Source organism: Triticum urartu, chromosome 6A (genome assembly GCF_056163025.1).
Source record: "Triticum urartu cultivar PI428250 chromosome 6A, HENAU_Tu73, whole genome shotgun sequence".
Lineage (NCBI taxonomy): Eukaryota > Viridiplantae > Streptophyta > Magnoliopsida > Poales > Poaceae > Triticum > Triticum urartu.
Genome location: NC_141878.1, coordinates 364,469,948 through 364,542,036, shown reverse-complemented (window position 1 = coordinate 364,542,036; position 72,089 = coordinate 364,469,948).

The window sequence follows — 72,089 nt, the reverse complement described above, 5'->3', positions numbered from 1 at the left end:
ATCTAGATCCGACGGCTATTGGTGAAAGATGGCAGGCACAACATCATCACCAACTCAAGACCTATTTGATTCGCAGGATTTTGAAAACGCAGGAATAGGACACGGTAATATTACAAGTTTCAAACTGATATTAAAAATGTTAGGAGTAATGCTGCACCTACGAAGAGGGAATTACTAGGAAGTTCATCTAAGAACTTTCGTTACTTTAGGTGGATGTAGCATTATCGTACAAACTAAAATCTACCGCCCTGACAAGTCACTAATGGGCAAATAAGTTTTTGAGTCTCTAGCCACTTGATGTTTGAACAACAAATTCAGCTTCTACGGAGAATTTGTCATTTAGGCTTAGATGCTTGCGGTGATCATCACGCCATTCATTGATGTGCCAAAGAACACCAAACATCATTACCTTGAGCACACTTGCCTCCAGAACAAAGTACCTGGCCAATTTAATCTCTGATGTGCTGCCTCGGTAGTCGATAAAATCAATTTCTGTAAGATGGAGATCAAGGCATTCGATGAGATTGTTATAGTGCAGCACATTTTTCACTTTCGGGTCTTTTTTTATCTGCAAAAGAAGAGAACATATTAGAGCAGCTGGCTGTATAAGATTGCTGTGCCATCAAGAGGTTCCAATATCATTCGCTCATACGATAGGGTTGGCTAGCTAGTGATATTTTTTCACTCTCTCTCTATCTTTCTCTTCCCTCTCATTTACCTAGGAGTACGTGAAGAGCTTGGGCATTTGTTGCCTTCCACTATGTGGCCGATGCCATATTCACAAAAGTATGCCACATAATACGCACCAATGTCAAATCAAAAGATTTTGGCACCGCTCTCGCAATGTGAGAGAGTTGGCACCGCTGTGCACACAGACCCACATGTATAAACAAATCAATGAAACCAACTACACCAGCCTCTCACTCTCCCAAACAAGTGTTTTTATTACCTCAGTCCTCTCTCTCTCCCACGCAAGTGTTTTTTCATTGCGTGAGTTAATTTGGCACCGGAGCAAAGTAGGTGATCCAGATTGGGGCACCAGGTGAGCAATGCAGGGGCATCGATGCCAAATGCATCACAAGTGAATTTGGCACATGTTTTGGCCTACATAGTGGAGGGTCGGTATAGTCTACTGAGGGAGTCCTGGACTAAGGGGTCCTCAGGCGTCCAGCCTGTTAGTCATGGGTCAGACTGATGGGCTATGAAGATACGAAGACCTAAGACTGCACCTGTGTCCGGATGGGACTCTCCTTGGCATTGAAGGCAAGCTTGGCGACTGAACATGTAGATTCGTTTCTTTGTAACCGACCTTGTGTAACCCTAGATCCTTCCGATGTCTATATAAACCACAGGACTTAGTTCGGATAGGGTAGATTCATTGTCATAGCCATACAAGCTAGACCTCTAGGGTTTAACCATTACGATCTCGAGGTAGATCAACTCTTGTAATACTCATATTCATCAATATCAATCAAGCAGGACGTATGGTATTACCTCCATACAGAGGGCCCGAACCTGGGTAAACATCGTGTCCCTTGTCTCCTGTTACCATCGACCTTAGATGCATAGTTCAGGACCCCCTACCCGAGATCCGTCGGTTTTGACACCGACATTGGTGCCTTCATTGAGAGTTCCACTGTGCTGTCCCCAAAAAGGTTTGATGGCCCCTTCAATCGTCAATAATGATACTGTCCAAGGAGAAACATTCCTCCCCGGACAAATCTTTGTGTTTGGTGGCTTCGCATTGCGGGCCAATTCACTTGGCCATCTAGAGCAGATTGAAAGCTACGCCCCTGGCCATCAGTTCAGATTTGGGAGCTTAAACTACGTTGCGGACATCCGTGGAGACTTGATCTTCGCCGGATTCGAGACTGTGGCTGCCACACCCAGTCACCCAGATGATCATGACCTAAATCTGTCATCAGACCGCATCTAGGAGATCCCTCCTATAACCGCTCTAGCCTCCGGAGCAGACTCCACCATCCGAGGACGGGAGGATCAACCCCACCACGGAGGCCACAGATTCTATGGTGTTGGAGCCGCACATAGACTTAACCTCTCCCGACATCTTTATCACTGGAACTCCGGACTCGTCTCCAGCCGTAAATTCCGAACCACGTGAATCCTTGGACACCGAACTTGATCATTTATCGATCTTCGAGTTCAACACCACATACATCTTCCAGCACTCGCCTTTGGGTGTCATGCTAAACTCATTACAAAACATGTCCTTAGCAAAGGACCCACAACTGAATTATATCCGGTTTGAACGAGGGGATGACGATGGGGAATTTCGCTCCCCACCCGCCACCCACTTCATAGCCACTGTCGACGACTTAACCGACATGCTCGATTACGGCTCCAAAGACATCGACGGTATGGACGACGATGCGGAGGAGGAACATGGCCCAAACCCGCCGCTTATCGGATGCTGGATGGCCACTTCTTCGTACTACATATACATGGTGGACACACCTAAAGAACCTCATGACGATGACAAAGAAGATCTAGTTGAGGGTAAACCTCCTGGGACACAGCCTAGACACCAGCGTCAGCGGCGCCGCTCTAAGTCACACCATGCAAAAGACAGCAACACCGGCACCGGAGAAAATAATACTCTGGATGATACCGAAGACAATGAAGACCCCGTTGGGGCAACGCCCGAACAGAATGAATGAGAAGACGGGAACGATAGCCATAATGAACATGCCATACACGAAGACTCAGAGGACAGTAATTATCTACCGCTCTCCGAGGATGAGGAGAGCCTCGGCGACGAGGATTTGATCGTGCCTGAGGAACCTCTCGAGCAGGAGCGCTTCAAGCGCCGGCTAATATCCACTTCAAGAAGCCTGAAAAAGAAGCAGTTGCAACTTCAAGCTGATAAAGATCTGCTAAATGATAGATAGACTGATGTCCCAGCAGCCAAAGAATACAGCCTTAAGCGCCCAGCCAGAAGTTACCCGAAGCGCAAATTACTACCTCAGTTTGATGATGAGGCGTTAGAGCTCATACCATCATCACGCAATGGGGCTGACATAATAACACGTGGCCGGGATAAAGCGGCAACTCAAGCCGAGCACCAGCCTGCCCCACCTTATTATAAAGACAAAGATAAAACAGTGCTCAGTAACAAATATGACTTCCGGCATGACCGGGATAACAGAGCGGGGCATACTAGATAGATCTATGGATCACGAGGACGTGCTTCAACACACAGCGACAGCTACCTATTCAGACGTGACAAACCTAGCCACACCCAGGCCGAAGACCGCAAACGGACTCCATCAGAGGTACGTCGCAGTGTGGCCCAACATAGAGGTGCCGCACACCCACTTTGCTTCACACACGAAGTAATGGAGCATGAATTCCAAGACGGGTCCCAAGAATATCGAATCATACGGCGGAACAACGGATCCCGATATGGATCGAGGACTTCCTCCTCCATATCCACATGGCCCACGGAGATGACCTTCATGCCATCAAATACCTACCACTAAAACTCAAAGGACCATCTCGGCACTGGTTAAACAGTCTGCCAGAAAATTCTATTGGCAGCTGGGAAGATTTGGAGGACGCCTTTCGTGACAACTTCCAAGGAACATATGTCCGGCCATCGGATGCCAATTACTTAAGTCACATTTTCCAGCAGCCCGGTGAGTCAGCCAGGAAGCTCTGGACTAGGTTCTTAGTTAAAAAGAACCAAATCATCGACTGTCCAGATGCGGAAGCCCTTGCGGCCTTCAAACACAGCGTCTGGGATGAATGGCTTGCACGCCACCTCGGTCAAGAAGGACCTAGATCCATGACAGCCCTTACCGCTCTAATGACTCGCTTTTGCGTGGGAGAAGACGGCTGGCTCGCTCGTAGAAGCAATAGCGCTAGCGACTCGGGCACCTTCGAAATCTGAGACGGCAATGGCAAACCACAACGAATCAAACGCAACAGTCGCAATGATAATGATAGATCACGCGACACAGTGGTCAATGCCGGATTCAGCAATCCCAAACCCGATCAACGGAAAAAGCCATTCAAGGAGAACCAAGACGGACCATCCAACCTAGACAGGATATTGGACCGACCCTGCCAGATTCACGGACACCCCAATAAACTAGCTAATCATACCAAAAGAAGTTGGTGGGTCTTCAAGCAGGCCGGCAAGCTCAACGCCGAACATAAGGGGAGGGGGCCGCTAGGAGATAGGGACGATGGAAGGGTTCAATACAGTGGGTCAGAAGCAATTCCCCCCCCCCGAGGATCAATCAATCACAGAGCGGAAATAGCAGTTCGGCTTCCGCCGCCCACTTCATATACCCGGAAAAATTTGTACTGAGCATACATCACTATGCACTCAACATACCATGGGCATTGGCGGAAGCACAATACGGACAAGCGTGCGAGCATTCCAGTAACATTTTTTATCTACTTTCCTTTTTCTTTCTTTTCACTTAAAAACAGGTGACGCAAAGGACAAACATATAAACTGACTCCATTGGAGTTCGGATCCGTACACTCACCTAAGGGGCTATTCCCATCAAGGAGTCCCTTCACCAAGGACAGGCGGCGCAGACGTGCGACAAGAGGTCCAAAGTTACTTTTTGTAGACTGCACTCTCTATTTAGAGCCTGTAAAGTGCATTTTTCCTCCGCCTTCGACCCCTGGCATATTAAATAGCCAGGGTTGCTGCTTTTTTATCTATACACATGAATGGCACATCACTTGGATCCCAATAAAAATAATCCATTCTTTTTCTAAAGGACCGAGTTTTTCCCCTACGGTTGTTTCAAACATACACCTCGGCATAACTTGTCAGGGGCTCGGTATGGGAACAAGCGAGTTGCCAACATGTCCGAACAACTTTGTAGCGTACTTTGGCGTCGCGAGTTTTGCCTTATATGCATCAGCTCTGAATCATGTCTTGGGTGAATAGTTGGGTTGCTCGGCTCCTGTGCTTGCTATCCTACGTTCTGCTTTATCAACTAGGGTAGTAAAGGGAGAACTACTGCGATTGTGCTTCCGGTTCACCTAGTCAAGCACCTTAGTAGAGAAAGCCGAAAACTGACTGTCATGATGCAGCGAGAGCTCGTCAACCACTCGATGACTTATCGAAATCTTTAGCGATTCCTCTGTGTTACACGAAGGACCTCTTTCCGGTCAAACATGTAAACACATCATACGAGTAAGCCGCATACATACCAGGGGCTATGTCTTAGTCCCACCATAAAACTCCTATGGCTAAGTGAAAGCGTTAACGCCCTATAGTCTGGTTGCCTGGTTCACCACATTGACACCTCCTTCACGGACCAAGACGTTGGGTCAAGAGTGATCATATGCCTTTTTTGAACACCCTCGTACTTCCTACAAGGGGGCTGAAGCCGATGACTGGAAAACTTTCAGATTATATACAAACGGCCGCACAGGAGGAACAAAAGCCTTTAGGAAAATTCAAAAATATAAACTGATTACAACAATTGTCTTTTACAATTCATAAACAATTCACTCAAACATTATGCTTTTCGATCATTGACCCTCTATCAAGCGGGCGGCCTCTAAGATGTCCTCAAAATAATGCTCCGGTGCGTGATAGTCCTTGCCCTTGTGTGGACCCTGTGCTGCAACATCGACGGCCTTCATCTCCCCCCAGTATGTCTTGACTCAGGCAAAGGCCATACGTGCACCTTCAATGCACGCCGACCGCTTTACGGAGTCGATATGTGGCACCGCATCAGCAAGCCGCCGCACCAAGCCAAAATAGCTATTCGGAATCGGCTCAGTCAGCCACAACTGAAGTATGATGTTCTTCATGGCAGCCTCGGACATCCTGTGAAGCTCGACTCATTAGGACATCTGTTCGTTCAGTAGCAGAGGGTGTTTTGATATGCCGAACTGTGACCAAAAAAGCTTCTCCATCGCATACCCCTCTTGCGCTTGGTAAAACTGCGCCGCATCGAATGAACTCTTCAGCAAGTCCAAAAACACATCTGGAGAACTCCACACTTGGTTAAGCTGAGAATAATTCAGATCTCCGAACTTAGTCTATAATAAAAAGGGCTTATCAGCCGCAATGTCCCCAGCTTGCCGGATCTCCTCACGAGCTTCTCTTGCCTCTCATAAGGCCTTGTCAAGTTCAGCCGTTTTGGCTTCATTTTCCTTCTCAAGAAGTTCACAGCGGCTAGCAACATTTTTCAGTTCGAGCGCCATCATGGATATCTTCTCCTCGTCTTGGCGCTGAGCAGCTTGTGTGGCTTTTAACTCAGCCGATACCTTCTTGGCAGCTACATCACTAAACCGGGCCCGCTCCTTGGCCCGGGCCAGCTCTGCTAGAAGAATTTCAATGACGGCAGCACCATCTGCATTCATGCATATTCCAGTATATAACTTTCAGCGTCATGCTTATATAACAAAAATGTACGTGAAGGGACTGCCCCGAATACATACCTTGCGCCTCGTCAAGAGGCATATTGATTAACGCAATGTCATCCCCGGCCACGTCAAGCTTCTGCTGCAGCTCGGTAATATCCATAGTCTGGGAGGTAGCCAGGGGGAGGCAGCCTGTGTTCAAGTTAATCAGATTAGTCCTTGAATATTTCTTCTTGATCCTCCGTTCGCCTCCCATCCGAAGCCAAGCGAGTCTCAGGTGCATCTTTGCAAATAAAATATAGTTCAAAACATTACATCACAAACCTCGAAGCCTCTCAGCAGGCCCATGGAGGCCTCATTCAATCCGCTTTTCACGGACATGATCTTGTCGACCACTTTGCCCATAAAAGTATGATGTTCCTCTGAGACGGACGCCTGTCGCAGCATGTTCGTCAATATATCCGGCACCTCTGGGTCTCCGGAGGCTGCTATAGGAGTACGCCTCCCGTTGAAGGGATCCGTTCATTCGTATCCGGTTGTAGACCGGACTGTTTGGGGCCTTCATGGTTGGTCCCCGGACCCTGGGACACCAAAGTGTCACCTTCAAGCAATGTCTTCATCATTCCTCGCACCACCTGTTGGTCGCGGGAGAACCTCCGCGACGACACCTCGAAGTCGTCTGCCCTATTGGGTAGAGAGGCCGGTGGAGGCATCTCGCTTTCCATCATCTCTGGGAGAAGGTCCCCCGAGGAAGAGGATTGTTGAAGAAGACTGCGCACCGAACTGCAAAAAATATATATTCTAAGCATCACGAGAACATAACAGGGTATGTTTAAAACATCCTTGTTCACTTACGATTTGGCCTGAGGCTTGTCCTCATTATGAGACTGTGCTTCAACGTCCTTCAAGCCCGAGCCATCCAATAGAGGCATCTTGCCTCTCTTAGGAGCTTGTTTCTCCAAATCTTCGGAGGCGGCCCTTTTCTTCCCATGAGGGGAAGGGACAATGCCCCCCTTCACTTTTTCTTCGGATGATGGTATTTTGATTCCTCCGGACACAATGTCTGGTGTACCCTTGGAATAGGGGTCATCTTTGGTCTTTCTACTCTCCGCCTCGCCCTCCTTCACAGGCATCTGGTATGGTGCCGGGGCTAGCATCCTTGTTAAAATAGGATTCGCTGGGCCTTCGGGCAGAGGGGCCGAACACATAATTAGTTCCGCCTTCTTTATCTAGCCCTGGAGAAAGATAGCCTGCTTAGTACCGTATTACGGTATGCGTAATTACAAAGTGTTCGGAAGACAAGTGCTTACCGGGGCATCCGGACGGTTGCAGTTAAGGCCAGCGTCCTCGGTAGTGTCCGGCCAACATTTTCGCTTCCCAAAAAACAACTTCCACATCCCTTCGTGCGTAGTGCCAAAGAAGTGTTGGAGGGTTCATGGTCCTTCCGTATTGAGCTCCCACATGTGGCGAGACCGGCGCTGGCAGGGCAGGATTCGGCGAACTAGCAACACTTGAATCATGTTGACAAGATCGATGTCTCTCTCAAGGAGGGTTCGGATGCGACTTTGTAGAGTCTTCACTTCATCAACTGATCCCAGTCCAGCCCTTTGTTAATCCATGATGCAAGCTGTGGTGGAGGGCCAGAACGGAATGCAGGAATAGTTACCCACTTGGTGCTATGGGGTTCTATGACATAAAACCATTCTCGCTGCCACTAGTGGGAGGTATCGGTGAAAGAGCCTGTTGGCCAGAGAGTGTTGGTAAGCTTGCTCACTACAACATCACCGCACTCCACCAGTTCCCCGTAAACTACCTTCGTCTTCACACTGAAGGTATTGAGCCATAAACCAAAGTGTGGGGGGATTCGCAGGAAGGCCTCGCATGTAATAATGAACGCCGAGACGTGGAGGATAGAGTCCGGGGCTAGATCATGAAAATCTAGTCCGTAATAAAACATTAGCCCCCGGACGAAGGGGTGAAGAGCGAACCTTAGCCCCGGAGGAAGTGGGAGATGAATTTGACCCTCTCGCTAGATCTGGGGGTCGGAATAACCTGTCCTTGAGCAGGAAGCCTATGGTGGACCTCCGCGGTCAAATATCTGGCCGCCCAAAGATTTGTGATATCCTCCTCTATAACGGAGGAAGCCACCCATCAGCGTTGAGAGTTGTGTCCGGACATGATGGGGAGGCTTGAAACAATGAAGTCGAACCTTGGGTGCTAGAACTCGAGGTTGGGAAGGCTATGGAGAAGTTTGGCATAAAAGAACGGCCCTTGGTTCCTTTATAAAGGCAGCGGGTATTGAACACCTCCTCCTAAGCCTAAGAACCTGCCTATTCCTAAGGAATCTTTCCCGCGGGACGGTTGGGTTACCCACGCTCGTATTGATGAAAATCCCACAATTAGGGGACACGATCTCTGCTTCGACAAGACGTGTCAATAAAAACCACGCCCCGAAACATGGAATGGAGGGACGGGAAATAATGTCCGGGAAGCGCGAAGTCACATTACTAAAGCTATCAGTAGATTGGATTCATGGAATACTATACTCTCTATGACTGTGTGTTGTAGATCCGGACACGTTTGTTTCATTCGAAGACTGTTTTGGAGTTCAGAAGGAAGAACCCGCATTGCAATGCTGAAGACTGATCTATGCGCCGAATGCCTTGTCATTGAAGCCAGGTTCAGGGGCTACTGAGGGAGTCCTGGACTAAGGGGTCCTCGGGCGTCCGACCTGTTAGCCATGGGCCGGACTGGTGGACTATGAAGATACGAAGACCGAAGACTACACCCGTGTCCGGATGGGACTCTCCTTGGCGTGGAAGGCAAGCTTAGCGACTAAATATGTAGATTCTTTTCTTTGTAACCGACCTTGTGTAACCCTAGATCCTTCCTGTATCTATATAAACCGGAGGACTTCGTTCGGATAGGGCAGATTCATTGTCATAGCCATACAAGCTAGACCTCTAGGGTTTAGCCATTACGATCTCGAGGTAGATCAACTCTTGTAATACTTATATTCATCATTATCAATCAAGGATGATGTAGGGTATTACCTCCATAGAGAGGGCCCGAACCTGGGTAAACATCGTGTCCCTTTTCTCCTGTTACCATCGACCTTAGACGCACAGTTCGGGAGCCCCTACCTGAGATCCGCCGGTTTTGACACCGACACCCACTTTTGTACTACCTCTTATTTAGTATAATAGCTTGACCATAGATTTACATAAGAAAATGCCAATGCATGTCACTAAAAATTACAAATTATGTTCAAATACAAATCCAAGGATATAGTTCTTAGTGACATGCATTAACATTTTGTAAGTTAAATCTATGGTCAAATTTTGATACTACAAAATAGGAAGAGTAAACCAGGATGGAGGTAGTACTTGCTCTTAGGGTAACCATAGAGTTACTGGAGTAGTCTAAGTTACTTTCCACTATGACTAGCCTAGGCTACTATAGTAGTCCAACAAAAAACGATGCATGTGATCACGTGAGAAAAAATACTAAAAACATTTCTTTCGGTGCAGTGCGTAGATGCAGTTCTGAACACTACACTTGTCATCGTAATTTGGGAAAATTACGAAAATTGAGCTATGTTGTGATTACCATTTACTAATAGGAAATAAGTTTCTCCTCGATGAGTAGCTTCTCCGTGCACGGAAAGCATGTAAGGAATCCAACAACTTGATCTAGATTGGTGCCGATAGATTTTATTGCCAAGATCTTCACTGGGCATAGACTGGGTCAAGCTTGTGGGAATCATTTTCTAAAAGATGGTCGTAAATACATCAAGAAGAAATTTAAAAATGTGAATTTCATGAAGACGGAGTGGAAGATGAGTGTTGTACCTGAACGATTACTGATCCAATAAAGAGTTCGGAGAATTTGGCAGACGAGTGCACCAACACTGTCAATTTCGGCGCGTGAATGATCCTGATTTTTGTTGGACCTTCTAGATCCGATACAAGCAATCTCTCAAGGAAAGGCACATTCTCAATGACCATAACATGGAACAGCTGGAGTGATCTCTTCCCCATTGATGTCTTGTTGCGGGGCCAGCAAGACACATAAATCCATTGGAGATTCGTCGAGGGGATGTGGAGGCTAATGAACCCATGGATCTGTTCCAGACAAAGGTACTCGAGCGCAGTACAACTGTGGAGCAGGTGCTCCATAGCCTTCTTTGAGATGACAACATCGAAGAGGTCGAGCTGCTTGAGTTGAGGGAGAAGAAGGGCGAGCGCGGCATTAATCTGGGGAAGATAGCAGGAGATAAAGCTAGCGCCGCGCAGCGTTGGCGCAAGGCAGAGCGCGGACGGTGTCAGAGAGTGACATCGTCCAGCTTCAAAGCTGAGCTCCACGAGCTGATCTAGGGCGGGTGATAAGAACCACTCGTCGAACTTGGGTTGGACCTTGAAGTTGGTACTGAACATGCGGATGTCAAGGTGTCTAGCTGGCCCAGGGTGTGATGAAAGGATCTTGGAGACTGCAGCCATGCATTTGCAATCCCCGTCGTAGAGCCAGCTGTCAACGGTGAGGTTGAGGGGGACGCGGCGCCAGAGGGGGCGCCACTGCCGGGAGAGCAGGGCGGTTTGCATGGCAGATTTGGTAGGGAGGAGGCCGATGATGATGAGCAGCATGTCGTTGGGGAGGCTGCTGATGAAGTCCAGGCTTGCCGGATGCAGTTTTGGCTCGAGCGGCCTCTGCTTGTTGGTTGCCTCGGTGTCCATCTCAATCGGCGGCGACGCCGGTGTACACGTGTGCTGGTGTGTGTTGTGTGCTGGGTGTGCGCGAGAGCATCCTTCTGTGCATGCCGCCACGCAGTGGTGAATTTTGCGCGAGTGCGTCCTTCACGCGGAAGAAGTGTGTTGTGACGCCCCCGATTTGACCGTACACTAATCATGCACGCAAATGTGTACGATCAAGATCAAGGACTCACGGGTAGATATCACAACACAACTCTACAAATAAAATAAGTCATACAAGCATCATATTACAAGCCAGGGGCCTCGAGGGCTCGAATACAAGAGCTCGAACATAGACGAGTCACCGAAAGCAACAATATCTGAGTACAGACATAAGTTAAACAAGTTTGCCTTAAGAAGGCTAGCACAAACTGGGATAGAGATCGAAAGAGGCGCAGGCCTCCTGCCTGGGATCCTCCTAAACTACTCCTGGTCATCGTCAGCGGGCAGCACGTAGTAGTAGGCACCTTCGGTGTAGTAGGAGTCGTCGTCGACGGTGGCGTCTGGCTCCTGGACTCCAGCATCTGGTTGCGACAACCAGAATGAAAGGAAAGGGGGAAAAGGGGGAGAAAGCAACTGTGAGTACTCATCCAAAGTACTCGCAAGCAAGGAGCTACACTACATATGCATGGGTATCAAATGGAGTAAGGGTATCATATGTGGACTGAACTGCAGAATGCCAGAATAAGAGGGGGATAACTAATCCTTTCGAAGACTACGCTTCTGGCAGCCTCTGTCTTGCAACATGTAGAAGAGAGTAGACTGAAGTCCTCCAAGTAGCATCGTATAGCATAATCCGAACCGATGATCCTCCCCTCGTCGCCCTGTGAGAGAGCGACCACCGGTTGTATTTGGCACTTGGAAGGGTGTGTTTTATTAAGTATCCGGTTCTAGTTGTCATAAGGTCAAGGTACAACTCCAAGTCGTCCTGTTACCGAAGATCACGGCTATTCGAATAGATTAACTTCCCTGCAGGGGTGCACCACATAACCCAACACGCTCGATCCCATTTGGCCGGACACACTTTCCTGGGTCATGCCCGGCCTCGGAAGATCAACACGTCGCAGCCCCACCTAGACCAACAGAGAGGTCAGCACGCCGGTCTAAACCTAAGCGCCCAGGGGTCTGGGCCCATCGCCCTTAGCACACCTGCACGTTGCGTGGGCGGCCGGAAGCAGACCTAGCCTAGTGGCGTTCTAGTCCAATCCGGCGCGCGCCGCTCCGTTGCTGACGTCACGAAGGCTTCGGCTGATACCACGACGTCGAGTGCCCATAACTGTTCCCGCATAGATGGTTAGTGCGTATAGGCGAGTAGCCAGACTCAGATCAAATACCAAGATCTCGTTAAACGTGTTAAGTATCTGCGAACGCCGACCAGGGCCAGGCCCACCTCTCTCCTAGGTGGTCGGAACCTGCCCTGTCGCTCCGCCTCAAAGATCCACTCGCGGGTGCTCCTACGAGCCGACCCGTCTTTAATCACCACATGTATCATGTATAAAGTAAATAGTATATACCCGTGATCACCTCCCGAGTGATCATGTCCCGATAGTATAGCACAGCAGACGGACAAGAATGTAGGGCCACAGATGGAAATACTAGCATCCTATACTAAGCAAGTAGGATTGCAGGTAAAGGTATCAACAGTAGTAGCAAGGACAGGCTATGCATCAGGATAGGAATAACGAAAACAGTAAAATGCTACACTACTCTAATGCAAGCAGTATAGAGGAGAGTAGGCGATATCTTGTGATCAAAGGGGGCGGGCTTGCCTGGTTGCTCTGGCAAGAGAGAGGGGTCGTCAACTCCGTAGTCGTACTGGGTAGCAGCGGCGTCGGTCTCGGTGTCTAGCGAGAGAAGAGGGGGAAGAAACAATAAATATAATGCAAGCATATGCATAGTGATGCATGACATGTCAAGTACCGGCGTTAGAGGTGCCCTAACGCGGTAGTAGGTGATACCGGTGAAGGGGGATGACATCCGGGAAAGTATCCCCGGTGTTTCGCGTTTTCGGGCAGAGGAGCCGGAGGGGGGAAAGTTACGTGTTCTCTATGCTAGGGATGTGTGGCGGATAAACGGGCTGCGTATTCAAATTCGTCTCGTCGTTCTGAGCAACTTTCATGTATAAAGTATTTTCATCCGAATTACGGATTAAAAGATATGATTTTCTAAAGATTTTACTAATTTCTAGAATTCAATTAATTATTTAATTTAATTGAAACAGGATTAATGACATCAGCATGATGTCATGTTGACATCAGCAGTCAACAGGGGTTGACTAAGTCAAACTGACATGTGGGTCCAGTGGGACCCACCTGTCATACTCTGTTTTAGGTTAACTAGGATTTAGCTAAACTAATTACCGTTTAATTAATCTAACTAGTTAATTAGATTAATTAAACAGGATTAATTAACTTAATTAATTAATAATTAATTTTATTTATTTATTTTCTTCTTCTTCTTATTTTTTTATATAAAAAAACGTTCTGGGCAGGGCCCATGTGTCATAGGCACACGGGGTCTATGCGGTTTAGCGGGCGCGCAAGCGTGCGGGTGCAGACGAGGGGGCGCTGGAGGTGCCCGACCCGGACGAGGGCCAGCGGGCACGGAGGGGCGCCGGGCGCCGGAGATGGCACCGGTGAGGCCATGGCGGGGCAGCACCGGGGCTGGGCGGCGTAGACTGGGGGGGTGGTGCGACCGGGCCAGCGCGGGGCAGCACGGCGATGCGGGACCCGAACAGTGCGGATGCGCGGTGAGTGGCGCCCGCTGTGGAGCAGCAGCAGCAGCAGGGTTGCACAGCGGAGGGAGAGCGGCGGCAGGTGAGCGGGACGAGCCAGGCGGGGCTTGGCACACGCCCGGACGGCGACGGACGTGGCGGGGCACGAGCGGGGCGGCAGTGTCCGCAAGCACGGGCGAGCACGGCGGCGCCACGACGAGCTAGCAGGCGGGTGAGGAAGGCAGAGAGGAGAAGGGGGAGGGATGAACGGCGAAGCTCACAGGGGGGTTCGTGGGGAACTGGGCAGCGGGGGTGCGAGGTGGAGGTCGGGGACGTCGTAGTGGAGAGGAGGCAGGCCGGCGATGGCGTCCGGCGTCTTGGTGCGGGGCGGGGTCGGCGAGCTCCGAGGCACCCGCGTGCGGTCGTCGCGGCGAGCGAGGGTGACGGGGTCGGAGACGGGTGGCGCCGGCTTCAGGTGGGGGGGGTCGCGCGAGGAGAGGAGAAGGGGGGGCGGGAAGGCAACGGCGATGGTGATCCGGGGCGGTGGCGTCGCGAGGTGGGGGGGGAGCGGGCTCGTCCCTGGTCCAGATCGGATCGGGAAGGGAAGAGGAGAGGCGTGGGGAGGGAGGGAGTGATGCGTGGGCTAGGGTTTCCAGGGCGAAGTGGATAAGAGGGAGTGGGGGCGTGGCCGGCTGGGCCTGGTGGTGGCCCAGTTGGGCCTGGGGTCAGCTGGGCCAAAGCCCGGAGGGTTCTCTTCTATTTTTAATTTTTTGTCTTTTGTTTTTTTCTGTTTTATTTCTTTTCTTTTATTTATTTTCCTTTTCTATTTTAATTCAACTTAGGGCATTTAAGTATTTTATAAATTTGTGTTTTCTTTACTATAATTACCGATGCAATATTAGACATAGCCCGAACATTTTATTTAATATTTGAAAACTTTTGTTGTTGACTTTAAATTTAAGTTTGAATTTGACACGGTTTCGAATTATCCCAAGATTAGTAATAGTAATCGCAGATGTCATGGCATCATTAGGAGAGTTTTACTGTAGCCAAATTATCCGGGCGTTACAAATCTCCTCCACTACAAGAAATCTCGTCCCGAGATTTAAGAGGGGGACTAAGGGGAAATTTCTGGTTACGAAATTCTAACGAGTGTTCTCGGTCTTGGTTGCTCTTCTCGAAGAGGTAGATCCACTACATTGACATCTTCATTTCTCTGCTTCAGGTCATCATAGTGAAGTCGTCATCCTTTCTTCGGGATCTCCATCGTACTTACGATAATGATAAGGGGTAGCTTCAGAAGAATTGGACCTTCAAGGTCAACTATCTGGCAGAATACTCAGGGAATGTGGTAGAAGGTAACCCTCGAATAGATACTTAAGAAAATATCGAGAGTGAAGTAAGAACGTACCAAGAGAAGTTTCAAACGGGTAGGCAATCGTTCGAAGCCTGAAACAAAGTGAAAAAGGCGTCCAGAGCAACGAGATTAAGTATTGCGTCTATTACCAGAATAGATCACTAGGAAGGTGGCCCGTGAACTACATACGAGGCCACGCGCGAGGAATAACTTTGACAACAGGGTGTACAGGAGAGTCAGGTTTCGATCCTGTGTAACTGTGGGTTATGGACCCACCATATGGTTAAAATTATGAAGGCCGCTGACATCTTGTACGATCATATAAGCCAGGCATGTCAGAGGGTAGTCTATCGGTTATGTCGACGACAACATCGGTACTAAGGGCGCGGGACGAAAAGAACCATTTTCCTGCTCGTTGAACGAGGTGGACCAATAGGCAAAGTTCTCGTCCATCGGTGGTTACCGAAATGTCATCAACAACAGTAACAGGGTCTTGCTGACAGAATTGTACACCGAGGTATTTACATAAGCAGGAGAATATTACTGCTTAGATCATATAGATCACAAGAAAGGTTAAACCGAATAATGGAAAGGAAAATGTGTTTAAACACATATATCAGGGGTATATCCTCCCCAAGGACAAGCAGAGCATGATATCCTTGGCAGGATATAATAAAAACTCTTTAGGAAAGGGGAAAGAAATTTCATGACATTACCCATGCAACGGTGTTTGGATAATAGAGCAGGTAACATTTAGCATTATGCTTCAAATGTTTTTATTGAAAATCGAAGTACCACAGACATGCTTCGAGATAGCATCGACATGGTCTTCAAGCAAAGATCGGACTTTGGATACACAAAGGATCCATCAGGATAAACTTATTAAACAAGGCATTCAATTTCCTCATGGAAAAATGGTTAATCTTGTTAAAAAGGAAACTATAACACTAGGCCCTTCGGTCAAGTGTGCTAGGAATGTCATCACCTTACCGGGTCATGAAAGACCAATGTTATAACTCTTGGAAATATATTCCAACCATCATATCTGACCGAGATTCAAATGTGATGGGTGTCAAGATAACTCAGACTCAGGATACCTGAGAAGAAAGGTGCAACACAAATTGTCAAGATGACATTGTAAGATTCTCGGGAATTGAACTATGGGAGCGAGTCCCGACACAAGAGTTCAACACTAAACCAAGGAGAAGATGAGGAGGTGGCTGATAGAATCAGCGACAATTCATCGAGATTAACAAAAGATGGATTTCCACAATTAAGTGAACAAGGAGATAACATTTGTCAGATCAAATGATATAAGGAAGTATGCTCACGGAAAACATACACAATTAAACATTGGTTGATAGGTGCGCCCAAAATATGGGTTGGGTTGCACGACCAATGTCAGAACGGTGATTCAATAATCAATAGTCTAAGAACGAACGGCCAACCATTAACTTCAAAGCAATAGGGTTGCTAGAAGTGCAGAATCCAAACAACACCGTTCACTTGTTGGTACCCCGGTTGGAATCAACACGAGGACCAAGAAAGAATGGTGATGGTGAGAAGTATCACGATACCAAGAATTCTTAAGAGGTGATGAAATTATCACAACATTCTTGACATAAAAGATGGTAATACTCCAAGGTAAAGGAGAACAAATGCTGGATAGCAAGGATCTCAAGGTATAACACAAAACACGAACAAGTTTGTGTTGAACGGAAGGCAATCGAGTGGTCGATGATAACACAAATCATCGAGGGCAAGGATGGTATTTCTCATCAGGAATTCAATTGATATCCTTGAGGAGCTCGAAATGTTGATGATGATCATGACAATTTCTGTCGAGAGGTTTCATGGAGATGTAATCGGTCGGCGATGACATCAAGTCAAACGAATGATGAAGCGAAAGGTTATTGGAACCATGGGTACGTCACAAACTTGAAATCAAGTTTGTTGTTTGAGGTGAAACGATAAGACAAGGAAGATCGACGTAAGCTTAGCCCATCGTCGAAATTGTGCTCCGGAAAGAAGGACCAGGTAGCATAGTTAAAATTTGGCACGATAATGATATAGTCGAGTAGGCTCGGAATGACGTGATCGAGTTCAGACTCGTAAGTAATGAAGGTTACCAAGAGTTGTTGAATCGTAGTGCGGACTCAATTCAGTTGTCGGTGTCCTTGAGGGGTTCTAACAACTGAGAACCCGCTGGAAAAATGGAATCGGCAAGAATATTAGTTGATGAAGAACTCATAAGAAGTTATGTATCCCGTGGTATCCTCGAGATACCAGGGGGTAATACTCGACGACAGATCAAAGTAGAGGTTGGACTGGGGTATTGCTCTGCAGAAGACAAGTGCTTAAACTTGCACGAGAAACGGTACTTAAAGGAGAACATGGTCGAAACCACGATTGCAAAAGGCCAGATTCCAGATATAATATGAACTTATACCAAGGGAGTAATTAATTTAAGAGAAGCTTTAATAATAAGATCTACATCGTGTCCATGGGCATGAACACAAAGTTCAAGGTCGACTCCCACTTCTTCAATGCATAACCTTACATTTACCTCCCCTTTTCGAAGTTGTAGTGTTGAAAAGTTATCTGACGAAGCGTCAGCAGGGTATAACCCGCATAACTTTCGAGGTCACACAAATTAAGGAAGGCATAGGTTCAACCCATCAGGGTATCGTGGAAACATATACCACAAGCTTTGAGAGTAAATATTACCAGCTCGAAAGCAGAGCATGGTTGGCAAAAGGAGAGGATACAAATTACCAAAGGCATTATGTATCGGAGAAAGAACTCACAAGGTGATTAATTATGAAGGAAATGGTCGGATAATAATCCAACAGTGGATATGGTGATCCACAATGGAGCTGATGTGAGTATCGATACCCAATCAGAGGAAGAAAGAATGCAAATGCATCGTTTTACAGAACATCTGAATAATTCAACGTTTAAATAACAAAGGAATTATGATTTTCAAATCAAGGGATCAGGAGCAATGTTCTGATTAGGGATGGATAAGTTGAATAGCCTTAGGGGTACAATCGACGGCAATTGGATTTGTTGAGAACTAGCTCATGTTTAAAATGATGTCTGAGCCGGAAAGATAATTTAGAAGGATCAACTGATGATTGCGTGCATTCGCACTCATGTTGAATCAAAGGTATCAAAATGACGGTGTCTAAGGATACTAACGAATATTGCCAGACATATGGAAAGCATCTATCATGCAAGCAGACAAGTATTGCAGAGCAATAAGCTACTAAGGATTTTGGAGGATCGAATAGTATTTCGATGACCATTGTGAAACACATGAACAACTGGGGGATGAGCGGATACTCGATAAGTGCGAGAATTATCCGTAGGGGTATTCAGGTGGCAAGGAACTGCAAGGCAGTGGGCATAAAGTATACTCGAGACATTATAGAGAATTTTGGGTTATCTTGTAATAACAAGATCAACTGGGAATAAAAGTAAGAACGACAGGTGTAAGTATTTATCCATAGGGATATTTCGGTGGAAGGGAATTGCAAAAGCAACGGACACAAGGTCTCGAGAGAATATCGGAGAGTATCTTCGAAATCTTCTAGTGCAGCCAGCGATCATCTGGACCGAAGGGGCTCTCCGGGAGAAAGTATTTTCGAGAACCTAAAGTTAGATTTTAGTAAAAATCGTTTAACCCGAATAGAAGAGAGTTCAGAATCCCAGAGTAAAGATCGAGAAGTAAAAGATCCTAATACCACCCAATGGCGACGTGGGCCCATGGGCCGCACAGCCATGTTAGTAAAAGGTTTGCAAGGTCTAGACTCGACTTCGGCCAAGGAGTATGGAAGGGGAATTCCTACAGGCAGTCGGCTCTGATACCAACTTGTGACGCCCCCGATTTGACCGTACACTAATCATGCACGCAAATGTGTATGATCAAGATCAAGGACTCATGGGTAGATATGACAACACAACTCTACAAATAAAATAAGTCATACAAGCATCATATTACAAGCCAGGGGCCTCGAGGGCTCGAATACAAGAGCTCGATCATAGACGAGTCAGCGAAAGCAACAATATCTGAGTACAGACATAAGTTAAACAAGTTTGCCTTAAGAAGGCTAGCACAAACTGGGATACAGATCGAAAGAGACGCAGGCCTCCTGCCTGGGATCCTCCTAAACTACTCCTGGTCGTCGTCAGCGGGCAGCACGTAGTAGTAGGCACCTTCGGTGTAGTAGGAGTCGTCGTCGACGGTGGCGTTTGGCTCCTGGACTCCAGCATCTGGTTGCGACAACCAGAATGAAAGGAAAGGGGGAAAAGGGGGAGAAAGCAACCGTGAGTACTCATCCAAAGTACTCGCAAGCAAGGAGCTACACTACATATGCATGGGTATCAAATGGAGTAAGGATATCATATGTGGACTGAACTGCAGAATGCCAGAATAAGAGGGGGATAACTAATCCTTTCGAAGACTACGCTTCTGGCAGCCTCCGTCTTGCAACATGTAGAAGAGAGTAGACTGAAGTCCTCCAAGTAGCATCGTATAGCATAATCCTAACCGATGATCCTCCCCTCGTCGCCCTGTGAGAGAGCGACCATCGGTTGTATCTGGCACTTGGAAGGGTGTGTTTTATTAAGTATCCGGTTCTAGTTGTCATAAGGTCAAGGTACAACTCCAAGTCGTCCTGTTACCGAAGATCACGGCTATTCGAATAGATTAACTTCCCTGCGGGGGTGCACCACATAACCCAACACGCTCGATCCCATTTGGCCGGACACACTTTCCTGGGTCATGCCCGGCCTCAGAAGATCAACACGTCGCAGCCCCACCTAGACCAACAGAGAGGTCAGCACGCCGGTCTAAACCTAAGCGCCCAGGGGTCTGGGCCCATCGCCCTTAGCACACCTGCACGTTGCGTGGGCAGCCGGAAGCAGACCTAGCCTAGTGGCGTTCCAGTCCAATCCGGCGCGCGCCGCTCCGTTGCTGACGTCACCAAGGCTTAGGCTGATACCACGACGTCGAGTGCCCATAACTGTTCCCGCAAAGATGGTTAGTGCGTATAGGCCAGTAGCCAGACTCAGATCAAATACCAAGATCTCGTTAAACGTGTTAAGTATCTGCGAACGCCGACCAGGGCCAGGCCCACCTCTCTCCTAGGTGGTCGGAACCTGCCCTGTCGCTCCGCCTCAAAGATCCACTCGCGGGTGCTCCTACGAGCCGACCCGTCTTTAATCACCACATGTATCATGTATAAAGTAAATAGTATATACCCGTGATCACCTCCCGAGTGATCACGGCCCGATAGTATAGCACATCAGACGGACAAGAATGTAGGGCCACAGATGGAAATACTAGCATCCTATACTAAGCAAGTAGGATTGTAGGTAAAGGTATCAACAGTAGTAGCAAGGACAGGCTATGCATCAGGATAGGAATAACGAAAACAGTAACATGCTACACTACTCTAATGCAAGCAGTATAGAGGAGAGTAGGCGATATCTGGTGATCAAAGGGGGGGGGGGCTTGCCTGGTTGCTCTGGCAAGAGAGAGGGGTCATCAACTCCGTAGTCGTACTGGGTAGCAGCGGCGTCGGTATCGGTGTCTAGCGAGAGAAGAGGGGGAAGAAACAATAAATATAATGCAAGCATATGCATAGTGATGCATGACATGACAAGTAACGGCGTTAGAGGTGCCCTAACGCGGTAGTAGGTGATACCGGTGAAGGGGGATGACATTCGGGAAAGTATCCCCGGTGTTTCGCGTTTTCGGGCAGAGGAGCCGGAGGGGGGAAAGTTACGTGTTCGCTATGCTAGGGATGCGTGGCGGATAAACGGGCTGCGTATTCAAATTCGTCTCGTCGTTCTGAGCAACTTTCATGTATAAAGTATTTTCATCCGAATTATGGATTAAAAGATATGATTTTCTAAAGATTTTACTAATTTCTAGAATTCAATTAATTATTTAATTTAATTGAAACAGGATTAATGACATCAGCATGATGTCATGTTGATATCAGCAGTCAACAGGGGTTGACTAAGTCAAACTGACATGTGGGTCCAGTGGGACCCACCTGTCATACTCTGTTTTAGGTTAACTAGGATTTAGCTAAACTAATTACCGTTTAATCAATCTAACTAGTTAATTAGATTAATTAAACAGGATTAATTAACTTAATTAATTAATTAATTAATAATTAATTTTATTTATTTATTTTCTTCTTCTTCTTATTTTTTTATATAAAAAAACGTTCTGGGCAGGGCCCATGTGTCATAGGCCCACGGGGTCTACGCGGGTTAGCGGGCGCGCAAGCGTGCGGGTGCGGACGAGGGGGCGCTGGAGGTGCCCGACCCGGACGAGGGCCAGCGGGCACGGAGGGGCGCCGGGCGCCGGAGATGGCACCGGCGAGGCCATGGCGGGGCAGCACCGGGGCTGGGCGGCGCAAGCTGGGGGGTGGTGCGACCGGGCCAGCGCGGGGCAGCACGGCGATGCGGGACCCGAACAGCGCGGACGCGCGGTGAGCGGCGCCCGCTGCGGAGCAGCAGTAGCAGCAGCAGGGCTGCACAGCGGAGGGAGAGCGGCGGCAGGTGAGCGGGACGAGCCGGGCGGGGCTTGGCACACGCCAGGACGGCGACGGACGTGGCGGGGCACGAGCGGGGCGGCAGTGTCCGCGAGCACGGGCGATCACGGCGGCACCACGACGAGCTAGCAGGCGGGTGAGGAAGGCAGAGAGGAGAAGGGGGAGGGACGAACGGCGAAGCTCACAGGGGGGGTTCGTGGGGAACTGGGCAGCGGGGGTGCGAGGTGGAGGTCGGGGACGTCGCAGTGGAGAGGAGGCAGGCCGGCGATGGCGTCCGGCGTCTTGGTGCGGGGCGGGGTCGGCGACCTCCGAGGCACCCGCGTGCGGTCGTCGCGGCGAGCGAGGGTGATGGGGTCGGAGACGGGTGGCGCCGGCTTCAGGTGGGGGGGTCGCGCGAGGAGAGGAGAAGGGGGGGGCGAGAAGGCAACGACGATGGTGATCCGGGGCGGTGGCGTCGCGAGGTGGGGGGGGGGGGAGCGGGCTCGTCCCTGATCCAGATCGGATCGGGAAGGGAAGAGGAGAGGCGTGGGGAGGGGGGGAGTGATGCGTGGGCTAGGGTTTCCAGGGGGAAGTGGATAAGAGGGAGTGGGGGAGTGGCCGGCTGGGCCTGGTGGTGGCCCAGTTGGGCCTGGGGTCAGCTGGGCCAAAGCTCGGGGGGTTCTCTTCTATTTTTATTTTTTTGTCTTTTGTTTTTTTCTGTTTTATTTCTTTTCTTTTATTTATTTTCCTTGTCTATTTTAATTCAACTTAGGGCATTTAAGTATTTTATAAATTTGTGTTTTCTTTACTATAATTACCGATGCAATATTAGACATAGCCCGAACATTTTATTTAATATTTGAAAACTTTTGTTGTTGACTTTAAATTTAAGTTTGAATTTGACATGGTTTCGAATTATCTCGAGATTAGTAATAGTAATCGCAGATGTCATGGCATCATTAGGAGAGTTTTACTGTAGCCAAATTATCCGGGCGTTACATGTGTCCTCAATGCGCCCTCAATTTACTAGCGTGCGGGGTGCTACCCCGAGTGGTTTCAACTTTGTTTACTTCACCGCGTGTCAGATGGGCCTCTAGTTTACTTATTTTCACCCAGCCAGCACACGAAGATACAAAACACGAGCTGACAAGGCAGCATGTCGACTGGTTGACCGGTCAACTAAACAATATACAGAGCTGTATGATGACACAGTGAGCGTATTATCCGTCGATATAGAGTGTTCGAGTGAGAGGGGAGGCCCGTGAGAGATAGTAGAGAGAGAGAGAGAAAGAGCTACTCCCTCCTTTCGATAATGTAGTTCCAACATTTTTTTAAAAGTCAAACTTTTGAAACTTTGGCCATGTTTATAAAGAAATTACTTATATCTACAATACCAAAGATAAATGATAGTATGAAGTAAGTACCAGTTGTGATGAATCCAATGATCGTTCCAGATGTAAATGTTTTTCTCCACATATACCTGGTTAAACTTTTCTGAGGTTTGACTTTTCAAAACATCCATATGCTCATGGACGTGAGAGAGTCCCTAACTAGAGAGGGAGAGAGTGAAATAGAAAGAGTGAGTGAAAAAAGTGTGTGTGCATGTGTGAAAGAGACATGGACAACACTCGATAAAAGTTGAGGAAAAACGTGTGTGTCTTATGCAAACATATCACACATGCATATTCGACAATGGAAGCAAGGTGAGGAGATAGTGTGTGGTTGTTTGCAATTGAGAGAGCAAGACCCCTAGCACATGGCCAAGAGGGGTCTGACAAACAAGGGAGAGAGGGAGAGAGAGACGTATGGAGAAAATGCAGACATGGGGAGGAGAGTGTGTATGTTTGTCATAGAGAGATCCCCTGGAGATCATGATGGGACTACATGGGTGGGAGATCGAGTGACAAGGTGTGTGTGCGATAGAAGATACACCGAGAGATATCGAGATATATGTATGGATGGAAGGAGACAATACGTGTGTTCCTGATGGCTAGTGAGAGATAATCATACTTAGGGGGGAGTGCTTGCGCCTATGATAGAGTGATGGATTATGGTACATATTAGGGGTGCGTGTCACATAGAGAGAGAACAAGGGCGGAGAGTGTTGGATGGGTCTATATGTATAGCGCGAGCGAGATATGTGTATGTGTGAACCAGGGAGATATAAAGTTTGATAGAGATTGAGGAGCCCCGATAAGGCTGAGTGGTGCGTCAGATAGCTGAGAGGGGGAAAGAGATATTCCATCCGCTTGATAATGCAGTGCATGTAAATTTTTTAGAATTCAAACTTTGGAAACTTTGATCAGGTTTACGCAAATGTTATTTATATCTACATCATATGAAACTACATCTCATGGTGAATCTAATGCTATATGTTTTCCATTCTAGATGTAATTGTTTTTCTCCACGTACATGGTCACACTTTGTGATGTTTGACTTTTCAATAAATCAATATGCTATGGACCGAGGAGAGTGCCTAAGTTGAGAGAGATCAAGTGCGTGTGAAGCATAATGAGTAAATCTGCAAAAAGAGTATGTGTGTGAAAGAGAAAGTGACAACAAACGATAAATTAGAGAGAGTGTGTGTTTTTTCGTTTCTTAGGCGAACATCTCACGCATGCATCTCCGAGATAGAAAAGCGAGGCGAGGAGATACAAGAAGATAGCTAGTGTGTGATTGTTTGCAACGGAGAGAAACACCCATATAGCACATGTCTAATAGAGGTCTGGCCAACAAGGAACAAAGATTGAGAGGGACACATGGAGAACATGGACACATGGGGAGGGCGAAAGGGTGTGTTTGTGATAGAGATATCCCCTTGAGATCATGAGGGGACTATATGGGTGGGAGATCGAGGGAGGTGCGTGCGCGATAGAAAGATGCCCCGAGAGAAATCGAGATAGACCATGCACATCTTTGTGATGGAGACTACGATTAGCTAGTCATATACATATAGGGGGGACTGCGTGTGCCTACAATTGAGTGAAAGACCATCACACTTGGCTAGCTAGGCATGAGATAGTGTGTGCGTGTGAGATGGAGAGAGAACGAGGGAGAGAGATAAAATTTTAGATGGGCCTATCGAGTGCGAGTGAGATATGCATGTGTATGTGTGACCCAGGTAGATGGAGAGTTTGAGAGATAGGGGGAGAGCTCCGAGACAACAAAGTGGTGCGTGATAGAGTTAGGGGTAACGAGCCAAGGAATTTGTGTGCGTACGATGAGTGCACCCAAGATATCTAGCTTGGACTAGAGAATCATACATAGTGTGTGTGAGAGACCTATAGATGGAGTATATATGCATGCGAACTAGAAAGACCCCCCCCCACACACACACACAAAGAGAGAGATGGAGAGAAAGCGAGAGGGACCAACAAGGTTTATGTGTTTGATGCGTGCGATAGAATTGAAGATTGTCGGAGAGAGAGAGAGAGAGCAGGAGTCTGGGAGAGGGGGAGGTCACGTTTTATGCATCAAAGACTGATATAAAGCATGTTTCGATACAAACTTGCATTCAAATATTTAAATTGGATAACATGTTGTCTGCAATCCACACATGAACGGATATATGCGTACTATAATACTGCACAACATTCTACTCGATTGAGGTGTTCAATTTTGGATTTAGTTCACTATTTTGACCCGGTGAATGACCTATTTCATTGAATCAAGATATTTCAATTTGGGTTTGTTTCCCGTTTTTGAGTGGGTCAACTATTTGTCATATAGTAAATTGCTAGCAACGAGCATGTAAAAACACATTACTCACGAGCATCATCTCTCCATCTAGAAAAGAACTAGCACACTAATATTTCAAAATTTGATTCGAATCGACTTGGTAAGGTAGACGTGGATGCTCGTTCTCCCAAATTTCGAACGAACCGTTAAACATCCTCTGCTCGGTGGAATTCGCCCAAGCAAATAAATGGGAGATGCGAAATTACCGTCCTACGTGGGATACACATCAATTGGCATGTTGTACGTCGAGGGTAGGTTCGTAACTTCATGCAAGCGTGCCTTCTCCTCTGCCGAAATGACATGTGCCGAATTATTCATAAATCATGGTTGGCAAAACACGCTCTCCTTGCCCGAAATAGCTCACGCCCACTATTTTAGAACACGCTCTCCTCTCCCGAAATCGCTCGCGCCCACTATATTTCTAAACACGCCCTCCTCGCCCGAAATGGCTCCCGCCCACTATTTGGGGAGAAGCAAAGTTACGCTACTATCCCCGACCCTCAGTACCCAGACCCAAGCTGAGAAGCCTAAAGGCAGGGTTAGAACTGTAACTCCCCCTCACATTTCAGACAAATGCGTCCGTAAAACATGGTTCCACTACCCTCCCAATTCCCCCCCATTCATACCTCATGGGCGCCAAATCACCTTCTCCCCGAAAGATCCCTTCTCCCGAGTCGCGAAACCTCAGCCCCTCCTCCATGGCGCCCCCCCACCGCACCAATTTCACAGCCGCCCTCCTCCCTAATGCCGGAGACGCTGTCCATTTGCCGTCGTGCACTGGGCCGTGTGCCTCTTTCTCCGTGCTGCTAGACCTGCCTCGACGATGGCCGCTTGAACTATACTGGAGCCGATTCACCCCGCCATTGTTCACGGCGCCGGAGCGGCTCCAACTTCGGATCCGTCCAGAGTCCCGGCGCGGCTTCCCCATAGCCGTCGACCGTCGCGACATCGTTGTTTCCCTGCCGCCGGTCATCACCGCAACCGTGTCGGCCTCACCGACTCGGTAGCTGGACCTGCCTAATTCACCATGCCGCTAGATAGGTCGCACACTCATCTCAAATCACTTTATTTCGGCATCAGTTGTCTGAGTTTTTATTCTGGGCCAATCGATTCCCAATGGGAAGTAGCACCCCTCGAGGCGGCGGAGCTCCTAGGCTGTCGGTTGGCTGGTGTCTAACGTAAGGGTGTGGGGCCGCAAGTTCACCGCGGAAGCAGTGCTTAGATGGCTATCTTTGAGTTGCGTGGGTTAAAGGTACTGCTACCGCCGGATCTGGATGACGTGGAGTCTTTGTGGATTGGCCCGGGGGCGGCGCAACCATGGCAGTGCGGTGGGGCGGGGAACGGGGTTTTGGCCGAGGCCACGGATGGCGGAGGCAGGCTGCTCTGTTGTTGTTCACTGGCTCTTCGGGGAAGATTCCTAACACTGTCAGCCGGGAGGGACAAGACGGCCATCAAGCCATCCGGCGTAGATCGGACAATACCAAAATAAAATAAAAGCGTGTGACCCCAATTTACTCTTCAGTCAACAGATGTGTGACCACTCTCGTACCTTGCTGTTGATCTCTTAGTGTATTTCTTCAGATCAAAGAGATGTCTCATTCTTAACATTATGTGTTATCTGCATCTTCAGCCACACCGTCTTCCGACTCACCGCAGCTGCTCCAACAAGGGAAGCATACAACAGAAGGGAGCTATAGGCCCCACTCAACAGTTCCCTACATCTAATGCGCGTGCCCGACATGGACAGCCACAACAACTGCAGGGCCATTGACAAGTCAGCACATGATGCTCACTCCTATGGATGGCGGCCAGATAGGTTGTACCCTCATCTTACTTCTGTGCAACATTTATGGCTTTGTTATTCATCTAAGCATCGAAAATAGAATATCACATTTCAATGTATATTCATGTTGATCTCTTACGGGTCTTGTTCAGGAGTTAACGTTGTTCCATAGTTCAGCTAAGATACTTGTTCTTTAGGTAACGTTGTTCCATAGTTATCATCCATCAGCCAATGCTATCCCACAGGCTGGTGATTATAGTATTATAACACTTCCAGTATTACCTATGTTGTTCTTTAATACTTTTGTGTGCCATCTAGTTAATCTCGAGTACAAACGATACATATTCTGTAGCTTTCATCTGTGTTCTCCCTTTAGTTTTTGAGACCTGTTGCTGCTAGTTAACCCTAGTCCTACTATTTATGTCGTCTCCTATAGGAATTCATTACATAAATCTAACTACTAGTTGTCTTCCATGCATGTCAGATATAATTGCACACACTGATATATCCACAAGAACCTCACGGAGCAATGTAAAGGCCAATAAACTTGATGTCAATGATACCCAATATGATGGAACATGTAAAGGCAGTTCTTCAGAAGACTTGCAGAAATATGTTGAATCCTCTTCACCCCACAAGGTCCTTGCTTTAACATGGCCCGTCATATGGGTACAACATGCATATAATGTCCTAGAGTGTACCTACTCTGTTGCAATGCCATGTGCTTAGCATGCTGATCATGCATGTAAATATGTCATGCCTTCTTGTTTCTCAGTACCTATTCCATTCATGATAACATGTTCTCAAATTCAAGTATTGTCATTCTACTCCATCGCAATGCCATCTGCTTAATTTGGACATCATGCTTCTGAATATCTTATGCATTGTTATTCATCAATATGTACTTCATCCATCTACCATACCATGTTTTTTTACATTGAAGTGTTGTTCTAGTGCTCTGTTGCAATGCCATCTTAGTTTCCCAATCATACACATGTATGTTGCCTTAGTTTTTTCTGTATGTATTCCGCTAGCATAAATTTTACATTCAACTAGTGTTTTTTTACTGTGTTGTCCTGTCATATCCCTAGCTCTTACACCATACTCCCTTCGTCCGGATTACATGTTGCCGAAATGGATAAAAAAGGATGTACCTAGAACTGAAATACGCCTAGACACATCCATTTTTTTCCGGATGGAGGGAATACATGTCAATATGTCATGCCTTTCTATTCTTTAGTACGTATTCCATCTCTCTGCCATAGCATGTTTTAGAATTGAAGCACCATTCTTCTATACAAGGCATGCAAGGGGAAGACGACTATGTTAGAATCTAAAGGGTTACAAACCAGGTCTTTGCAAAAGATCCAAACGCCAGGAGATAATAAACCAACTCCAGTTTTTATAGATACTATTCCAACACAGAGAAACCCAACTCCTACTGATAATAAGCAGATTCAAGTGGCCAAAGAACTAGTCCGCTCCAGTCCAGCAAAAATATGTCAACTCTATTCTAAGAAGCGTGTGCGTATCCTTGCATCATGAAATTTTATTGCATGCTGATCATATTTTCTACATATTTCTTACCCATCTCTCTTTTAGAAAATAAGCTTAACAGATAGAAGAATTTCTGCACTAGTATCGTCTATGACGAAAGATTCTTGCAGGAATTCTTTGTGCTCCAGTGTAGATGTAAGTACATGTTGTATACCACTATATTTTTACATCAGCATGTATTTAGTTAATCGGCGTGAATCCAACCTTTATCTAATCTAAATTTAGTTATAGCAAAATATATGATTAAAGGCCACAATGTTGATTTTTCTAAAGAAAACTGCGTGGTAGTTTTGCATCCTGAGCTGCATGATTGTACTATCTCATATCAGTGGGTTTGATTACTTTGGTTCTGCAGTGGGTTTTCAGTGTTTTTTTACTGTGTTGTCCTGTCGTATCCCTAGCTCTTACATCATACTCCCTCCGTCCGGATTACATGTCGCAGAAATGGATAAAACTGAATGTATCTAGAACTGAAATACGCCTAGAACCATCCATTTATTTTCGGATGGAGGGAATACATGTCAATATGTCATGCCTTTCTATTCTTCAGTACCTATTCCATCTCTGCTGTAGCATGTTTTATAATTGAATCACCATTCTTCTATATAAGGCATGCAAGGGGAAGACGGTTATGTTAGAATCTGAAGGGTTACAAACTAGGTCTTTGCAAAAGATCCAAACGCCAGGAGATAATAAACCAACTCCATTTTTCATAGATACTGCTCCAGCACGGAGAAACCCAACTCCCACTGATAATAAGCAGATTCCAGTGGCCAAAGAACTAGTCCGCTCCAGTCCAGCAAAAGAATGTCAACTCCATTCTAAGAATAGTGTGTGTATCCTCGCATGATGAAATTTTATAGCATTCTGATCATATTTTCTACATGTTTTTTACCCATCTCTCTCTTAGAAAATAAGGTTAAATGATAGAAGACTTCCTTCATTGGGATTGTATTCGAGGAAAATATCTTGCGGGAATTCTCTGTGCTCCAATGCTGATGTAAGTACCTGTTGTGTATCACTATATTTTTACATCAGCATGTATTTTGTTAATCGGCGTGAATCCAACCTTTATCTGATCTAAAATTAGTTGTAGCAAAATGTTAAAGGCGCCAATGTTGATTTTTGTAAAGAAAACCGCTTGGTAGTTTTGCATACTGAGCTGCATGAGTGTACTATCTCATATCATGCACATTACAGAATTGTAGTGCTGCTCTGGTTGCCCATTCATTCATTGTGTCAATGTTGCTTTCGTATTACCTTACCTGGCTGATGATAGTTGTGCCATATTGTGTTAATTTGGTGTTGGCTAGTTTCCCAAATGTTCGTTGTGCCAATGTTGCTTTCCTATTATCTGACTTGGCCAATGATAGCAATGCTAGTGTCTTAATTTGGTGCAGGTGGCTGAAGATAAGAAGACAAACTCTGAAAACAGCAAGGTAACCCCATTGTTTCTTTCCAATAAATCTAGGCCAGGTAATATGGCAATAACCCGTGATTAATATGTTTGATTCCCCTCCTAATTTATGTTATGATGTTGTGGTCGAGACACTCTCCACTATCAATAATACAAGCCTGCCAAAATCGGCATCTGAATCTATTCAGTATCCTCTATCTCGAATGCAACGGAAAACATGTATGTTTGTGGACCAATTAATGGATGATGCAATGATGGAAATGGTGGAGGAATCAGAGGTGCAGAGTCGTGCGACACAACAAGTGATCAATGTTTTTAGAGACAGTGTAGCAAAGCAGCAAGAACTTGCCCACATGCTTATGGGCGTCATTCGTGCTGAGGTTGCAGATTGTGAACTTGTAGATCGTTAGGTTCTATTCATTTATTTGCACTGGCATCAATCTTTGATTGCCAAGTGGATGTAATTTCCTGTAATATATGCTGGATGTGCAACATTTTTCCCTTTATGTCGTACCTTTGCTCAATCAGTTTTGGTCTTGTGCATAATTGCTCGTCGTAATGGGCTACTTATGGCCCAACTATACTATGGGCCTTTAGTATGCCGAAAGAGACAACGGGATTGTACTGGACCATGAAGAGCATGGGCCGCTAAGAGGCCGAAAGTTAGGTCATATTGTAAATGGCCCAACTGTGTTGTGGGACTTTAGTAGGCCGAAAGAGAAACCGGGCTAGTATTGGACCATGAAGGGCATGGGCCGTTAAAAGGCCAAAACTCAGGTCCGACTACAAATGGCCCAACACATTTATGGTCCGTTAATAGGCTGAAAGGCACACAGGGCCTGGAATTGGCCCAACACATAAATGGGTCGCTAAAAGGCCAAAACTCAGGTCTAACTACAAATGGCCCAACAGATATATGGGCCGTCAACAGGCTGAAAGACACACCGGGCCAGAAATTGGCCCAACACTTAAATGGGTCACTAAAAGGCTGAGACTCAGGTCCGACAACAAATGGCCCAACTGATTTATGGGCCGTCAACAGGCTGAAAGACACACTGGGCCAGAAATTAGCCCAACATTTAAATGGGTCGCTAGAAGGCCGAAAGTTGTACATCGTGAAAATTGGCCCATCCACTGAATGGGTCGTTAACAGGACGAAATCTCATCGGGCCGATATTGAGCCCAAATATATAGCGGTCTGTTAACGGGCTTGAACTGACGATGGGCTACAATGGTGTCAAATCTTTAACGGGACGTTGACGGGCCGAATTGGCACATCTCGTATGGGCTGTGGGCTTAAATGGACCTGACACAAGTAGGCCTTATATGGGCCGACCTGCTAATTTTTACTGGGCCGACCTTTTCACCGGAATGGGCCACCGTTGGGCCGTGCCACGTGTTGACCTATCATAGGCGCCTCCTGTCCAATGAGTGGATGACATCTCTCCCAATGGTGGGGCAACACGTCTTTCCTCCGGCCAATGAGGATTTTACACGTGGAAAATCCCCATTGGTCTGGACTGTTAACGGGTTATCGGATCCAAAACCGGAATCGATAGCTTAATGGCGTTCCGTTACGGTGGATGCCACGTGTCGGTCACCCTTGACAAAAGCACTTCTGTGACGTGCGATTTATTTTCATGGAAGTGGAAACTTCCGTGATGATAATTTTGGTAATGTCATGGAACACTTCTACGACAGCACAGGTATGACTATATTGATTCTATCATAAAGTCGTCATGGATGTACATGCATGACAAAAAACGTGGCCTACTGTGACAAACACGTATCGTCAAAGAAGCGTATTTTTTTGTAGTGTATTTCTCATATCATGCATATGTTGTATTGCAATGCTTAGTTTTTACATCATATACACAATATTGAATGCCATCTCCTTAGTTGACACATCATATATGCGATTGCCCTCTTCTCACTTCCTTAGTATATAAATCATATATATGAATTATATCATGCCATGATGTTTACATAGACAGCATGTATCTTAATTATGGCATGCCAACCCATTTTCTAAAGACATAATATAGTTATATCATCTTATCCTATTCACATAGTCATCATATTTTGAATTATGTCATTCTATCCGTGAATTATATCATGCAATCATGTTTCCATCGATGACATGTTTGTGATTTATGGCATGCTAACCACCTCAATAGACACATCGTATAGTTATATCATGTCATCCTGTTTACATAGTCATCATATTTTGAAGTATGTCATTCTATCCTGTTTAGTTAGTCATCATACATGTGAAATTGTGTCGTGCTATCCAGTTTAATTAGCCATCATATATGTGAAATTATGTCCTATTATTCTGTTTGGTTAGACAACATAAATGTGAATTATTTCATGCCATGTTTTCTTCCCTACTATCCATTGCACCTGTCTATCTTACAATGTGTGTACATTCAATTACTTTTCTTGTTTATCAGCCATTTCAATTGGATGGGGTGATGGCAGTATCTGTGGGAGTAAAAACACGGTCATCAGAAAATATCATGCTACCTGTCGATAGAGATAGAACCACGATTGTACTTTCCCAAGAACCAGCCTCACCACACATAACCCATACTCACGCAGATTGTACCCCTACCCAGTTGGATAGAGAACCAGCTACACCCCTTCTAACCCCAACCCCAACAGATAGTAAACCATTTCCCGTTGACACAGCACCATCTCCACCATAGAGCACCTAAACACGAGCAGTTAGTAAGGCAACTACAGTGCCCAAAGCATGAGGACCACCACTCCGAACCCCAAGTCAACGCTTAAAGCAGAAGAAGAATTGTTCTCAGGTCAGGTTCCGTAGCTATGGTTCATACTACTTTTCTCTTGCATCACTGTATTTACTCATACTAACTAATTTCAAATTTGAAGGATGCAATTGAAACTCCAATGGCGCAACAGGTATGTTTTAAACTTGTTTGTTTAACGTGTTTGTTGTTCTAACTTTCTCTATATTGATTTCAGTTTCAATTGAATAAAACAGTTATGTTCTCATGCCATACATTACAAGTGTTGATATTGTTGTGTAGTTTCCCACACTTATATTCTGTCTATGCTGCTTTGTCTTAAATAGATATGATTCAAACTGTATCTATCTTCATTTGGCAACATAAACTAGAATGATGTAGACCATACAGTGACCATACTACATAGATATATGTTTGTTTCATGATGTTATCCTATCCACCTTACTACTGAACTAGTTTACCCAAATGAGTTTCATATACTACATTGTAAACCTGTGATGTGTTTGTTTGTTTCTCTTTTAGAACGCGGATAAAATATTGGAGAAGAGTACCCTGTTATGCAATGGTAAAGGAAGTAATGCAGATAAGGTTCAAGATAGTGAGACATCCCTGTTGGTCTCCAAGAAAGGTGGTAAAAACTATATTAAAGACACTGAGACAACCCCAAAGTCCTGTCTTGATGTAGTGTTCAAGTTACTGGCTACTACTGCTGGCACCAGCTCTTCGAACTCGCTGCCTGAATCAGTTCGGCTTCTTGAGTGTCAAATTCAAGTTGAAAGACATCGATCAGATGTTATGTGACAGGAAGCCGAAGGACTGAGGAAGTCCTTGCAGAATTCAGATGCATACTTTCTAGTGCAACAGCAAGTGCTGGAGGATTTAAGTGCCAAGCAAGAGAAAGTTAATAAGCTTGCTAGGCATCTTGCCAGCATTATGGGTACCCAGGATATTTTTTCTTCAGCTCTTCTGAAGTGGTTTCAGTTCTCGACTTGTTTTGCTGCGGCGTTTATATGCTGCTTTGTTCCCTGTATTTGCATTGGTGGCGAACTTTGATGCCCAGTGGATGTAATATGTGTAATAGCCGTGATAGCCTAGAGTAAGTTGCTTCCTTATTTATTTCCTTATTTTCTTGTTTATTTGTTATCTTGTAAGAAGTGCAGTTCTTTTTCCATGGTTTGCTAGTGGCCGCAATAACCTATTTTTTAAATCTAGGCCACAATAACCATGGGCTACATATTTACTGTAGTTAACATGGCCCTCCTACGGGCCGTAGAAACAATGCGCCTTCTAAGGGCCGTAGAAACAATGGGCCTTCTGTGGCGTAGAAACAATGGGCCTTATACGGGCCGTATACATAATGGGCCTTCAATGGGTCGTATCATCAATGGGCCTTCTACGGGCCGTATGATCGGTTTGCCAAACATGGGCCAATAACAGACCACATTATGATCGTAAATGGGCTAGAGTTGAAATCGTCCGTTCATGGGACGACCATAACGGGCCATCATTAATCGGTCGTATTTGATAACGCTATGAAAACGACCCAATGTATTAACGAGCCACAAATGGGCCAACTGTAACCACGGGCTGAATTTGGCCCAGAAGCAGAAAATGACAGCAACGGGCCGTAAGTAAACGAATGCTGGAAATGAGCCCAAGAATAAATGTGCCCTGAGAAGGCCGAAAGATAACATGGGCTGGAAACGGCCCAACAGAATAATGGTCCGTTAATGGGTATGAAGTGATACACTGTTCATTATGGGCCAGTTTCACCACGTGCCGTTAGTGGGTATTAAGTGATACACTGTTCATTACGGGCCAGTTTTACCACGGGCCGTTAATGGGCCGAGAGTTACTAAGGGCCTCATATGGGCCGAAAGGCGTCATGGGCCATACATGGGCCGGAAGTTAAAATGGGCTGGAATTATATTGGACGGCCCAGATGACGATACTGGGCCTAATTCGGATAGGTCATAAACGGGCCCTGGGTTAGTGGGTTGTAAATGTGCTATATGCGAACAATACGTTAACAGGCTTGCTGTGGGCTGGCCCGCCACCTTTTGACCAAGTCAAATGGGCCGGCCTTTTCACAGGAATGGGCCTTTGTTGGGCCGTGCCACGTGTCAACGTATCATAGCCGCTTTGGGGCCAATGAGTGGATGACATCTCTCCCAACGGTGAGCCAACACGTGTTTCCTCCAACCAATGATGATTTTACACGTGGAAAAACCCCATTGGTTGGAGTTGTTTTTTTACCATGAAAACAGCAGGAGAGACTCCTATTGTTGATTCTATTAACTGTTAACCGATGGTTAAGAAGATCACCTCAGAGGGTTTTACAAATGTTCATTTACAAAAGTGTTGGGGTTAGTCACCATTGGTCGGGGCTGTTAACGGGTTATCGGATCCAAAACCGGGCCCGAGAGCTTAACGACGTTCCGTTATGGTGGATGCCACGTGTGGGTCACCCTTGAGGAAAGCACTTGTGTGACACGCAATTTATTGTCATGGAAGTGAACACTTCCGTGATGATAATTTTGGTAATGTCATGGAACACATCTACAACATCACAGGTATGACTATCTTGATTCTGTCATAAAATTGTCATGGATGTACATGCATGACAGAAAACGTGACCTACTGTGACAAACACATATCATCACGGAAGTGTAATTTTTTTCTAGTGACACCATCCCAGATGTTCATCCATCGCTGTCATCAGTGCATTCCATCAGAATGTACGCAACAGTAAGATGCGTGAAGAGCTGGCGATGAACAGGGTTAAGGATGTATCCAAACTTTATGTTCTAGCCGATAGATGTGCTCGGGCTGAGGAAGGAAGGAAGTACCCTGGCGAAGAAGCTGGCGCAGAAATCGACTCCATGGACGAAGACGTCGCCGCCTCGACAAAGCAGGGTCGACACTGCAACATGAAGCGTAAGGGCAAGGCCGTGCTTGCCGTTGAGGGATCCGACGACCCCGGCACCGCCAAGAAGGCCAAGGCAGACGACCCCGGCAAGGAGGTTGCTGGATCCACCACCTGCAGGACCTTGGAAGCTGCCGACAAGCCAGGAAACTCCGACAAGAAGTACTGCAAGATCCATCGCACCAAGGGCCATGACCTCGAGAACCGCCGACAGGTTGAGCTGCTTGCAAAAAAGCGGGAAGCTGAATATGAAAGGCGGGACAAGGAGAAAGGTCAGGATGGTGCTGAGGGGTCCGACAAGAAGCGTGGCGGCCAAGGGGGTCGCCACGTCAAAGATGGTCAATAAGAGAGGCCCACCCAGGGCCACGACAAGAAGGAGGAAGATGATGATCATGACGAGGACGATGAGTCTAGCGAGCACGAGTTCCAGAAAGCTACAGAGCCTATGTGCGTCGACGGTGCCGCCTTGTTACACACCTCTCACCGCCAACTGAAGTACTGGGCACGTGAGGTCACTACAGCGGAGCCATCATTCGACGCCCAGAAGCCCCTAAAGTGGTCCAACATGCATATCATTTCTGTGGTCGGTTGTTTGCCACAGTTGGTTTCACCAACAATACGCAACCTCAAGGAGACGAAAGTGCTGGTTGATGGTGGGGCCGGTCTGAACTTGATCTCGCCCCCAATGATCAAGAGGCTGCAGATTCCTGATGAAGATCTCGAGGAGACGAGCATGTTTCAAGGGTCAACCCGGGAAGGAGTCAGCCAAAAGGTAAAATAACGCTGCCCGTTACATTTGGGGGCGAGCTGAACTATAGGATGTAGAAGATCGTTTTTGATATCGCCGAGATCCCCTTGCCCTGTAATGGGATCCTCGGCCACCAGCGCTGGCCAAGTTCATGGCGGCGTCACACTACGCCTACAACACATTTAAGATACTGGGGCCGCTAACCATTAACACCATCCCCTCTGACAAGAAAGACGCGCTCATCTACGACGACCAACTCTACCGAGAGGCAGTTGCAGCAACTGCCGTCAAGGTACTTGCTCCTGTCACTGAAGCACCGGGAAGGAAGAAAGTCGGCAAGGCCTCTACCGGCAAGACCCCATCCGGCGAGACCTCTTCTGGCAAGACCTCTTGCACCCACTTCGGCAAGCGCGCCTCTTTGGGGTGCTGTGCTCCCGTCGAGGACGTGCTAGAGAGCTCCACTGGCAAGAGCAAGAAATCCAAGGCAGCACCACTAGAGACCAAGAAGGTGCCCTTCAAGGAGGACGGCACGGGAGGGGCTTTTACTATAAGCTCCACCCTCGATAGAAAATAGGAAAGCGCGCTCGTCGCCTTCCGGCGGGCGAATGTAGATGTGTTTGCATGGCAAGCATTCGACATCCCCGACGTTCCCAGGGAGGTGATTGAGCACCATCTTGCTGTCTGTCCTCATGCGCGGCCTGTCAAGCAGAAGGTCAGGAAGCAAGCTTTGGAGTGACAAGAGTTCAGCATCGAAGAGATCAGGAAGTTGGAGGCGGCAGGCTTGGTTAGAGGAGTGCTCCACACCACATGGTTGGCTAATCCAGTGGTAGTGCGTAAGACAAATGGGAAGTGGAGGCTGTGTATTGATTACACAGATATCAATAAGGCCTATCCAAAGGATCCTTTTCCCTTGCCATGCATTGACCAGATAGTTGACTCCACTGCCGGGTGTGACCTGCTGTCATTCCTCGATGCCTACTCAGGGTACCACCAGATCTTCATGGTGAAGGAAGATGAGGAAAAGACCGCGTTCATCACCCCATGTGGTATGTATTATTTGTACGGATGCCATTCGGGTTGAAGAGCGCTAGTTCGACATTGGCCTGAGCAGTCCAAATTGGTTTTTAACACCAACTCCATAGAAATATGGAAGCTTATATGGATGACATAGTGGTCAAAACCAAGGACAAGGCCACACTCGTGCAAGACCTAGAAGAGACATTTGCAAACCTGCGCAAGATCAACCTCAAGCTCAACCCAGAGAAGTGTGTGTTCGGCGTCCCATCCGGTAAGCTTCTTGGGTTCTTTGTATCTCAATGTGGAATCGAAGCAAATCCTGACAAGATTAAAGCGATCGAGCAGATTGAAGCGCCAAGACGGGTCAAAGATGTTCGTAGGCTCGCCGGCTGTGTTGCTTCCCTGAGCTGGTTCATCTCCAAATCTGCTAAGCGCGCCCTCCCCTTTTTCTAAGTTTTGAAATAGGCGGGTCCAATGAAATGGACTCCGGAGGCAGAGGCAGCGCTGCGAGGCTTGAAGAGGTACCTCTCCTCCACGCCAATACTAGTCGCACCAAAACCACAAGAGCCGTTGCTGCTATACTTAGCGGTGACGAATCAAGTGGTCAGTGTTGCGCTAGTGGCACAGAGAGAACTTGAGGGAGAAGCAGCAGTAGCGGCAGAGCCGTCGAATGAAATGTCGGGGCTCTCCCCAGCAAGGCATGACATCGGCAAGGCAGAACCTCCAGCAAGGCCCAGTCCTGGCAAGACAGAATCTATACAAATGGGCGAAGTTGGACAGAAGAAAAAGGTGGTGCAGCACTCGGTTTATTTTGTCAGTTCCTTCTTGTAGGGGGCTAGATCGAGATATTCTGGTATGCTGAAGCTAATTTTCGGCCTCCTCGTGGCCTTAAGAAAGCTACGCCACTATTTCCAAGCACATGAGATCACTGTTGTCACCCGCCTCCCTTTACAACGAATCTTGCCCAACCCAGATGCGATTGGGAGGATCGTGGAGTGGTCATTGGAGCTATCGAGCTTTGTCATCAAGTTCGAAAGTACTTCAACGATTAAGAGACGAGCCTTGGCAGAGTTCGTAGCAGAATGGACATCAACGCCCAACAAGGAGGTTCAAGAGACCACCCATCCCGGCAAGGAGACGCGCTGTGATTGGATTATGTACTTTGATGGGGCCTTCTCGCTACAAGGTGCTGGTGTCGGCATGCTACACGTCACACCCACCAGAGAGTGCCTCAATTACGTAGTCCAGATGCACTTTTGCTGAGAAAAATCAACAAATAACACGGCGGAGTACGAGGGATTGCTTTCCGGTCTTAGGATCGCGACAGACCTCAGAATCAGACAGATCAACAAGGATTACCAGAGCTCGTTGATGGAGGCCTATGTCGATGAGGTGAGGAAGTTGGAGGAGCGTTTTCATGGTCTACAAGAAGAGCATGTTCCTCAAGCAGAGAACAACATCACCGATGACTTGTCGAAGCGCGCTGCCGTAAAGTTTCCTGTGGAACCAGGTACCTTTGTGCTTGAATTAACTCAGTCATCCATTGAAACATCAACAGGACAGAACAAGTGAAGGAAGGCAGGCCCCGGCAAGTACTTTCCCGCTAAGCTCCCAGGAGCCGCCGACAAGGAAGTTGCCGAGAATCCCAGGTTTGCCGAGGAGTTGCAACCTCTGTCAGGACCCCAGGCCCTGACCATAAAGGCAGCTGCCCCTACAACCGAAGATGAGCCTTTAGTCCTTGCTGTCTTGCCCTAGGCTCCGGCATGGGCACAGCACACCATCCATTTCCTTCAAACAGGGGAGCTCCCTGAGGAACAGGAAGAAGCAGAGAAAGTAGCCCGTCGGTCTAGCATGTACTAGTTAGTGGATAATGCACTATACAAAAGGAGACCGAACGACATGAAATTGAAATGCGTTCCTCGGGGAGACGGACCGATGCTTTTGGTAGAGATAAATGGAGCCATGTGTGGCTCCCACATAGGGTCAAGGGCCCTTGCCAGCAAAGCGTTCCGGCAAGGTTTCTTCTGGCCCACCGCTCTCCAGGATGCAACTGCCCTAGTCACCAAGTGTGAAGCATGCCAGTTCCATTCAAAGAAGCTTCATCAACTAGCCCAAGCTCTTCATACAATCTCTCTCTCTTGGCCGTTTTCAGTCTGGGGGCTCGACATACTGGGCCCCTTTCCCCATGCTGTCAGGGGCTTTGAGTACTTGTACGTCTCAATCGACGAGTTCACAAAGTGGCCGGAAGTGGAGCCAGTAAGAAAGGTGACAGCACAATCAGCCGTCAAGTTCTTCAAGGGGCTAGTCTGCCATTTTGGTGTGCCAAACAGAGTCATCACCGACAACGTCACGCAGTTCATGAGCCGCACCTTCATGCAATACATCCAAGACCTCGGCGGCAAGGTTTGTTTTGCTTCTGTTGCTCATCCCAGAAGTAATGGCCAGGTCGAGAGGGTGAATGCAGAAGTGTTGTGAGGCCTCAAGGCCAGGACTTTTGACAAGCTACACAAGTTCGGAAGGCGCTGGATTGATGAGTTGCCAACGGTTGTTTGGTCAATTAGGATGACACCAAATCGAGCCACTGGCCAGACACCCTTTGCCCTGGTACACGGGTGAGGGAGTCCTTGACTAAGGGGTCCTTGGGCGGCCGGCATGTTGGACATGGGCCGGACTATTGGGCCATGAAGATAAAAGATAGAAGACTTTCTCCCATGTCTGGATAGGACTCTCCTTTGCGTAGATGGCAAGCTAGGTGGCCGGATGTACTATTTCCTTTCGATGTAACTGACTTTGTACAACCCTAGTTCCCTCCGGTGTCTATATAAACTAGAGGGTTTAGTCCGTAGGGACAATCATAAAGATAGGCTAGACTTCTAGGGTTTTAGCCATTATGATCTCGTGGTAGATCAACTCTTGTAACCCCCATACTCATCAATATTAATCTAGCAGTACATAGGGTTTTACCTCCATCGAGAGGGCCCAGACCTGGGTAAACATTGTGTTCCCAGTCTCCTATTACCATCAACCTCAGACGCACAGTCCGGGACCCCCTACCCGAGATCCACCGGTTTTGACACCGACATTGGTGCTTTCATTGAGAGTTCCACTGTGACGTCGAAGTCAGGGTTGATGGCTCGCCTTGTGATCAAGGACAACATCACCGTCAATGGAGCCCTAGCCTCAGGCCAAACCCTCTGGTTGGGTGGCTTTATCATGACCGCCCATTCGGCCAGTGAGCCAACGATGACTTCTCGGGTCATCAAAAATCGGCTCTGAATTGACTCCGAATACTCAAAACAGATGGATCCAACAGAATTATCGTCCTTGAACGAACTCCGGGATCGCATTGCCGCCTTGGGGGTCGCTACAGACTGTGGTTGGATGGGGCTTAGACCCGATCAAAGAGAAATCAAATCTCCATTGATCACCCATCAAGTAGCGGTAGTGGAGGAGCAAAACAACAACTCTCCCTCTATACTAAGGACGAACTATGTTCGGATCTCCGAGCTCGAAGAGCCGGATACCTATCCATGGAACGACATGCCTTGTCCTCCGAACATGGAATTAGACGGTAGACCTGAAAAATTGGTCGATCTCCCGGAGCCCGAACTATTAAGCTCAGAAATTTCTCAAACTCCGAATCCCAAATTGGGTCAGGGTTCGGATTTAAATCCATCCACCCACCCACATATACGCGATCTCACATACCTATGGCAACAGTCTCAGGAAACAGTCCATCACTTTTGGGCTAGATTCCTCCTTGTCAAGAACAAGATCAAAGATTGCCGCGACGAAGACGCGATCTCAATATTCTGCAGTAGTTGTACGAAAGAAGGAATCCTCAATGCTATCAATCGCCGTCACGTATTACACTTTGCCGACTTGGCAACCATAGTACAGAAGTACTGCATAATGGAAAGCGCCTGGAAAACTCAGGCAGCTCGTTGGGAACCGCCAGCTCCCACTCAACCTTTCGTCTGGACAAAAAGGATGCACCCTCACGGGGCGCCCGACACAGCAGTAAATAAATCCAAACCCATTACGGGGCACGGAACCATTCTGGAGGGATGGCTCGATAGACCGTGCAAAATACACACAACACCGGATACCATACCTACCCACAGCCTTAGAGTATGTTGGATACTCCGGCAAGTGGCCAAGAGTGGCGAGGATATCCTCACCAAAAATACCTAATAACAAGTCCCCTTGGAACATGATGACCGCAGAGTATTGATGGTCTTCGAGACTTTCGCTTCAAACAATCGGCGCAAAAGGGCACTCCGTGACCTCGCCGAAGTTTGTCAAGTCGCAACAATAAATCCTTGGAACGACATGGCCATAACTTTCAATGCCAGTGACGAACCAAAAACCCGGTCAGTCCGGGCACCAGCCGCCTTGGTCCTCAATCCAATTGTCGACGGCTTTCGACTCACTAAGGTGCTCATGGACGGTGGAAGTGGATTAAACCTCATCTACGACGATACGCTCAGTAAAATGGAAATAGACAGGAACCGTATCGAGCAAAGTAGCACGCCCTTCCGAGGAATTATTCCTAATCGGGAGGCACGATGCGCGGGAAAAATCACACTTGACGTGGTATTCGGCACGCCGAAGAACTATCGGTCCGAAGAGATAACCTTCCAAGTGGCCCATTTCAACAGTGGATACCACGCCCTGTTCGGGCGAGATGCATTCACACGCTTTCAAGCCATACCTCATTACGGGTATATGAAGCTCGAAATGCCTGGGCCCAACGGTATTATCACTCTCATTAGTGATCCGGATATAGCTCTCCGCGTCGAAAACAAAATAGCCTCCCTGGCCCTTGAGGCAATCTCTGGGGCCCTTGCGGCCGAAGAGTTAACTGCGCTGCGCTCAACAATGGATAGGGACGACATAATCCTTGACAAGCGCTCCAAATCCACCTCCTTCAAACCAACAGATGAAATAGTAAAATTTCAAGTCCACCCGACGGACCCAAAGAAGACAGCCTCCACCGATGCACAGCTGGACCCAATGGTGGACGCCGCACTACGAGCTTTCCTACGCGAGAACTGGGACATATTCGCCTGGCACCCTTCTGATATGCCAGGAATCCCACGCAGGTTGGCTGAGCACAGCCTCAATATATTGAAGGGATACAAGCCAGTTAAGCAAACACTGCGGCGCTTTCCCGAACCCAAATGACAAGCTATGGGGGAGGCGCTAGCCAAGCTAATTGAGGCCGGATTCATCAGAGAAATAAGACACCTGGACTAGCTAGCAAACCTGGTGATGGTTCCAAAGAAGGATAAATCCTGGCGCTTGTGTGTCGATTTCAAAGACCTCAACAAAGCTTGCCCTAAGGATCCATTCCCCCTCCCCCGCATCGACCAAATTATTGATGCCACTACAGGACACGACTCACTGTGTTTCCTCGACGCATTTTCCGGATACCATCAAATTAAAATGAAGGAATCCAACCAAGCCGCAACGGCATTTATTACCCCATACGGGCCTTTTTGCTTCAACACTATGCCCTTTGGGCTCAAAAACGCCGGCGCCACCTACCAACGCATGATTCAAACATGCCTGGAGAAACAAATCGGTAAAACAGTTGAAGCATATGTGGATGGCGTCGCCATAAAGACTAAGCGCGTTGATTCATTAATAGATGACTTACGTCTCACATTCAACAATCTCCGGACATATGACATTAAGCTCAATCCGGAAAAATGTGTTTTCGGCGTCCCCTCTGGAAAACTACTGGGCTTCATTGTTTCCAGTAGAGGAATCGAGGCGAATCCAACAAAAATTCGAGCTTTATCACAATTGGCTACACCAATAGACCTTAAACAGGTCCAAAAACTAGCTGGATGCGTGGCGGCTTTAAGCCGCTTTATCTCCAGACTAGGAGAAAAAGCATTGCCACTTTATCGACTTCTCCGACGCACCAATCACTTCGAGTGGACAGATGCAGTAATGTCTACTACACGACCTTCTTGTACACGTTGTTGGGCCTCCAAGTGCGGAGGTTTGTAGGACAGTAGCAAATTTCCCTCAAGTGGATGACCTAAGGTTTATCAATCCGTGGGAAGCGTAGGATGAAGATGGTCTCTCTCAAACAACCCTGCAACCAAATAACAAAGACTCTCTTGTGTCCCCAATGAAGCAAATATGCCCTAGAGGCAATAATAAAGTTATTATTTATTTCCTTATATCATGATAAATGTTTATTATTCATGCTAGAATTTTATTAACCGGAAACATAATACTTGTGTGAATGCATAAACAAATAGAGTGTCACTAGGATGCCTCTACTTGACTAGCTCGTTGATCAAAGATGGTTATGTTTCCTTGCCATTGACATGAGTTGTCATTTGATTAACGGGATCACATCATTAGGAGAATGATGTGATTGACTTGACCCATTCCGTTAGCTTAGCACACGATCGTTTAGTATTCTGCTATTGCTTTCTTCATGACTTGTACATGTTCGTATGAGTATGAGATTATGCAACTCCCGATTACCGAAGGAACACTTTGTGTGCTACCAAACGTCACAACGAAACTGGGTGATTATAAAGGTGCTCTACAGGTGTCTCCAAAGGTACTTGTTGGGTTGGTGTATTTCGAGATTAGGATTTGTCACTCCGATTGTCGGAGAGGTATCTCTGGACCCACTCGGTAATACACATCACTATAAGCCTTGCAAGCATTGCAACTAATGAGTTAGTTCCGGGATGATGTATTACAGAAGGGGTAAAGAGACTTTCGGGTAACGAGAATGAACTAGGTATTAAGATACCGACGATCGAATCTCGGGCAAGTAACATACCGATGACAAAGGGAACAACGTATGTTGTTATGCGGTTTGACCGATAAAGATCTTCGTAGAATATGTAGGAGCCAATATGAGCATCCAAGTTCCGCTATTGGTTATTGACCGGAGACATGTCTCGGTCATGTCTACATAGTTCTCGAACTCTTAGGGTCCGCACGCTTAAAGTTCGATAATGGTTATATTATGAGTTTATGTGTTTTGATGTACCGAAGGAAGTTCGGAGTCTCGGATGTGATCACAGACATGACGAGGAGTCTCAAAATGGTCGAGACATAAAGATTGATATATTGGAAGCCTGGATATCGGAAGTGTTCTGGATGAAATCAGGATTTTACCGGAGTACCGGGGGTTACCGGAACCCCCCCCCCCCCCCCGGGAGGGGGGGGGGTTTAATGGGCCAAGATGGGCCTGTGGAGAAGAGGAGGGGAGGCCAGGGCAGGCCGCACGCCCCTCTCCCTCTAGTCCGAATTGGAAAAGGAGGGGGGGCGGCGTCGCCCTTTCCTTCCTCTCTCCCTCCTTCCCCCTTCTCCTACTCCTACTAGGAAAGAAGGGAGTCCTACTCCCGGTGGGAGTAGGAATCCTCCATGGTGCGCCTCCTCCTGGCCGGCCGCCTCTCCCCCTTGCTCCTTTATATACGAGGGCAGGGGGCACCTCTAGACAGAACAATTGATCTCTTGGATCTCTTAGCCGTGTGCGGTGCCCCCCTCCACCATAGTCCACCTTGATAATATCGTAGCGGTGCTTAGGCGAAGCCCTGCGTCGGTAGAACATCATTGTTGGTGTCAAAACCGGTGGATCTCGGGTAGGGGGTCCCGAACTGTGCGTCTAGGCGGATGGTAACAGGAGGCAGGGGACACGATGTTTACCCAGGTTCAGGCCCTCTTGATGGAGGTAATACCCTACGTCCTTCTTGATTGTTCTTGATAATATGAGTAGTACAAGAGTTGATCTACCACGAGATCGAAGAAGCTAAACCCTAGAAGCTAGCCTATGGTATGATTGTTGTTGGTCCTATGGACTAAACCCTCCGGTTTATATAGACACCGGAGGGGGCTAGGGTTACACAAAGTCGGTTACAAGGAAGGAGATCTACATATCCGTATTGCCAAGCTTTCCTTCCACGCCATGGAGAGTCCCATCCGGACATGGGACGAAGTCTTCAATCTTGTATCTTCATAGTCCAACAGTCCGGCCAAGGGATATAATCCGGCTGTCCGGATACCCCCTAATCCAGGACTCCCTCAATCATCATCGTCACCACGCCGTCGTGCTGACGGAACTCTCCCTCAAAGCTCGGCTGGATCGGAGTTCGAGGGACGTCATCGAGCTGAACGTGTGCTGAACTCGGAGGTGCCGTACGTTCAGTACTTGATCGGTCAGATCGTGAAGACGTACGACTACATCAAGCGCTTTGTGCAAACGCTTCCGCTTTCGGTCTACGAGGGTACGTGGACAACACTCTCCCCTCTCGTTGCTATGCATCACCATGATCCTATGTGTGCGTAGAATTTTTTTTGAAATTACTACGTTCCCCAACACCCAACACACCCAATACAATGGTAAATTGTATATGTGCACTACTTCGGCGAAGAGATGGTGATACAAGTGCAATATGGATGGTAGATAAAGGTTTTTGTAATCTGAAAATATAAAAACAGCAAGGTAACTAATGATAAAAGTGAGCACAAACAGTATTGCAATGCTAGGAAACAAGGCCTAGGGTTCATACTTTCACTAGTGCAAGTTCTCTCAACAATAATAACATAGTTGGATCATATAACTATCCCTCAACATGCAACAAAGAGTCACTCCAAAGTCACTAATAGCGGAGAACAAATGAAGAGATTATGGTAGGGTACGAAACCACCTCAAAGTTATCCTTTTTGATCGATCTATTCAAGAGTCCGTAGTAAAATAACACGAAGCTATTCTTTCCGTTCAATCTATCATAGAGTTCGTACTAGAATAACACCTTAAGACACAAATCAACCAAAACCCTAATGCCACCTAGATACTCCAATGTCACCTCATGTATCCGTGGGTATGATCATACGATATGCATCACACAATCTCAGATTCATCTATTCAACCAACACAAAGAACTTCAAAGAGTGCCCCAAAGTTTCTACCAGAGAGTCAATACTAAAACATGTGCCAACCCCTATGCATAAGTTCACGTGGTCATGGAACTCGCAAGTTGATCACCAAAAAATACATCAAGTGGATCACATGATTTCCCATTGTCACCACAGATAAGCACGTGCAAGACATACATCAAGTGTTCTCAAATCCTTAAAGACTCAAGCAAATAAAATAACTTCAAAGGGAAAACTCAATCCATCACAAAAGAGTAGAGGGGGACAAACATCATAAGATCCAACTATAATAGCAAGGATCGCGATACATCAAGATTGTACCACCTCAAGAACACGAGAGAGAGAGATCAAACACATAGCTACTGGTACATACCCTCAGCCCCAAGGGAGAACTACTCCCTCCTCGTCATGGAGAGCACCGGGATGATGAAGATGGCCACCGGAGAGGGATTCCCCCTCCGACAGGGTGCCGGAATGGGTCTAGATTGGTTTTCGGTGGCTACGGAGGCTTCTGGCGGCAGAACTCCCGATCTATTCTGCTTCCCGATGTTTTTAGGGTATACGGACATATATAGGCGAAAGAAGTCGGTCAGGGGAACCACGAGGGGCTCACGACAGTGGGGGCGTGCCCAGGGGGCAGGCGTGCCTCCCTGCCTCCTGGCCACCTCAAAGCTTCCTTGACTTCAACTCCAAGTCTCCTGGATCACGTTCGTTCCAAAAATCACGCTCTCGAAGGTTTCATTCTGTTTGGACTCCGTTTGATATTCCTTTGCTGCAAAACACTGAAACAAGGGAAAAACAGAAATTGACACTATGCTCTAGGTTAATAGGTTAGTCCCAAAAATAATATAAAAGTGTTTAATAAAGCCCATAAACATCCAAAATAGATAATATAATAGCATGGGACAATCAACAATTATAGATACGTTGGAGACGTATCAAGCATCCCCAAGCTTAATTCTTGCTCGTCCTTGAGTAGGTAAATGATAAAAACAGAATTTTTGATGTGGAATGCTTCCTAACATATTTCTCAAAGTAATTTTCTTTATTATGGCATGAATGTTTAGATCCGAAAGGTTCAAGATAAAAGTTTAATGTTGACATAAAAACAATAATACTTCAAGGATACTAACAAAGCAATCATGTCTTGTCAAAATAACATGGCCAAAGAAAGCTATCCCTACAAAATCATATAGTCTGGCTATGCTCTATCTTCACCACACAAAATATTTAAATCATGCACAACCCCGATGACAAGCCAAGCAATTGTTTCACACTTTTGATGTTCTCAAACTTTTTCAATCTTCACGCAATATATGAGCGTGAGCCATGGATATAGCACTATATGTGGAATAGAAGGGCGGTTGTGGAGAAGACAAAAAAGGAGAAGATAGTCTCACATCAACTAGGCGTATCAACAGGCTATGGAGATGCCCATCAATAGATATCAATGTGAGTGAGTAGGGATTGCCATGCAACAGATGCACTAGAGCTATAAGTGTATGAAAGCTCAAAAAAAGAACTAAGTGGGTGTGCATCCAACTCGCTTGCTCACGAAGGCCTAGGGCATTTTGAGGAAGCCCATCATTGGAATATACAAGCCAAGTTCTATAATTAAAGATTCCCACTAGTATATGAAAGTGACAACATAGGAGACTATCTATCATGAAGATCATGGTGCTACTTTGAAGCACAAGTGTGGAAAAAAGGATAGTAACATTGTCCCTTCTCTCTTTGTCGGTGTCAAAACCGGCGGATCTCGGGTAGGGGGTCCCGAACTGTGCGTCTAGGCCGGATGGTAACAGGAGACAGGGGACACTTTGTTTTACCCAGGTTCGGGCCCTCTCGATGGAGGTAAAACCCTACTCCTGCTTGATTAATATTGAAGATATGGGTAGTACAAGAGTAGATCTACCACGAGATCAAGGAGGCTAAACCCTAGAAGCTAGCCTATGGTATGATTGTGTATGGAGTTCATCCTCTACGGACTACAACCCTCCGGTTTATATAGACACCGGATAGGGTTAGGGTTACACGGAGTCGGTTACAATGGTAGGAGATCTTGAATATCGCATTGCCAAGCTTGCCTTCCACGCCAAGGAAAGTCCCCTCCGGACACGGGACGAAGTCTTCAATCTTATATCTTCATAGTCCAGGAGTCCGGCCGAAGGTATAGTCCGGCTATCCGAACACCCCCTAATCCAGGACTCCCTCAGTAGCCCCTGAACCAGGCTTCAATGACGACGAGTCCGGTGCGCAAATTGTCTTCGGCATTGCAAGGCGGGTTCCTCCTCCAAGTCCATAGAAGATTGTAATCACCAAGAGTAGTGTCCGGCTCTGTAAAATAAGTTTCCATATATTGCTACAGAGAGAATAATATTAACACAAATCAAATCTGCTGACGTGTTCTGCAGTGCGCCATCACACTACAGCCAAGTCCTCTACTCGAATCGTTTTTACTTTTCCACCTCAACATGTTTTGCGAGGTGGTTTCCTTGGCACGTCTTGTCAAAGCAGAGATCGTGTACCCTTTTTACGAGATTCTCATTAATATGGATGTGGGTAACCCAACCGCGCCATTTATCACGGCGCTCGGGAGGCAAGCGAGTTTTATTAGGCAAGTGGGGACGCATAACCGCATCTGCCTATATAAGGGGATAAGGATCCACCCTTTCTACCTACGCCTTCTTCCTCCTTTGCCTACCCATTTCTTGCGCACTCGAGCTCCAGCGCCCAAGCCCGCACTTCCTGCCTCAACCGTCTCCAGCAATGTCCGGGGCGAGAGGCAAGTGGAAGGTCTCCTCCGTCACGGAGGGCGACGTCAAAAAGCTTAGGAAGGCCGGATACTTGTCCAAAGACATCGCGCACCGGCTTCCCGAGAAGGGGCAGCTTATCCCCACCCTAAGGCCCCATGAGAGGGTAGTGTTTCTCCTCCACCTCCTCCGCGGACTGGGTTTTCCACTCCACCCATTGGTCCGGGGGCTCATGTTCTACTACGGCCTGGATTTCCACAATCTGGCTCCGAACTTCATCCTCAACATCTTGGCGTTTATCGTCGTGTCCGAGGCCTTTCTCCGCGTCCGCCCCCATTTCGGCCTCTGGCTCAAGAGTTTCAACGTCAAGCCCAAGGTGGTGAGCGGCAACCAGGCGGAGTGCGGAGGCGGGCAAGATGGCCAACGCCCTATGGTTCGAGGGCTCTTTCGTGGAGACCCTAAAGGGATGGCAATCCGGGTGGTTTTATATCACCGAGCCACGCGATCCGGAATGGACCGCGGTCCCTGAGTTCCGATCCGGACCCCCCACGCGGCTTGTGTCCTGGAAAGAGACAGGCCTGTTGTGGGGCGATGAGAAAGAGGTGACCGGATTGCAAACATGCATCCGGTCCCTGGTGAACAAGCCAATCTGGCTTGTCAATATAATCCAGGTTATGCTCGTCCGCCGGGTCCTCTTGTACCAACACCGGGATTTCAATCTGTGGGAGTTCGACTCGGCGCAGCATCAAACCCTCTGCAGGCTCTTCGACACAACGTACGAAGATTCCTGGAAGATGCTATTCAAGGGCGCCGAGGCTCCCGCATCCGCTTCCAGGAGCGCGGATACAGCTCACAGCGTCACGCTAACAAGGTATGCTATCTACACCTGTTAGAGGATGTTCAAGCTTTTTTCATAGTTTGACTCTATGCGGGATCTAAACTCCCTCGCCTTTGACAGGCTTGGCGGGCGATGGCCGAACCGATTAACTGTCCGGCTCCGCTGCCCGAAGACCTAGCCCCAGCTCTACTGGTGAAGCTGCTGACTCCGGCGCCTTATGTGGTGCCGGAGAAGAAGGCCAAGAAGAAGAAGACCACGGGGACTCGAAACAGTACCTGTAATGTGGTGTTGTCGGACTTGTCATCCGGCGAGTCCGGGGCGCCCTCCTCCCATGAAAACGAGGAGGAGGAAGAAGAAACCTCTCCCCCTCCAGCAGGGGGAGGAAAGAAGAGGGAGGCCGCCCCAACTAGGGAGGCCGAGGGGTCCAGGAAGAGGAGGACCCCTCTGCCGGACTATTCCCCCGACGCCGAAGAAGACGAAGAGGAGTGGCCGGACAGGGCCAAGCGTCCGGTGAAATCGTAAGTTGGGATATCAGAGTAACTCGTGATGTTCCTCTGTTGCACAGCTTTACCTAATGTCGATGATACTTATGCAGTCTGCCCCGGGCCGAACTCAACGAGTCGTCGAGCGGCTCCCTGGATTCATCGGACGTGAACTCCGTTCCGCCCGCTGTCTCCCCCCGCACCGCGGACGACGCCGAAGTGGCATCGCGACAAGCTCTGGGGCAGGAGGAGGTGGTTCTGGAGGAGCCGCAAGGCAATCTCCCGGACCCCAGGAGTAAAGGGGACAAGACCCCCAGGGCTCCAAGTCCGGCCTTAAGCCGGACACCGTGCCGTAATCTTCAACGATTCCAGACCATAGTAGGCGAGCTCCTTGCAAGAGGAGCAAGCCTTCTGAGCCGGCAACCTCCGTCCAACCAGAGGTGCCGGACAATCTGCTGGAGGTGCTTGAAGGCGCCTCCATCGACGAGGAGCACTGTACTATTATGAGTACGGTGATCCATAAGGTCCAGTCCGCCAAGAGCGGGCTGAGTGAAGCTTGCGCTAGCCTCCTAACAGGCTTCGAGGTAAGTAAAAATATATAAAAATGGTACCGCATAGACAGTAGCTCCTGATGCTCTATTTGGCGTTCGGAAAGAAAAGCCGAATAGAGGATCTATTAAATTTCGCAGGAGTCTAACAATAAAGAGTCAATATGCGTATGCAGGCTTTGCTGCTATCCACCGCCGCACTGACTGCGGAGGTGGGTGTCCTGAAACAGGGACTCGAGCGGTCCGAGCAAGAGCTCGGCCTTGCCAAGAGGCAACTCGAGGAGAAAGAAGGTAAGAAATACCTTACAGAAATAAGTGCCTATAGAGAGGCGTGATTGCAAAAAATAACAGAATTGTACTGCTTATTGTAGGGGCCACGACTGAGGTGGCGACCCTCAAGCAGGCGCTGTCTGAGGCCAAAAAGAAAACGGCCGCGGAGCGCACCGAGCGAGAAAAACTTGGGGCGCAGGTCGGCGAGGTGCAGCAAGAGCTTCAGGCTCTCATGAGAAAACATGAGAGTTTGGAGCTTGAGTCAGAGACCCGAGCGTCCGAGCTCGCGACGGCCCTTGAGACTGCCAACTCTGCCAAGGGCGAAGCCCAAAAGGCCCTCCGAGAGTTGGAGGATATAAAGAAGATAGCAGCGGGTAAGGCATTCTTTATGCAAAGCAGAAATATAAAAGTAAACTACTTGTTACTTACCCGAATCTGGAGTTCTCCAGGGGCATTCGCAGATCTTCCCCGCAGCGTAACCGATGCCGCCGCATTCTACCGAGCTGAAGAGGGCAGCTCGACGGAGAAGGTGTTCTAGTCTCAGTATGCTGAGGTTGGACACCCTGTGCCCTTGAGCGACCAGCTGAAACAGCTGGTCGAACTCCACAAGGCGGCCGAACAGGACATGAAGGGCTTCATAGTTCGGCTGTGGCCCGGAGAGGCCCTGCCTGGGAGCTACTTCGGGCTGGTGCGACGGCTGGTGGAGGCTTGTCCAAGGCTCGAGGTCCTCAAGCGCTCCGTCTGCTTCGAAGGTGCCCGTAGGGCCCTTGCCCGTGTAAAGGTGCACTGGGGTAAGCTAGACGGTGAGAAGCTTGTGAAGGACAGGCGGCCGCCGGGGAAGGAGCATCGCAAGCCCGAGAACTATTACAAGGATGTTCTTGCGGGTGCTTGCCTTGTGGCAGATGAATGTACCAAGGATGTAATTTTTGAATAAACTTCGCTCATTTTTATCCTGTGCACTGAAAACTTGTTCATAGGCTCTTTAAGCAATGCTTGTTGAATTTAAAATATTATCTTCTGTGCGGCCGTTTATCAAAAATTTGAGAGATGGCCAGTCGTCGGCTTCTGCCCCCATGCCACTAGTGCTGGGGTGTTCGGTGATAAACCTGGGCGCTCTTTTTCCCATGGTTGGGTCCTTCGAGGGAGGCGCTCAGCACGGCGAACCAGGCAATCGGACTATAATGCTTGAACACTCTCACTTAGCCATAGAACGATATAATTTTAAATTTCGGCGAAGCCCCTAGTTCGGAAGACCGAGTTCGGGGCCCTATCCACGCCTTGGCTGGGGTTATCCAGCTCCTCGCTCGAAGCGGCATAGGCCTTTAGGGACCCGAAAAACCTCTCAAACAGCGACCGGTCTCTCGCCTCATCATGACAGTCAGTTTTAGCTTTCTCCACCGAGGTGCTTAACCCAGCTCAACCGGGGCACAATCGCAGTGGTTCACCTAGTGCTACCTTAGCCGATATAGCGGAACGTAAGGCACCAAAACATAGGAGCCGGGCAAACCCAACTATTGACCCAAATCATGATTCGGATCCGATGCATATAGTGCTATAAGTTCGGGGTGCCGCACTTGTGAAAGTGTACGGACTTCTCACACCATATTAAAGGGTACTGAAGCCCCTGGCGTACTTGTCGTACCATAGTGTACAGGTGCAACATGCCATTAACGAACATATATATGAAAAGAGTAATGCAAAAAATAGACAAAAAGCTAAGCATTGTTTATGGAGAGGCTGTTTATCAAAGCCGAACGATACAAATAGTGCGGTAAGCAAAAGATATTGGACTATTCAGTATGTCCTGGCCAGGGGTAGGCCGCGGAATTTTATTTAAAACAGGTATACCGCTCGTAACAGAGACCACCTGGGGATTCCATAATGCGGCATGGCTTGTCTGCCTCCCTGGATCTTGCATCGTTTGTGCGGCAGTCGTATTGCCGAACAGGTCGTCCGAAGTATGGAGTCCTGAAAGTAAGAAAAAATTAAAAAAAAGGAATCCGGCAGCCCCTGGTACGTTTTAAGCCGTATTTTGGGCGTGCCATTATTGTGCCCCTTCCCCTGTGCTCATGGTATTTCAAGGGCATAGTTATGTACGCAGAGTACTGGTTTCGCTATGTTGCGAGAGCTGGGGTTGGGGCCGTATTGCTACACTTGCTCAGAGTGTGCCAGGCGGTCCTGCTGTAGGTTACTCCGGGCGCGCTTGGTAGTGTCTGGCTTTTTAATGGCCAGACTGGAGAATTGCCTAAGAAGGCTACTTTGTACCTCCGCTGCGAGAGCCGCCGTATGCTCCTCCATACAGAGGGAGCGTTCGGTGTTTCCGTTGACCGTGATTACTCCTCGAGGGCCTGGCATCTTGAGTTTGAGATATGCGTAATGCGGCACCGCATTGAATTTTGCGAATGCGGTTCGTCCGAGCAGGGCGTGATAGCCACTGCGAAACGGGACTATATCGAAGATTAACTCTTCGCTTCGGAAATTATCCGGGGATCCGAAGACCATGTCAAGTGTTACTGAGCCTGTACAGCTAGCTTCTACACCTGGTATAACGCCTTTAAAGGTCGTTCTTGTGGGTTTGATACTTGAGGGATCTATGCCCATTTTCTGCATTGTGTCCTGATAAAGCAGGTTCAGGCTACTGCAGCCGTCCATGAGGACTCTTGTGAGGTGAAATCCGTCGATGATTGGGTCGAGAACCAATGCGGCGAAGCCACCATGACGGATGCTAGTGGGATGGTCCCTTCGATCAAAGGTGATCGGGCAGGAGGACCATGGGTTGAACTTTGGGGCGACTGGCTCCATCGCGTATACATCCCGCAGCGCATGCTTCCGCTCCCGCTTGGGAATGTGGGTTGCGTATATCATGTTCACCGTCCGCACTTGTGGGGGAAAGCCCTTCTGTCCATTGTTGTTCGGCGGCTTGGGCTCTTCGTCGTCGCTGTGCAGCCCCTTGTCTCTGTTTTCGGCTCTTAACTTGCCTGCCTGCTTGAACACCCAACAATCCCTGTTAGTGTGATTGGCTGGCTTTTCGGGGGTGCCATGTATCTGGCACAAGAGATCGAGTATTCGGTCCAAACTGGACAGGCCCTGAGTATTCTTTTTGAATGGCTTTTTCCACTGACCGGATTTATAGCCTCTGAATCCGGCATTGACTGCCGTCTCTTCATTGTTGTCGCTGTTAACGCGGCGTTTTTGTTTGTTCCAGCGTGTTCTGCCACTTTTGTCCTTGGTATCCGAATTACCAGGGTTCTTTGATATGTTGTTACTGCGAGCCAGCCAGCTGTCTTCTCCCGCGCAAAAGCGGGTCATGAGTGTTGTGAGTGCTGCCATGGATTTCGGCTTTTCCTGTCCCAGGTGCCGGGCAAGCCACTCGTCGCGGATGTTATGCTTGAAGGCTTCTAGGGCCTCTGCGTCCGGACAATCGACTATCTGGTTTTTCTTTGTTAGGAACCGTGTCCAGAATGGCTGATTCTTCTGGCTTGCTGAATTATGTGGCTTAAGTCGTCGGCATCCGGCAGCCGCACGTAAGTGCCCTGGAAGTTATCGAGGAATGCGGCTTCCAGGTCCTCCCAAGAACCGATTGAGTCTGCTGGCAAGCTGTTGAGCCAATGCCGGGCCGGTCCTTTAAGTTTGAGCGGGAGGTACTTGATGGCGTGTAGATCATCGCCGCGCGCCATGTGGATGTGAAGGAGATAGTCCTCGATCCATACCGCCGGGTCTGTGGTGCCATCGTATGATTCGATGTTTACTTGTTTGAAGCCCTCTGGGATTTTATGATCCATTACTTCATTCGTGAAGCATAGCGGGTGTGTGGCGCCTCTGTACTGGGCTATATCACGACGCAGCTTGGAAGAGCTATGTCTGTTGTGTTCGACCCGGCCGGATTTGTTGTATCCATAGATCGATCTTGTTTGTCTTGCTTTATCCTCCAGTATGTCTCGTAGGTCGGGCGCATTTTCCCGTGCCTTAGTTGTGCGGCGTCTGGGCATGGCTTGGGTGGAGGGATGAGCGGCCTCTCCGTCACGGCCACGGGGTGGCCGGTCTTCCATGTCATGCGCTAGTGATGTAGGTGCTTCCTCCTATGATCGGGGTAGCGGCCTATGCTTCGGGTAACTCTTGGAGGGGCGTTCGAGTTCATACTCTTCGGCCGCAAGGACTTCAGTCCATCTGCCAGCTAGCAAATCATGGGCAGCTCTAAGCTGTTGCTTCTTTTTCTTGAGGCTGCTTGCCGTGGCTAAAAGCCTGCGTTTAAAATGCTCTTGTTCGGCGGGGTGTGATGGTATGACGAATTCGTCGTCATCGAGGCTTGCCTCGTGTTCGGAGGGAGGCGTATAGTTATCATCCTCGACCTCTTGGTCTGCCGCTCTCTCATGAGGGCTGGCTTCTCCATCTTCCTGTGCCGAATCTTGCTGAGGTGGGTGTTCTTCGGCGCTGTCCGGGGTAGTATTATCTCCCATGCCGGAATCACCGTTTTTGCTTTGCCAGGATTTAGAGCGGCGCCGCTGACGCCGGCGCTTTGGTTGTTTCTTGGGGGCGTCATCCCCCATTGTTCCATCGCCATCTCCATCTTTTGGAGTATCCACCATGTATATGTCGTATGACGAGGTGGCTTTCCAGTGCCCTACAGGTGCTGGTTCCTGTCCGTCTCCTATATCGTCGTCCATGCCATCGATGTCTTCGGAGCCGAAGTCAAGTATGCCAGTTAAATCGTCGACAGTGGCTACAAAGTGGGTGGTGGGTGGGTTTTGAATTTCCTCACCGTCCGTATCCCACCCTTGCTGACCGTAGTCCGGCCAGGGTTCTCCTGATAAAGAGAGAGACTTAACGGAATTCAGGATGTCGCCAAAAGGCGAATGCTGAAAGATGTCCGCTGCGGTGAACTCCATTACCGGCGCCCAATCGGATTCGATTGGCAGGGGCGCGGGGGGCTCGGAGTTCGGAGAGGAATCCGGCTCCTCGGAGTCACGGGCCATGCGGAGTGCGGGGATGGAGTTCGACTCGATCTCCTCTGAGATCGCAGCCCCTGAGGCAGCGTCCAACCGCTGATCCTCGATTGGCGCAGTAGGTTCCGAATCAATGGTCGAGACCGATGTGTGTGCGGCCTCCAAGGCGCTGTTCGGCGGCAGAGCTATATCATGCCCATCGAGATAGTGCAGCACGCTTGGCTGTGGCTCGAATCTGTCGAAGATCAAGTCTCCGCGGATGTCAGCCGTGTAGTTTAGGCTTCCAAACCTGACCTGATGGCCAGGGGCGTAGCTTCCGATCTGGTCAAGGTGGCCAAGCGAGTTGGCCCGCAGTGCAAAGTGGCCGAAGACGAAGATCTGTCCGGGGAGAAAAGTCTCACCCCGGACCGCATCGTTGTTGAAGATCGAAGGAGCCATCGGGCCTAAAGGCGACGACACAGAGGAACTCTCAATGAAAGCACCAATGTCGGTGTCAAAACCGGCGGATCTCGGGTAGGGGGTCCCGAACTGTGCGTCTAGGCCGGATGGTAACAGGAGACAGGGGACACTTTGTTTTACCCAGGTTCGGGCCCTCTCGATGGAGGTAAAACCCTACTCCTGCTTGATTAATATTGAAGATATGGGTAGTACAAGAGTAGATCTACCACGAGATCAAGGAGGCTAAACCCTAGAAGCTAGCCTATGGTATGATTGTGTACGGAGTTCATCCTCTACGGACTACAACCCTACGGTTTATATAGACACCGGATAGGGTTAGGGTTACACAGAGTCGGTTACAATGGTAGGAGATCTTGAATATCGCATCGCCAAGCTTGCCTTCCACGCCAAGGAAAGTCCCCTCCGGACACGGGACGAAGTCTTCAATCTTATATCTTCATAGTCCAGGAGTCCGGCCGAAGGTATAGTCCGGCTATCCGAACACCCCCTAATCCAGGACTGCCTCACTCTTTTTCTCTCTCTTTTTTATTTGGCCTTCTTTTTTTATTTTTGGACACTTTCCCTTTTTTTTCTTCCGGAGTCTCATATCGACTTGTGGGGGAATCATAGTCTCAATCATCCTTTCCTCACTGGGACAATGCTCTAATAATGATGACCATCACACTTTTATTTACTTACAACTCGATACTTAGAACAAAATATGACTCTATATGAATGCCTCCGATGGTGTACCGGGATGTGCAATGACTCATGAGTGACATGTATGAAAGAATTATGAACGGTGGCTTTGCCACAAATATGATGTCAACTACATGATCATGCAAAGCAATATGACAATGATGGAGCGTGTCATAATAAACGGAACGGAGGAAAGTTGCATGACAATATATCTCGGAATGGCTATGGAAATGCCATAATAGGTAGGTATGGTGGCTATTTTGAGGAAGGTAATGGTGGGCTTATGGTACCAGCGAAAGTTGCGCGGTCCTAGAGAGGCTAGCAATGGTGGAAGGGTGAGAGTGCGTATAATCCATGGACTCAACATTAGTCATAAAGAACTCACATACTTATTGCAAAAATCTATTAGTTATCGAAACAAAGTACTACGCGCATTCTCCTAGGGGGATAGATTGGTAGGAAAAGACCATCGCTCGTCCCGGATCGCCACTCATAAGGAAGACAATCAATAAATAAATCATGCTCCGACTTCATCACATAACAGTTCACCATACGTGCATCCTATGAGAATCACAAACTATAACACAAGTATTTATCAAATTCACAACTACTCACTAGCATGACTCTAATATTACCATCCTCCTATCTCAAAACAATCATCAAGTATCAAACTTCTCTTAGTATTCAATGCACTTTATATGAAAGGTTTTATTATATCCCTGTTGGATGCCCATCATATTTAGGACTAATTTCATAACCAAAGAAAATTACCATACTGTTCTAAAGGACTCTCAAAATAATATAAGTGAAGCATGATAGATCAATTATTTCTATAGAATAAAACCACCACCATGCTCTAAAAGATTTAAGTGAAGCACTAGAGCAAATGACAAACTACTCCAAAAGATATAAGTGAAGATCAATGAGTAGTTGAATAATTATGCAACTATTGTGAAGACTCTCCCATTCAATAGTTTAAGATCTTGGTATTTTATTCAAACAGAAAGCAAAACAAAATAAAATAAAATGGATTATGCAACTATTGTGAAGACTCTCCCATCCAAGCAAAACACATATCATGTGGTGAATAAAAATATAGCTCCAAGTAAAGTTACCGATGAACGAAGACGAAAGAGGGGATGCCTTCCGGGGCATCCCCAAGCTTAGGCTTTTTGGTGTCCTTGGATTTTACCTTGGGGTTCCTTGGGCATCCCCAAGCTTAGACTCTTGCCACTCCTTATTCCTTAGTCCATCGAATCTTCACACAAAACATGAAAACTTCACAACACAAAACTTAACAGAAAACTCGTAAGCTCCGTTAGTATAAAAAAATAAATCACCACTTAAGTACTGTTGTAAACTCATTCTAAATTCATATTGGTTTAATATCTACTGTATTCCAACTTCTCTATGCTTCATACCCTCTGATAATACTCATAGATGCATCAAAATAAGCAAAGAACACACAGGGAACATAATCTGTCAAAAACAGAACAGTTTGTAGTAATCTGTAGGTTTAGAATACTTCTGTAACTCCAAAAATCCTGAGAAATTAGGAAGTCCTAGGAAATTTGTTTATTATTCTACTGCAAGTTTAATTGGTATTTTCTCTCTCTCTGGTAAAAATGAAAATTATTCTCGTGAGCGCATACTTTCTGTTTTTTACAGCAAGATCAAATAACAATCACCCAAGAAGATCCTAAAGGCTTTACTTGGCACAAACACTAATTAAAACATAAAGACACAATCATAACAGAGGATAGATGATTAATTTATTACCAAACATGAGCAAAAATAAAATTAGGTTGCCTCCCAACAAGCGCTATCGTTTAACGCCCCTAGCTAGGCGTGATGATTTCAACGATGCTCACATAAAAGATAAGAATTGTAACATAAAGAGAGCATTATGAAGAATATGACTAGCACACTTAAGTCTAACCCACTTCCTATACATAGGGATTTTGTGAGCAAACAACTTTTGGGAATAAGAATCAACTTGCATAGGAAAGCAAAACAAGCATAACTTCAAGATTTTAAGCACATAGAGAGGAAACTTGATATTATTGCAATTCCTATGAGCATATATTCCTCCCGCATAATGATTTTCAGTAGCATCATGAATGAATTCAACAATATAACCATCACATAAAGCATTCTTTTCATGATCTACAAGCATATAAATTTTATTACTCTCCACATAAGAAAAATTCTTCTCATTCGAAATAGTGGGAGTATCATAAGAAACTCGAATACTATAAATTGTTTGCATATTAAAAGAGTAATGTTCAGAAAAGGGGTAATCATAATCATGACAAGTTTTATAAATATAATCATCACTACTTTTTATAGCATAAGTATCATCACAATAATCATCATAGGTAGCAACTTTGTTCTCATCATAATCAATTGAAACCTCTTCCAAGATAGTGGAATCATTACTAAATAAAGTCATGACCTCTCCAAATCCACTTTCATAATTATCACAATAAGATTCAACATCATCCCAAATGGTGGGATCATTACATCCTAAAGTTGACACTCTTCCAAACCCACTTTCATCAATATAATCATCGTAAGTAGGAGGCATCCTATCATCATAATAAATTTGCATATAAAAACTTGGGAGACTACAAATATCATCTTCATTAAACATAGCTTCCCCAAGCTTGGTACTAACATTAATTGCAGCAAATACATTCTCAAAAACATCATCTTCATCAGACATAGCATTGATACGTCCATTTTGCATCATGCTTTTATATCGATATTTATTGCATTACGGACTGTTATTTCACTTTATGTCACAATACTTATGGCTATTCTCTCTTATTTTACAAGGTTTACATAAATAGGGAGAATGTTGATAGCTGGAATTCTGGTCTAGAAAAGGAGCAAATATTAGAGACCTATTCTGCGCAACTCCAAAAGTCCTGAAACTCCACGGAATGTCTTAAAAGAAATAAAGAAAAATCCACGCCAAAGATGAAGGCCAGGGGGGGTGCGCCCCCTATCTCGTTGGCCCCCTGGTGGCTCTCTGATGCCCATCTTCTCCTATATGAGGTCTTTCGATGAGAAAAAAATTAGAAGAAACTTTTCGGGACGAGACTCCGCCGCCACGAGGCGGAACCTTGGCGGATCCAATCTAGAGCTCCGGCAGAGCTGTTCTGCCGGGGATACTTCCTTCCCGGAGGGGGAAATCATCACCATCGTCATCACCAACGCTCCTCTCATCGGGAGAGGGCAATCTCCATCAACATCTTCACCAGCACCATCTCATCTCCAAACCGTAGTTCATCTCTTGTATCCAATTCTTGTCTCAAAGTCCGGGATTGGTGCTAGTAGGTTGCTAGTAGTGTTGATTACTCCTTGTAGTTGATGCTAGTTGGTTTAATTGGTGGAAGATCATATGTTCAGATCCTATATGCATATTATTACCCCTCTGATTATGAACATGAATATGCTTTGTGAGTAATTACGTTTGTTCCTGAGGACAAGGGAGAAGTCTTGCTATGAGTAGTCATGTGAATTTTGTATTCGTTTGATATTTTGATAAGATGTATGTTGTCTAGCCTCTAGTGGTGTTATGTGAACGTCGACTACATAACACTTCACCATTATTTGGGCCTAGAGGAAGGCATTGGGAAGTAACAAGTAGATGATGGGTTGCTAGAGTGACAGAAGCTTAAACCCTAGTTTATGTGTTGCTTCGTAAGGGGCTGATTTGGATCCATATGTTTCATGTTATGGTTAGGTTTACCTTAATACTTTTGTTGTAGTTGCGGATGCTTGCAATAGAGGTTAATCATAAGTGGGATGCTTGTTCAAGTAAGAACAGTACCCATGCACCGGTCCACCCACATTTCAAATTATCAAAGTATCGAACGCGAATCATATGAACGTGATGAAAACTAGCTTGACGATATTCCCATGTGTCCTCGGGAGCGCTTTTCCTATTATAAGAGTTTGTTCTGGCTTGTCCTTTGCTACAAAAGTATTGGGCCACCTTGCTTCACTTTATTTACTTTTTTTACTTGTTTCTCGTTACAATTTATCATATCACAAAACTATCTGTTACCACTTATTTCAGTACTTGCAGAGAATACCTTGCTGAAAACCGCTTATCATTTACTTCCGCTCCTCGTTGGGTTCGACACTCTTAATTATCAAAAGGACTACGATAGACCCCCTATACTTGTGGGTCATCAAGACTCTTTTCTGGCGCCGTTGCCGGGGAGTGTAGCGCCTTTGGTAGGTGGAATTTGGTAAAGAAAAATTTATATAGTGTGCTGAAATTTATTGTCACTTGTTACTATGGAAAGTAATTCTCTGAGGGGCTTGTTCGGGGTATCTTCACCCCATCCAGTAGAGCAAAGAGTTGCTCCTCAACCTACTGAACATATTGAAAATGAAACTCCTTTTGAATTTCCTGCGGCTATGATGGAAAAACTGCTAGCTAACCCTTTTACAGGAGATGGAACAAAGCATCCCGATGAGCACTTAATATATGTGGATGAAGTTTGTGGATTATTTAAGCTTGCAGGTATACCCGATGATGTTGCTAAGAAGAAGGTCTTCCCTTTATCTTTTAAGGGAGACGCATTAATATGGTATAGGCTATGTGATGATATGAGATTCTGGGACTATAAAAGATTGAAGTTGGAATTTCATCAAAAGTATTACCCTATGCATCTTGTTCATCATGATCGCAATGACATATATAATTTCTGGCCTCGCGAAGGAGAAAGCATCGCTCAAGCTTGGGGGAGGCTTAAATCAATGGTATATTCATGACCCAATCATGAGCTCCCGAGAGAAATAATTATGCAAAGTTTTTATGCTCAGCTTCCTAAAAACAATCGCAACATGCTCGATACTTCTTGTGCTGGCTCTTTTATGATGAAGACTATTGAATTCAGATGGAATTTACTGGATAGAATTAAACGCAACTCTGAAGATTGGGACCTCGACGAAGGTAAGGAGTCAGGTATGACACCTAAGTTTGATTGTGTTAAATCTTTCATGGATACCGATATTTTCCGTAAGTTTAGCACTAAATATGGACTTGACTCTGAGATAGTAGCTTCTTTCTGTGAATCTTTTGCTAGTTATGTTGATCTCCCTAAGGAGAAGTGGTTGAAATATCATCCTCCCATAGAAGTAAAAGTAGCTGCACCTATTAAAGTTGAAGAAAAGACTGTCACTTATAATGATCCTATTGGTCCTACTTCTTATATTGAGAAACCACCTTTCCCTGTTAGAATAAAGGATCATGCTAAAGCTTCAACTGTTGTTCGTAAAAGCAATATTAGAACTTATACACCTCCTGAACAAGTTAAAGTAGAACCTAATATTGCTATTGTTAAAGATCTCTTGTCTAATAATATTGATGGGCATGTTATTCAGTTCAAAGGTGAAACTGCTAAAATTGCTAAACCTTGTGCTAAAGATAAACATAGACCCGTGGTAGGCATGCCTGTTATTTCTGTTAAAATAGGGGATCATTGTTATCATGGCTTATGTGATATGGGCGCTAGTGCTAGTGTTATACCGCATACTTTATATGAAGAAATTAAGAATGAAATTGCACCTGCTGAGTTAGAAGATATTGATGTCACAATTAAACTTTCCAATAGAGATACTATTTTAGCAATGGGAATTGTTAGAGATGTTGATATCTTGTGTGGGAAAACTAAATATCCTGCTAATTTTCTTGTTCTTGGTTCCCCACAAGATATTTTTTGTCCCATTATATTTGGTAGACCCTTCTTAAATACTGTCAATGCTACCATAGATTGCACAAAGAATGTTGTTACTGTTGGCTTGGATGATATGGTTCATGAGTTTAATTTCTCTAAATTTAGTAAACAACATCGTGAGGAAGAATTACCTAGTAAGGATGAAATTATTGGTCTTGCTTCTATTGTAGTACCTCCTAGTGATCCTTTAGAACACTATTTGCTAGACCATGAAAATGATATGTTCATGAATGAAAGAAGGGAAATAGATGTAGTATTCTTTAAATAGGAACCTGTTCTGAAACACAACTTGCCTGTTGAAATCTTAGGGGATCCTCCTCCACCCAATGGTGATCCCATGTTCGAGCTTAAAGCTTTGCCTGATAATCTTAAATATGCTTATCTTGATGAAAAGAAGATATATCCTGTTATAATTAGCGCTAACCTTTCAGAGCATGAAGAAGAAAGATTATTGAAAACTCTCAAGAAGCATCGTGCTGCTATTGGATATACTCTTGATGATCTTAAGGGCATTAGTCCCACTCTATGCCAACATAAAATAAATTTGGAACCAGATGCCAAACCAGTTCGTGATCCTGAATGATGTCTGAATCCTAAAATGAAAGAAGTGGTAAGAAAAGAAATACTAAAGCTTCTGGAGGCAGGTATAATCTACCCCGTTGCTGATAGTGAGTGGGTAAGTCCTGTCCATTGTGTCCCTAAAAAGGGAGGTATTACTGTTGTTCCTAATGATAAATATGAATTGATTCCACAAAGAATTATCACAAGTTATAGGATGGTAATTGATTTCCGCAAATTAAATAAAGCTACTAAGAAAGATCATTACCCCTTACCTTTTTTTGATCAAATGCTAGAAAGATTATGCAAACACACACACTATTGCTTTCTAGATGGTTATTCTGGTTTCTCTCAAATAACTGTGTCGGCTAAAGATCAATCAAGGATTACTTTTACATGCCCTTTTGGTACTTTTGCTTATAGACGTATGCCTTTTGGTTTATGTAATGCACCTGCTACCTTTCAAAGATGCATGATGGCTATATTCTCTGACTTTTGTGAAAATATTTGTGAGGTTTTCATGGACGACTTTTCTGTCTATGGTTCCTCTTTTGACGATTGCTTGAGCAATCTTGATCGAGTTTTGCAGAGATGTGAAGAAACTAATCTTGTCTTGAATTGGGAAAAGTGCCACTTTATGGTTAATGAAGGTATTGTTTTGGGGGACAAAGTTTCTGAAAGAGGTATTGAAGTTGATAAAGCCAAGGTTGATGCTATTGAAAAGATGCCATGTCCCAAGGACATCAAAGGTATAAGAAGTTTCCTTGGTCATGCCGGGTTTTATAGGAGGTTCATTAAGGACTTCTCAAAAATTTCTCGGCCTCTGACTAATTTATTGCAAAAAGATATACCATTTGTCTTTGATGATGATTGTGTAGAAGCATTTGAAATACTTAAGAAAGCATTAGTCTCTGCACCTATTGTTCAGCCACCTGATTGGAATTTACCCTTTGAAATTATGTGTGATGCTAGTGATTATGCTGTAGGTGCTGTTCTAGGGCAAAGAGTCGATAAGAAATTAAATGTTATTCATTATGCTAGTAAGACTCTGGACAATGCTCAAAGAAATTATGCTAACTGAAAAAGAACTTTTAGCAGTTGTATTTGCTTGTGATAACTTTAGATCTTATATTGTTGATTCTAAAGTAACTATTCAAACAGATCATGCTGCTATTAAATATCTTATGGAAAAGAAAGATGCTAAACCTAGACTTATTAGATGGGTTCTCTTGCTACAAGAATTTGATTTGCATATTGTTGATAGAAAGGGAGTTGAGAACCCCGTTGCAGACAACTTGTCTAGGTTAGAAAATATTCTTGATGACCCACTACCTATTAATGATGACTTTCCTAATGAGCAATTAAATGTTATAAGTAGTTCTCGTAGTACTCTATGGTATGATGATTATGCTAATTATATTGTTGCTAAGTTTATACCACCTAGCTTCACATACCAACAAAAGAAAAAGTTCTTCTATGATTTGAGACATTACTTTTGGGATGACCCACATCTTTATAAATAAGGAGTAGATGGTGTTATTAGGCGTTGTGTACCTGAGCATGAACAGGAACAGATCCTACGCAAGTGTCATTCCGAGTCTTATGGAGGACACCATGCTGGAGATAGAACTGCACATAAGGTATTGCAATTTGGTTTTTATTGGCCTACTCTCTTCAAGGATGCTTGTAAGTTTGTCTTGTCTTGTGATGAATGTCAAAGAATTGGTAATATTAGTAGACGTCAAGAAATGCCTATGAATTATTCACTTGTTATTGAACCGTTTGATGTTTGGGGCTTTGATTATATGGGACCTTTTCCTGCCTCTAATGGATACACACATATTTTAGTTGCTGTTGATTACGTTACTAAGTGGGTAGAAGCTATTCCAACTAGTAGTGCTGATCATAACACTTCTATTAAAATGCTTAAGGAAGTTATTTTTCTGAGGTTTGGAGTCCCTAGATATTTAATGACTGATGGTGGCTCACACTTTATTCATGGTGGTTTCCATAAAATGCTTGCTAAATATGATGTTAATCATAGAATTGCATCCCCTTATCACCCACAGTCTAGTGGTCAAGTAGAGTTGAGCAATAGAGAGCTCAAATTAATTTTGCAAAAGAATGTTAATAGGTCTAGAAAGAATTGGTCTAAGAAACTTGATGATGCATTATGGGCTTATAGAACTACATACAAAAATCCTACGGGTATGTCCCTGTATAAAATGGTCTATGGAAAAGCATGTCACTTACCTCTCGAACTAGAACATAAGGCATATTGGGCTATTAAAGAGCTCAACTATGATTTTAAACTTGCCGGTGAAAAGTGGTTATTTGATATTAGCTCACTTGATGAAAGGAGAACCCAAGCTTATGAAAATGCCAAGTTGTTTAAAGAAAAAGTTAAAAGATGGCATGACAAAAGGATACAAAAGCGTGAGTTTAATGTAGGTGATTATGTATTGCTATACAACTCTTGTTTAAGATTTTTTGCAGGAAAACTTCTCTCTAAATGGGAAGGCCCCTACGTCATCGAGGAGGTCTATCGTTCTGTGCCATAAAAATCAACAACTTCGAGGGCACAAATCCGAAGGTGGTAAATGGTCAAAGAATTAAACATTATATCTCACGTAATCCCATAAATGTGGAAACCAATATTATTGAAACCATAACCCCGGAGGAATACATAAGGGACACTTTCTGGAACGTTTCATACTCCGAAAAGGAATAGGTATGTGGTACGTTAAGTAAACCGACTCCAAAACAATTTTTAAGGCAATATTTCTCCGTTTTGGAATATTTAGAAAAATAGAAAAATAAGTAGCAATCCGGGAAGGACACGAGGGCCCCATGAGGGTGGTGGGCGCGCCCTACCCCCCTAGGCGCGCCCCCCTACCTCGTGAGCGCCTCGTGTGCTTTCCGGACTCCGTCTTCTTGCACGATACGTATTTTTGTCGGTAAAAATTCATTATATATTCTCCCGAAGGTTTTGACTCCCGTATCACGTAAACCTCCTGTATTCTTGTTTCGAGCTGTTTTCTGTCAGGGTTTCTCAGGCTAGGCATCATGTCATCTCCCTCCTCCAACAATGGTGACAATGATGCTTGGCTAATGAATATAGATTTGAAGAGGGAAGAACCCACGAGGGTCAACAAGGATGAAAGGATCAAGAAGGCCACGGAGGATCAAGCTCCAGCAGCAAAAGACACCCTTCAAATTGATCATAACCTTCTTACCCCAACTGAGATCGAAGCTTTCAAGATGATTGAGTTAGCTCGGTTTCAAAACAAGTATCTCACACAAGAAAATATTTTGTTGAAGGAGCATATTGTTGCACTCAAGGGCATTATTCACAAGCTGGAGGACCTCTTACACTCGATGTGTGATTATCCGTCACCGCCACCTTCTTCACCAACAAATAAGGAGACATGATCACATGGGTATGGGCACCCCCCTTGGCAACTGCCAAGCTTGGGGGAGGTGCCCCGGTATCGTATCACCATCACAACTCCTATCTTTACCGTTTTCTTAGTTCGATCCTATTAGTAGTATCTTGATCAAGTAGAATAAAGTTTATGGCATGATCTAGTTTTGAGTTTTGCTTTATGATCCCTCTATGTAATCGAGTCCGTGAGTTATATATAATAAAGATTATTGTTGAGTCAAGGGCTTGATTTTTTTGCCATGATCTTGGGTGAATAAAAGAAAGAAGAAAAGAATAAAAGAAACAAAAAGTTCGTATTGATCTTATTGAGAGTAATGACTTCACATAGAAAGAGTATGATGATTAAAAGTTGTTGGGAGTTGGCAGACATAGGTTTGGTCATTGTTGCAATTAATAGGAAGTAATAAGGAAAGAGAGGTTTCACATATAGATATATTATCATTGACATCTTTTATAATTGGGAGCACTCATTAAAATATGACATGCTAAAGAGTTGATGTTGGACAAGGAAGACAACGTAATGAGTTATGTCTTTCTTATATCTGAGATAAAGTATGTTGTCATGGTTCCTCTAACTTGTTGAGCTTGCCTTTCCCCCTCATGCTAGCCAAATTCTCAGCACCAAGTAGAAATGCTACTTGTGCTTCCAAATATCCCTAAACCAGTTTTGCCATGAGAGTCCACCATATCTACCTATGGATTGAGTAAGATCCTTCAAGTAAGTTGTCATCGGTGCAAAGCAATAAAAATTGCTCTAAATATGTATGATTGATTGGTGTGGGAGAAATAAGCTTCATACGATCTTGTGATGTGGAAGTAATAAAAGCGATGGACTGCATAATAAATGTTCATATCACAAGGGGCAATATAAAGTGACGTTCTTTCGCATTGAGATTTTATACATCCAACCATAAAAGCGCATGGCAACCTCTGCTTCCCTCTGCGAAGGGCCTATCCTTTATTATTATCTTCTACCTTATAAAAGAGTCATGGTGATTTTCACCTTTTCTTTTTTATTTTATCCTTTGGCAAGCTCAGCATGTTGGAAAGAACATGATATATATATATATCTAATTGGATGTAGGGGAGCATGAACCATTATTGTTGATATTACCCTTGAGGTAAAAGGTTGTGGGGCAAAACTATAAGCCCCTATCTTTCTCTGTGTCCGATTAAAACTCTATAACCACAAGTATCACGTGAGTGTTAGCAATTATGGAGGACTAAATGATAGTTGAGTATGTGGACTTGCTTTTCAGCTCTCACATAGACTCTTTCCGATATTATGATAAATTGCAATTGCTTCAATGACTGAGATTATAGTTTGTTGGAGTCCAATAAGGTTTATGATTTATACTTTTGCATTGTGAATAGATCATCACTTGAACATGAGTAATCATATGACAAAACCTATATATGTTGCTGTTATAAGAATAATCATGATGCCTTCATGTCCGTATTTTATTTTTATCGATGCCTCTACCTCTAAACATGACGACATATTTATTGTTATCGGCTTTTCGCTTGAGGACAAGTGAGGTCTAAGCTTGGGGGAGTTGATACGTCCATTTTGCATCATGCTTTTATATCGATATTTATTGCATTATGGACTGTTATTTCACTTTATGTCACAATACTTATGGCTATTCTCTCTTATTTTACAAGGTTTACATAAAGAGGGAGAATGCCGGTAGCTGGAATTCTGGTCTGGAAAAGGAGCAAATATTAGAGACCTATTCTGCGCAACTCCAAAAGTGCTGAAACTCCACGGAACGTCTTAAAAGAAATAAACAAAAATCCATGCCAAAGATGAAGGCCAGGGGGCCCACACCCTGCTCACGAGGGTGGGCCCCCCCTAGGGCGCGCCCCCCTATCTCGTGGGCCCCCTGGTGGCTCTCCGATGCCCATCTTCTCCTATATGAGATCATTGATGAGAAAAAAATAAGAAGAAACTTTTCGGGACGAGACTCCGCCACCACGAGGCGGAACCTTGGCGGATCCAATCTAGAGCTCCGACACAGCCGTTCTGTCGGGGATACTTCCTTCCCGGAGGGGGAAATCATCACCATCGTCATCACCAATGCTCCTCTCATCGGGAGAGGGCAATCTCCATCAACATCTTCACCAGCACCATCTCATCTCCAAACCCTAGTTCATCTCTTGTATCCAATTCTTGTCTCAAAGTCCGGGATTGGTGCTAGTAGGTTGCTAGTAGTGTTGATTACTCCTTGTAGTTGATGCTAGTTGGTTTAATTGGTGGAAGATCATATGTTCAGATCCTATATGCATATTATTACCCCTCTGATTATGAACATGAATATTCTTTGTGAGTAATTACGTTCATTCCTGAGGACAAGGGAGAATTCTTGCTATGAGTAGTCATGTGAATTTGGTATTCGTTTGATATTTTGATAAGATGTATGTTGTCTAGCCTCTAGTGGTGTTATGTGAACGTCAACTACATAACACTTAACCATTATTTGGGCCTAGAGGAAGGCATTGGGAAGTAATAAGTAGATGATGGGTTGCTAGAGTGACAGAAGCTTAAACCCTAGTTTATGTGTTGCTTCGTAAGGGGCTGATTTGGATCCATATGTTTCATGCTATGGTTAGGTTTACCTTAATACTTTTGTTGTAGTTGTGGATGCTTGCAATAGAGGTTAATCATAAGTGGGATGCTTGTTCAAGTAAGAACAGTACCCAAGCACTGGTCCACCCACATATCAAATTATCAAAGTATCAAACGTGAATCATATGAACGTGATGAAAACTAGCTTGACGATATTCCCATGTGTCCTCGGGAGCGCTTTTCCTATTATAAGAGTTTGTTCTGGCTTGTCCTTTGCTACAAAAGGATTGGGCCACCTTGCTGCACTTTATTTACTTTTGTTACTTGTTGCTCGTTACAATTTTTTATATCACAAACTATCTATTACCACTTATTTTAGTACTTGCAGAAAATACCTTGCTAAAAACCGCTTATCATTTCCTTCTGCTGCTCGTTGGGTTTGACACTCTTACTTATCAAAAGGACTACGATAGATCCCCTATACTTGTGGGTCATCATTAATAGTATGGATAGCAACGATAGTATAGCAATTATCATCATCACAATGAGTAGTAGGAGCAACATCGTTTGGGAGGGATACCTTTCTACCTTTGCTTCTACGTCTTTACTTTTTCTTCTTCACATCATGTGTGAGTTTATCCCTCTGTTTTGAGCTCCTTATTAATGAGATTGGTTGAATAGAAGGCTCCTCCTCATTACCTGATTCATCATAAGAAATAATAGGAGGATATTGGGAAGCCTCTTCCCTTTCATTAGTATTCTCTTCATCCTCTATTTGTTTTCTTTTCTTTATATACATGGCAATATAAGGATTTTCAATGCAATTCACTGCACAATACATATAAATTTCCTCTTGGTAAAAATTAAGAACTCTATCAAGGGCAAATTCTGGAATAACCTTAGATATACGTTTAATTTCTTCATAACCCAAGAGCTAACTAAGTTCATTATGATGTGCAAGGGAAATCAAGTCATCACAATTTTTGGACACAATATGATCATGAAACAATTTGCGTTGGGTACTGAAATGATCACGTTCATTGCAAAGTTCACAAGTACGGCTAACAAAGTTTAAATATTCAACACAAACATCTAGCCTTTCTTGCAACCATTTAGTTTCCAAATACTTATGCCTCTTGCAGAATCTATCTTCCCTATTTGGTATGTACTTGCAAACTCTATGCACTCCACAAAAATCGATATGCTTATAAGAGATATTTTCATTATGAATAGTGCAATCATCATTAGTACTATGGATATTCATGTCACAGCCCCAGTTCAGCCCTTGCTTGACTTTGCTTGTTCATCATGCCATCATGTTTAAATTACAAAGAAACTTGAAATGGGGATTGCCTAAACCCCTAGCATCAGAGGAAGTCACTAGGTTCAACTAAAATATTTTCAGTAAATCCAAATGGTTTTCAAAAATGTTCATCATTTCTGGAAAATGCTGGAAGCAATAACCAGAGGTGTTGCACATTTTTCCATGACATATTTGGGCTCTGAATTAAATCATATTATATTTGCATTTGGGCATTTAAATGCTATAAAATATTTTAAATGCTCAAATAATCATAAACTAAAATGTTTACTGTTGGATATATTATAAACAGTAGCCATGATTAGTTTCATGATTTTTGGAAATGTCTTGGCATCTTAATTAAGTCAAAACAATTACAGAAAAATAGAAAATAGAAACAATTTAGAAAATAGAGAATAGAAACTTACCTGGGCCAACTCACCTGTGCAGCCACCTGGCGGCCCAAGTGGCCGGCCCAGCCCACCTGGCCCCTCCCCTGCCGTCTTCCTCCCCGTGCCAATAGACAGCGCGCGTGGCCGAGGCACGCCGGCATGCGCCCGGCCACCTCCTGCTTGCCGCTCGCCCTCGATGCCCTGGCCTTCTCTGGTGACGCCACGCTACCCCGACTCTCTCTCGCTCTCCCTCGTCCCCATTCCCCCTGGCTCTCTCCCTCTCACCAGCCGAGCGCGTCCGTCGCCGCCGTTCACTGCCTGCGTAGCCACCGCCGCTCCCGTGTCTCCCTGAGCAGCCCAAGAGGCTCCTCCTGGTTCCCCTCTTCCTCCTTGCCAAGCCGCGCAAGCTGAGGATCACCATGTTGTCGTCTTCGAGCTCGTCACCACTGCATCTTCTCGCCGGACTTCGCCGGTCGATTCGCCGCCGTCT